This window comes from Sceloporus undulatus, chromosome 2 (assembly GCF_019175285.1).
Source record: "Sceloporus undulatus isolate JIND9_A2432 ecotype Alabama chromosome 2, SceUnd_v1.1, whole genome shotgun sequence".
Classification (NCBI taxonomy): domain Eukaryota; kingdom Metazoa; phylum Chordata; class Lepidosauria; order Squamata; family Phrynosomatidae; genus Sceloporus; species Sceloporus undulatus.
Window position 1 is genome coordinate 70,208,033 of NC_056523.1, and position 72,089 is coordinate 70,280,121.

At 41.7% G+C, this 72,089-nt stretch overlaps 1 protein-coding gene across 1 annotated transcript; it reads right to left on the reverse strand.

Moving 5' to 3' along the window:
* Window positions 1–6,470: 6,470 nt before the first annotated feature.
* RPL29 (ribosomal protein L29) lies at window positions 6,471–32,189 on the reverse strand. The gene is made up of 4 exons (XM_042447480.1): window positions 32,048–32,189; window positions 11,134–11,325; window positions 7,397–7,461; window positions 6,471–6,694 (listed from the first exon to the last, which is right to left on the reverse strand). The coding sequence occupies exons 1-4, from the start codon at window positions 32,187–32,189 to the stop codon at window positions 6,596–6,598; spliced, it is 498 nt and encodes a 165-aa protein (XP_042303414.1). The 3' UTR covers window positions 6,471–6,595.
* Window positions 32,190–72,089: the final 39,900 nt, after the last annotated feature.

Genomic DNA, 72,089 nt, shown 5'->3' on the forward strand with positions numbered 1-72,089 from the left:
CTAGCACGTGATGGGGGCGTAAAGATGGCGGCGCCCTATACACACAGGCACCGCCATCTTTACGTGCTGGATGCGTTGCGTCCGCACGTGTCGCCCCGGAAATGACGCCGCAAATGCGTCCCTTGCACTTTGCGGCGCCTCTTCTGGGGCCTGAGAAGGAGCGCGATTTCCGTGCTCCTTCTCGGCAGCGTCCGGGAGCCGTGCCGTTTAAAGGCTGCGGCTCCCGGATGGTGCAAGCGGCAGCGGCAGCAGACCGCCGCAATCCAGCGGTCTGTAACGCGTCTAAATATCATATTGAAAACATATGTTGGATAATAGAGTATATCAAAGAATTTCAGAAGAAATTCAGCATGCACGTTATCTTCTCTGATTGTAAAGATCATGCAAAACTATGGGCCATGCTTAAAGGAATGGGTGTGCCACAACCTTTGATTGCCCCGATGCATAACTTGTATTCAGGACAAGAAGCTACCATCCAGACAGAATATGAAGAAATTGAATGGTTTTCATTTGGCAAGGGGGTTAGGTAAGGTTGCATTTTATCATTTATGTGATTAATTTATATGCTGAACATATCATATGAGAAGCAGTATTAGACTGAGAGGGAGGATTCATGAAAACTGGAGGAAGGAATATCAGCAATTTAAGATATGCAGGTGACTCCATACTACTAGCAGAAAATAGCAAAAACTTGGAATGATTACCGGAGAAAGTCAAGGAAAAAAAGTGAAAAGACAGATTTAAAGTTGAACATTAAGAAAATGACCATACAGTAGATGATTTAGATAACTTTAAAATAGACAATGAAGATATTGAAATAATTCAAGATTTCATCCATTAATTAGAATGGAGACTGAAGTGAAGAAATCAGAATACTAGGAGTTAGAAGGGCAACTATGGAACTAGGAACTAGATAAGATCCTGAAGTGTAAAGATATATAATTGAATACTAAAGTTATGGCATTGCATTTCCCATTTCTATGCATGGTTGTGAAAGCTGGATGGCAAAGAAACATTGATGGGAACAGCATCAATTCTTTGAAATGTGGCGCTGAAGAAGAGCTCTACATATAAACATAGCCTGCTGAAAAGACAAATCACTAGAGCAAATCAAGCCTGAAGTCAAGGTGACTAAAATGAGCCTGTCGTACTTTGAACACATCATGAGAAGACATGACTCACTAGAAAAGACAATAATGCTTGGTAAGGTAGAAGGCAGCAGGAAAAGAAGAAGACTGCATTCCAGATAGATGGACTCAAGCAAGCAAGCCATGACCCTGAGTCTGGAAGACCTTAGCAGGCTGTTGAGGATAATAGGGTGATTCGAAAATCTCTCATTCATAGGGATGCCATATGTCAAGGTTAACAGCAAAGCCTCAGCTGTGGAAGTCATGCTAGTTTCCATTAGGATTTCTGGCAGGCACCCAACATTGTATTGTTTTGGTGGTCTTTGGTCCTAAAAAAAGGTGGCTCTTCCATTATTTTTTTAAAGAATGCCATTTATTAAAATAATTGTTTCGCTTTGTTTTTCATGATATTTTGGGCTTTTTTTTTAACCTGCTGTAATTTTCCCCAGAAGCCTTGGGAGGTGGGTGGGTGGAAAACCAGTGTTTTCCAAACTGTGATCCTCCAAATGTTTTGTACTACAGCTCCCAGAATTCCTGATTGTTGCCCAAACTGGGTAGTGCATCTGGGAGTTGAAGTCCATAACATCTGCAGGATCAAAGTTTGGGAAACCCTGTGATAAACAAATACTTAAAGCACTGGCATTATTCAAAGATACTGCTGTATTGTATTTTAGCATCTATGCATGAATCTGGAGCCTGCACCTTCTTTCTTTTGTGGCACATGGCAAAAATTGATGGGCACAAGGCTTTTTCATAATGCAAAACTCTGGAGTTATATCTGAATCAATCCAATATTTTGAAATTCAATTCAGCACAAATTATAAAACAGCTGTGGCATTTACACACATCTATTCCAATTCATACTGAATAACAAAATCTTGTCAAGGGATGGCAATGGCAAAACTATTCTGAAGAAACTTGCCAAGAAAACCCTGTGATATGTTTTGCCATTGCCATCCTCTGAGGCTGAGATTGTGTGACTTACCGAAGGTCACCCAGTGGCTGAACTAGGTTTCGAACCCTGGTCTTCAGAGTCATAGTCCAATGCTCTAACCACTACACCGTACTGAGGGACTTGTTTACTGCATGCAATCATTTTAGGAGCAAATTCATTTACAATGACATTTTGGAGAACACATAATAAGCACTATTATATGGCTTTTATCAACAGTTTGTGTGTGAGGCACTTTCTCCAAACCCACTAACAGGCCCCACTGGAAATACATCCCACATAATTCCTAATGGCCTTCCAACTTGCAAGTACACAGGGAAAACTTATTTCTTCTCAGAAGAAAAGCTAGAAGCCAAGCCTTTGTCTTTCTTAGACCAAATTACACACAGTCAGCATCCCCCATATTATATTTCAGACACAGGGAATGACTTTAGTGTTACTTCTGCAGAAAAATCATGTGGAGTCACCATTCTGAAACAGCAGCTGCCTTTAGAGCCTAGAAAATAGTAGTGAGTTTAAGTTGCTATCATACAACAGAACTGGTTGTACAAAATCAGGATAGCCTAGGCCCAGAATAGACGGGCCTTTCGTGATGCCCTCATCACGTGCTAGGGTTGCCTTGGGGAGGTGAGCCCACACGACCCTCAACCCTAGCATGTCACAAGGGCGCAACAATGGCGGCTCCCTGTATAGATGCCACCATTGTCATGTAAGTGCCGTGCGGCGTCCGCACGGTGCCACACAGTACTTATGTAATGAGTGCGCCAGTGGCGCACTTGTTATGCCACCATGGCATAAAAAGAACCTGCTTTTAGCAGGTTCTTTTTCCACTGGTGGGAAGCCGCATGTTTTGGTGGCTATGGCTTCCCTCCAGCAGAAAAACAGGCTCTGGTAGGCCACCTTTTTGGGTGCTCTGTACCGCACCCTAATTTGGCAAAGCTACTGAAAAGGTAACTAAGGCCCACTACACACGAGCGGCAGAATGCCATTTCTCTTTGCTACGCAGCTGTGCAGCAGTATCCACATGCAGCTGCACAGATGCACACTCAAAAAGGCGCCGCTCTAGGCAACTCCATTTTTGTGGCGTCATAAGGGCCACAATGCAGCCCTATGACGCCCCTTCTGTGGAGAGGCATTTGTATGTTGCTGCACAGCTATGGCGCCCACCATGTGGGTGGGCGTGCGCATGTGCAGCACTAGTAGGGCTGGGTGTGTCTGGACGCCCAACCCCATCTAGCCCTAATTTTGGCCCCAGGGCGCCACAAAACACCTGTCCATACTGGCCCTAAAACATTTACTTGAAACCCTGCCAAAATGGTTTTGTTTACATCAGAAACAAAAAGACAGGATAGTGGGATGATGCTTGTTGGCAGAACGTTCAAGAAAGACAAAGCTTTTTCCTCACACAAGAAATTGACTACTAAGTAGCAATAGCTACTTAGCCCCTTTCACACTAGACAATTATGTTGTATGATTCTCCATTAATTGTCATGGGATCTTGGGGTTTGCAATCTGGTGAGACATTAGTGCTCTCTGACAGGTAATTCTAAGTTAAACTCCCCAAACTACCAATTTCAGGTTTTCATAGGATGGAACCACAGCAATAAAAGCACTGTCAACAAGAACTGTTGCAGTTTGAGCATTGGACTATGACTCCGGAGACCAGAGTTTGAATCCATGCTCAACCCCATGGGTGACCATAGGCAAAACACCCTCTCTCAACCCCAGAGGAAGGCAGAGGCAACCCCCCTCTGATCCAATCTTGCCAAGAAAGCCATGATAGGTTCACCTTGGTTTGCTGTATTAGGGTTCTTGTATATTTATTTTTTCTACTCTCTGAATGTTATTTGACTGTTGCTCTTGCAAGCCTTACCTGATATAGATAAGGGTGAGCAATATTGGAGTTGGAACACTGTACTGAAGGGTCACTAAGTCAGAACAACATGTAGGCACACAACATATTATACGTACATGGTGTGAATGGGGGTTAACAGAGACGTCTTCAATACCTGATCAGCCAAGGTATCCACATGATATCCGCGTATTCAGAACCAGTACTGTATTTTTTCTGAACACTAGTGCTTGAAACCAATAGAAAAAATGTTTCAGCTGTAAAAGCCTGCTTATGAGCTTCCCAGAAAAAAACCTGGATGGTCCTGTCTCTTTGTCATTCTCTCCTAACGAACCAGTATTCTTTCTGAACATTAGTGCTTGAAACCAATAGAAAAATGTTTCAGCTGTCAAAGCCTGCAAGCCTTACCTGGTATAGCTAAAGGTGAGCAATACTGGGGTTGAAATGCAGCATTTGAAATATCACGTTGCCCATCCCTGATCTGTAAGCAGCTAAGCATATATATTCTTCAGGTTATCAACTTCTCTTTCACACTGCACAATTCCAACAGTTTGATATCATAGGTTTTTTTGTGGGGTTTTCAGGCTGTGGCCAAGTTCTAGAAGTCTTTAATACAGAAGATGCCAGCCAGAGATGCTGCCGAAACATCAGAAACAAAACTTTTCTAGAACATGGCCACATAACCCAAAAAACCCACAAAAAAACTATGAATGCCGGCCACAAAAGCTCTGACTTCACAGCTTGATATCACTTTAATAACATTAGCTGAATCCCAGAATCCTGGGATTTGTAGTTTGGTGAGTCACAAGAACTGTCTGGCAGAGAATTCCAAATCCTTCATGAAAGTACAAATCCCAGGATTCCATAGGATGGAACCATGGGAGTTAAATTGGTAACAAAGTGCTACAATTGTGTGAAAGAAATTTGTATTGTAATCTTAAAATTGTTTCCTAAGATTTCCACCAGAAATTCTCATCTGTTAGATGAACAGCACTGCTAGCGTGCAGAAGATGCCACCTTCTGGGCAAATGAGATTATAGCAATATGCACTGTAATAATAGTGTACAGCCCTATGGAACACTGGAAAATCTTCTAATGTAAAAGGAAACTGCTTTAAATGAAAATGCTTTAATAGGAACAAACACATCTTGCTAGCATTTTCTTCTAGGTTACCTACTAGTGAAGGAACATGACAAATATCAACACTGCATCTTTTTATTGTTCTGTAACTTAGTGTAATGTAGTGGCTTGAGCACTGCATGACTTTGGAGTTGCTGTGTGCTTTCTTAGCGACCCTAAGACCAACCTGTCATGGGATCTTCTTGGCAGGATATGTTCAGAGGAGGTTTGCCACTGTTTTCTTGAGGCCAAGTGTGTGACTTGCCCAAGGTAACCCAGTGGGCTTCATGGCCAAGCTGAGAATCGAACACTAGTCTTCTGAGTTGTAGTCCAACACTCAAACCATTGTCACACTGGCTTACGGACCAGGGTTCAAATTCCCTCAGGCATGGAAACCCACTAGGAGACTTTGGGCAAGTCACTGTCTCTCAACCCAAGGGAGGAAAAGGCAAAACAAGAGTAGAATGGAACCGCTTGTGCAATGTTACACTAGAGCAACTTGGCTTGCTTGAACATAATCAGGATATGACTCTTGCAGTGTCCATTTATGTCACCAGTTTTATTTTTATACACATATACACAACCTCACAACTGAATCTAGCATCTTACTTTGGGGACCAGTTTATAAGAAATCTTTGGATTGTCAGGAGGTACAAAGTTTGTTTTTGCAGGCCAACAAAGTGACTTTATCGAGCACCTTTCCTTAATCCAGCACCATTCATCCTGTTCTGGGAGGTGCATCCTCCTGAACCTGCGCTAATTTTATTCTTATAAACATTTCTGACCTACTGTGTTGGGATTACCTCTCAACAGCTCTACAGGACTGAGGCTTCCCATTTTCCAAAACATATAATCCTTACCTGGGCTCCATACCTTCAGGATTTCCCTTTTATCTCCTCTGCAATTCTGCGTCACCTTGGCTGCTCCTGTACACACAGTGGACCACACAGTAAGTAGCAACACCTGCCCCTATGTAAACCCGACCAATTTTATTGTGGGTGGGATGAGGAAGTGAGATACTGTCACACTTCCTCATCTCATAATAGAAGAAATTGATAAGTAGAACTGACAAGAGTAGCTTCATTGCCACAACAGACACTCTTTCAAAAGATGTTCTTGAAGAGTAGTGGTGTGTCATGTGGCCCTTTAAATCACGGTTGGAGGGCTAGTCTGTAAGCCCTTGGCTTCCAATCCATGACAAGTTTCTAAGAGGAGATACAAAGTCACAGCTAATGAAACAAACATGTTGTTGATTCTTGAAACACTGGGGGTGGGGGGTTTGCTGGTCCACTATACCAGAACTTGAGAAACGCTGCTTTATACATTTTAAGACAGCAACTTCCATCATTCTTCACCAACGGCTTTACAGGCTAAGGCTGATGGGACTTGTAGATTCAAAACAGAAAACATGACATTTACATATGTACATCACACTCAAGTTTTATTTAAACAAAATGCTTTGAGTGAAAATGAAGAGAAAGAGGAAAAACTGCTGATCCAAGTTCCTAGCAAGTCAGTCCCTTTTGCTTTTCAAAGATGAGTTGGTTACTTGGCATTTTTAGCATTATTGGCTCGCATTTTTTTCAGCCCCTTCTTGTTGTGTTTTTTTGCAAAGCGCATGTTCCTCAAGAACTTGGGATCAACCTAAAAGGAGGAATAAATTAAATATCATTAGTCTGGCAATTCACTTATTTGGCTGCAGGTCTTTTACTATTTATAAGAGTGTGTAAACAACAGGATGGGCTCTGTAAATTTACAAGATGAAGCCTGGCTCCTCAACAAGGTCTTTGACTACAATAAGTGATGCAACCCTATGATTCTATGAACAACAGAAACACACAAGACAACTGTTGACTAGTCCCTCTCACATCCTGATCTGCCTCACAAGTCTGTTGTGAGAATAAAGTGGGAAGGAAGGCAGCCATTTACCCCACCTTGAGCTCACTAGAGAAAAATTAATAAAAAGTTTGCAAAAACTCTTTCACTTTGAAACCCCTTCCACTGCATTAAGAAACTGATCTCATCAGTTACACTGATCCACATAAAGAATTTAAAATCAGTGTTGGGAATATAGGATGCTAGATAAAAGAAGTATGTGAAGAACACATTATAACAAAGTGCTGGACAAGTTCACATTTAACCAAGTTAATGTAAACATACAAAGTGCAGGTTATGTTCTGCAGGATCCATATGTGATTCTATAGTATCTGTGATGCCTAATGTTAGGCTCTGTGGTCTTGCATTCCTGACTATGGCTACATCATGATTTTAAACACCTGCCCGTGAATACAGCCAGCATGCAAGGCCTCCCTAAACCAACTGTCAAGGAGAAAAAAAAATACATACCCCTTTTAGAGATTCGTATCTATTCGACCTGGGCTTCTTAATGCCATTTCTGTGCCACTTGCGAGCTGTTTGGAGTTAACACCATTAAGAGATTTAGAATAAAGATTGTGGACAATTACACATGGACAATACAGTGCTCCCTCGGGTTACGAATTTAATTCGTTCCGCCGCTCCGTTCGTAACCCGAGTAATTTCGCAACCCGAAAAGGGCTTTCCGTTAGCGCTGGAAAGCCGCGCGTTTGAATTTCGCGCCGAAAAAAAATTCGTAACCCGAAAAAAACATCGTAACCCGGAACAGTTTTTTCCAATCTAACTTTTTCGTAACCCGGAAATTTCGTAACGCAGTCAATTCGTATCCCGGGGTACCACTGTATTACCCAATCAACCAACCACCCCAAAAGCACCATTCTATTTTCACAACACTCTTGCAGGCTTTTAAAGCATTGTGAGCTTGTCTCATGTTAAATCATGAATTTATAAAGGACCTTCTAGATGGCCTGAGAGAAAACATGTCATCTTCTTTGTAAGGGTACAATGTACCTGACAAGGTCCATAGTTCTGCCCATGACTCAGCACAGGGACCCTCCTTGCTTTGGTGAGGATGACAAGGCATTTTCCCCACCTTCCCATTCTTGATACTTAGAGCTGCAAGGCTCTCAGTTGCTCCCTATCCAGCACTAGCCAGTGGTGAGCATGAGCCTGTGCTTCCTTTCTTCCTAGCACTTCGGCTGCTATCCTCCACTAGCTCCACAATCAAAAAGAGGAAAGGGAATCTTCACAGGGGTCCTTTCCAACTGCAGAAAATAGACAATTTCCTGCTCTTCTCCTGTGTTTGTGGAAGCCAACATCTTTGAATTTACTTTGTGCTTCAGATGTGCATTTCTCTCTAATGCTCACTACAACAAAGATCTTATTCCTCCAAAGCAGTTGCAACACACATTTTAACTAGTAACCAAGGGAAATGGTAATGAACTCGTGACATGAACAGCAACAGAAATGCTATTGTTGTTAATAACTGAAAAACTCATGCTTTTCCTCCGTATCTCACCCACCATGCAGATACAGCAGATAACATGGAGATTGTTAATATTTATTCAGCCACCCTCTCATTTGCCACCTGTACCTGTGAATCCTACCAGCACTCTGATGGGTGCAAACACATCTTGTTTCTTTGGTACATGTGCTGGCTGCTATAGCCAACACAATATAATACTTTCTAAGCATGTCTGCTGATTTCTCATTGTTCAGGGTTACATCCTAAAATTTCTCTCTAGCCACAAGTGAACCTTTTACAGGAAACAAAATTTATTTAATTAATTTATTTTTATACCCCTTTTCTTCTAGCATGGTATTCAAAGTAGCTATACGCATAAACCCAAATTTGACAATGCTTGCATGGATGCATTCCTATTGTGTCTTTCCATACAACCTTATGCAAAATGGATTTCATGTCATTTGGCCCAATGCTATTTGGAAGGCATGTCTGTATGTTGCTTTTGAAGAGACCCTATGGCACTCCAGAGATGGTTTCTGTTGCTGTCTGCCTTCAAGTTGATTCTAACATAGGCTGACACTAAGATAAACCTATCATGAGGTTTTCTTGGTAAGATTTGTTCAGAGGGGCTTGCTTTTGCCTTCCTCTGTGGCTGAGAGTATAGTTTGCTCAAGATCACCCAGTATTTTTTTCATGGCCAAGCAGAAATTTGAACCCTGGTCTCCCAGTCCTAGTGAAGATTTATCTGGGGTCCTAAAAAGGCCTGAAATGCAATCACCATGGTTGTTATGATCAGCATAAAAATGTCAGTAACAATACACTTCAATGTTTACCCCACCTTGAATCTCATTTTGGGAGAAAGGCAGGATATAAACCCAACCAATTAATCAATATGTTTCCTACAAGGTCAGGAGGACCTTTCCTCCCCGTGTGCCTTTAGTGTGTGTACACTAACATTCTTTTGATCACACCAATTCTCCAAATTACAGACACACAAAAGCGTAGCAGAGGGATGCCCAATCATCTGGAATTGTTGGTAAACATTTCCATGGACGTAAAGCAATTTTGCACTTTCAAATTTAGAATGTGTTGGGAACAATTAAATGGATTTTGACAACAATTTACCAAAAAATAAATTCATACTGACCAATATTCATACAAACTTACACTGATTATGTGTGGTGTGGTTCTTGGACTTGGCCATGGCTTAAACCTGTTGAAAGAAATAGCAATTTAGAATGATGCATTAAAGCAGTCATTTGCCTTCGGGAAGTTACGAGGAAAAGGTAAGTTCTGATGAACCCAGTGGGGGTCGTTCCCAACTAAAAACGCACAGAACTGCACTGTCAGGAGTCTAGAGCTTTTGAAGACAATGGTTCCTTTAAGACTACGAGTCACACATAAACAGGAAAGCTACTGTTGACAAAAACATATAATAGTTCTTATTACCTTTTCTTCAAAATGTCATTGCATATCAATTTGCTACTGAAATGATTGCATACAGTGAACAAGGCCCCCAGGTTGGTGTAATGCTTTGAGCATTGGACTGTGACTTTGGAGACCAGGATTCGATTCCCAGCTTCACCATGAAAGCCACTGGGTGACCCTGGGCAAGTCACATGCTCTCAGCCTCAGGGGAAAGCAATGGCAAACCTCTTCTGAAGTAATCTGCCAAGAAAACCCCATGATAGGTTCACCTTGCATTCAGGTAGATTCCAACTTATAGAAACCCTACGACGAGCCTGTCATGGTTTTTCCCGCCGGCAAGATTTGTTCAGAGGAGGTTTGCCATTGCCTTCCCCCCGAGGCTGAGAGCATGTGACTCGCCCAAGGTTTGCCTGAGGGTTGCCACAAGTTAAACAACTTGAAGACATGCAACAACAACAATAATCCAGTTTGAGACTGCCTTAACTGCCTTATCTAAATGCTATGGAATCCTGGGAGTTGTAGTTTGTTGTGGCCCCACAGCTGCCTGACAGAGAAGGCCAAAGGTCCCACAAATCTACAGATCCCACAGTCCCATAGCATGGAGCCGTGGCAGTTAAAGCGGTGTCAAACTGGGTTATTTCTGCAGTGTGGATGCAGCCCTAGGCAGCCTCCAAACTGCCATGCTCCATTCATTCCCAGAGCCTGGAAAAGTGCTTCTTGGAATACAACTTCCAAGCATTTCCAGCCAACATGGACCACAAGGACCGGGGGATTCTGGGAGTTATATATAACACGCACACACACATATATATACATATAAAACAGTGAATATCTATCTATAGTAAAACAGCACTTTAAAAACAATTAAAATAATCCAATTAGAACAGTAATACATTTAAAAACATATATACAATGTTAATATAATCCATCTTGAGACCGCTTTGACTGCCCTGGCTGTGCTAGGGAATCCTGGGAATTGTAGTTTACTGTGGCCCCAGAGCTCTCTGACAGAGAAAGCTAAAAGTCTCCCAAAACTACAGTTCCCAGAATTCCCTAGCACTGACCCAGGGCAGCTAAGGCAGTCTCAGACTGGACTAGTTCTGCAGTGTATCTGGGACCCTAGTCATCCCTAGTGCCAGTGCCACCCAGCAAGCCATCCTTCTTTCCTTCCCTCCCTTTCCCTGTACTGCCTCCCGATCAGAAATGGCAGCCTTCCTCCTTCGGCCTAAACCCCCTCTTCGCCCTCCAGCAGCCGGCGGCAGCAATGAGGCTCTCCTGGGGGAGGATGGAGGCGGATTGCGAGAGGAAGACTCACCTCCACCTCCGCTACGGCTCGGGAACCCAACCGGAAGAGAAGTAGCCCTCGCAAGGCATGCCGGGAAATCAAAAACCTCGGGCGTAGAGGAGGGCGGACCTAAAAAGAAAGAGCACCGGGAGGTACGACACTCTTTAGTGTCCGGCTGGAAACGCGAGCTGGAGTCGAAAAGATTCCGCCGAGGATGAAGAGCTGATAGTTATCTTTTACAGCTGTGTAAAAGAAACATATAGCCAGTGTAGGCGTGTTGGTCATGTTGTTGTTTGCCGTCATTTCTTTTCTTTTTTTCCTGTTCGATTGTTTTATTTGGATAATTAGTTAATTAACATGGACAGAGAAATCCAAATAACACAATTATTCCAGTCACCAAGGTTATAAGCAGAGATATTTTAGATACATCAATGAATCCAAAGAGGCAGATAAGGAAAAGGCAGTAAGAGTTTTCAGTATCCCATTTCAGGAACAAAAACTAATAAAGTATGAAAAGCTGGTGCCTTATGCTTGTCTGATATTCAAGCAGCAGCTTGTAAGATAACTGTCATTTTTGAACTGTGGGAAACCCATCTCAGGGTTTTCTTAATAAATAATAATTATAATAATAAAAACATTTTATTTTTTATCCTGCCTCTCCAATACAATCAAGGCAGTTTACAACAACATCAACAATAATAACATTTATTTATATCCTGCCTCTCTGTCAATGACAGTCGAGGTGACTTACAGTTAAAACATCCATACAAACCCCATATTGCAATAATTCCCACTCTCCCCTAAAATATCAAACAATTAAAATCACACATTAAAATATACAATATAATAATAACATTCATACAATATAAAAATAAGTCCTATTATCCCTTTCCTCCATTAAACAAACAAAATAGTAAGTCCCACATAAGAATAATAAAATACTATTAAGCATTAAAACAATCAAGAGACAGGAGGATGGGCATCTTGGGACAATCAGCATGATGGCCCATGTCAGTGGGTGTCTGAGTGCATTGTTCAGAGAAGGCCTGTCTTGGCAAAGTTTCTTGGCAAGGTTTATTCAGAAGGGGTTTGCCATTGCCTTCCTCTGAGAGAGTGTGGCTCACCCAAGGTTGGTCATGCAGCAAAATGCGCACATATCACTGTTTTGTGGATTTTGGATGTTAACTGGATGTTTAAAGTCACAGCTCAGTGTATTGTGTATTTGTGTTGTGTCTCTTTTTAGATTGTAAGCTTGAGGGCAGGAAACCGTCTAATTAACCATTTTGTAAGCTGCTCCGAGAGCCTTTGTGGCTGAAGAGCGGGATATAAATACTCTAAACAAACAAACAAACAAACAAACAAATAAAAACATTGTGTTTTGAGATAACAGGATAACAACAGTAGTGGTAGAATTCAAAGATAAAGCCGTGTTAGCCTGTGGAATCAGTACATAGAGAGATCCTGTAGCATCTTTGAGACCAACTGAAAGAAAGAACTGGTAGCATGAGCTTTCAAACACTATGGTCTACTTCTTCAGATATTTTTGGTGGAGTGGAAACAACAAAAGCAACAATAACAGCAACAACAACAACAAAATTTTCTTTCCCACATCTCCTCAAAGCTTGAAGCAGGGCACAACATTTTAAAAAACAAAACACAATGAAAAACACATAAAACCCAACAGTTAAAATACAGTACAAAAAAACCATTAAATACATTCATATAATACATTCTTCAAAATATGCCAATTAAAAAAAAATTCATGATTTAAAGTCAAATGGGTAGGCCCGCCAGAAGGTCTTTAGTGCTGTTTTAAAAGCAGTCAGCATTTTTAGCTTTCATATCTCTTCCAGCAGGTCATTCCACGGTCTGGGGGCAGCAGACCATTGCTAGTCTAGTCCTGGCTAGATGGAACAAACGGATCTAAGCATATGGAGTGGGATGTTATGAATATGCTGATGACTCCTAAATATACTTCTCAGGTCTGTTTGCTTCTCCACTGTCTCCACCTCGTAATAGCGTGATGTTAACGAATACTATCACACACCCATTGCTGTTCTAGCAGTAATGGCGCTCAGGTCGTTCATAACGTGTCTCTTTTTTGCTATGAGATTTCTAGTACTGCACCCCCCCCATTTTGGTTGCGACCATGCATTGTTTTTTCTGGTTAATATAGTGTGAATTTAAAAAAATTGTAACAATGGTAACAAAATACTTGTGTCACCCTTTTCTTCTCATGACCAGAAAAAGAGTAGAGTTTGGGGATGTACTAGGATGGGAGGGGAGGACATCGTCCCAACCAATCAGAACACAAGGATGCATTGAGACCTTTAGGATTATCGTGCATACATCACCTGGAATAGCCCAAAAGCGATCATGTCAGCTATGAACGGAATTTTCTCGTTTTGACCAGATGAAAACTGAATGAGAATGGAGCTGTGCGATAACATTCGTTCAGGTTACATCCTGTGCCTAGCTCATTAGGAAAATGCTGTGCGATAATCTCCTGAAAATCATAGAATTGTAGAGTTGGAAGAGACCACAAGGGCCATCCAGTCCAACTTGAGGGAGAGAAGGAACCTACAGCAATGCAGAGGATAAATTACAACTTCCATCATACCTGGCTAGTTGCAGCTCATGGGAACTGGAGTCTGATGGGTACATCAGAAACCTCTTCCTCCCTCCTCTTTATCAGCGTTATCCCTTGTTTTATTTTATTTTATTTTATTTATTTCTCAGGCAACATTGACACTGCAGAAATAATGCCATTTGACACCACTTTGACTGCCATGGCTCCATCCTACAGAATCCTGGCATTTGTAGCTTTGTGAGGCACCAGCATACTTTGTGAGAGAAGGTTAAAGACTTTGTAAAACTGTTCTACAAATCCCAGGTTTCCATGGGATAGAGCTACAACACTTAAAATGGTGTCAAACTGCATTATTTCTGCAGTGTACATGCAGCCTCAGTTGGTCCTCATAAAAATATAATTCTAATACATTTTTTGAACAAGACATTAATCTTTTGTTCATCTTCCAACTTGTAATGCAGGCTCGATGATCATCCCCCGAGCCTCTCCCAGGGATAATATTTATCCATACCCTAATATTCAGAGGTGCACTGCCTCTCCAAATAAGCCTAACCTCCTTTCTACATTTATTGCCTCACCACTCCTATTTTCTTCAGACACATTCTAAGCCATGCCCTTCTGTGGCGGCCTCATATCCTGATAGTCTGGGCTGCCCCATTAACTCTCCATTACAAGGACCTGAACTCTCCTGCCTTGTCTTCCACACATGTGGCTGCCCACCCACAGACTCATATTTCACCCACATGTGTGCTGCTTCCTGTGCTCATTTCTCCTCTGACCCCAGCATGCTGATACCATTAGCCCTCCATTAGCACATAAGATTGCCTCCCTGCTTCTTTGTTGACTTCAAGCCTTCGTGGACCTCCCTATGAAGACATCGCACCACCTTGGAGGGTCTGCAGTCCGCGGACCACATGTAAACAATCACAGAGAAAAGAGATATCAACAGTCAGCATTAGTGATAGCAAAACAGAACGTTCAAATACAATATACTTTGTAAGTTTGGAGTGCTGTATTCAGTGACTTTTTGTGTCTCTCCCAGTCCAGTAATTTTATGAACCTAAGAGTGAGCTTTTGACAATGGTTTGTTGCAATTGGACCTGGCAGAGACTGCCATTTTCTTCTCATGTTATGATGTGTTATATAGGTCCGAAACACACTGCAGAAATAATCCAGTTTGAGACCGCTTTAACTGCTCTAGCTCAGTGCTAGGGAATCCTGGGAATTTGTAGTTTATTGTGGCGCCAGGGCTCTTTGATAAAGGATTAATGTCTCACAAAACTACAGTTCCCAGAATTCCCTAGCATTGAGCCAGATCACTTAAAGCAGTCTCAAACTGGATTATTTCTGCAGTGTGTTTTGTAAGATGGCCCTAGAAGGCAACGCCATGGATGAAAATAATTTATCCTCTCCTTCTCCTCCCAGGCCAGGGATTCAAGCTTAAATAGTAAGCTTCCGGTGACCTCTTCAAAAAAGGCAAAGTACAGTATATACGGATTCAAGCATACACAGTTTGAAAATGGTCAAAAAAAGTATAAATTTCAAATATCAAACCTTGATTTTCCATTTTTATAATGGACACCATTTTTCTATCTCATTATATTTAATGGGACTTGAGCATACACGGATTTTGTTATACACGGCACGGGGGATCTTGGAACCAAACTCCAGCGTATAACAAGGGTTCACTGTAGTCCCTAAATGCCAAAAGCAATGGAAAGAGTAACAATAACTTTCATTTCTAGATGATGAGGATAACAAGTGGAATGTCCAGTGCTGTAATATCTAGTATTTGAACCTTCTAGGTGTGTTTGGGTAGTAGTATTAGACAAACCTCCAGTGTGGCCCAATAAGGCAATTTGTATGCTCTTATTGGCACCCCTTGAAATGTCATAATCAGTGGAATACCAGCCTAAACTAAAGGCCTGTAAATCATTTTAGTTTATAAATGGTCTCAGATCATACATGCAGAAACAGAAGTGGGTGTGTGCACGCTTGATGCAGTTGGTGTGTGTAAATGTTTGCAGAACTGTGGGAGGCTTGAGGAAAGTGTTTGTTAGTATTGTTTACAAAGCACTTTGTGGAAGTGGATTGAACATACACTATTGTGAGGATCACTGAGAAGTGAAGCAAAGCATTTTTTTTGTCGACAGTTTACAAATTTGTGCTGAATTTCCCCCCTCCCCATCACATTGCACTGCGAAGTTGTCTGAGGCATTTGTCAATTGCAAATTAGTTGTTTGAGGCATTGGTCAAGAGCATAGACATCAGTGTTTCATGCTGCCTCAAACTTTTCTGGTGTAGAATAAGTACTACTGAGCGAAACGGCTTGCAAATAATAATTTGGACAACCCAATGGGATGTGAGAACAAGGCAGTCTGAGTTTATTGTGTGCGTGTATTGCAAATCTGTCTCTACTGTTGCCTTAAAAATGTGATAGTTTATTGCTTCATCATATTGCTAATTACTTTCTATTTAAAATTGTTGTATCTTGCTTTTGGGTGCCTTGCTTTTGGTATGCAGAATTTTCAAAAGGCTAATGCAACTGGTTTATCAACATGAAACCAACACTATCAAACAAAATAAGATTCTCTGTCCATGGAATATGATTGTAAGAAACCAAAGGCATTATCTCAGAATTTCTCTATATGAATGTGGCATGTATGTGATCCTGTCTCTTTTTCACATAGTAATCTAGGCTTCTTTGTGGCAGAAAGAAGGGAAGAGAAACAAATTCAGCAGCTCCACTTTAACAGCACAGGCAGCGTTTAAGATTCCAGTTCTTTCAATGTATCACAATCCAGCAGAGATTGAAATGTGGGGTTGGTGGGCAAACATAAGAAGACTTTGTAAAAAGGTGCTTGTTTGTCAGAGGCTTTGTTAACTGAGGTATACTTGTATTTGGCAAAGATAAACATTATGCTACACTGGGGCATGTTCTCTGTGTGCTCTAATCCTAATCATTTGCATGAAAAATTTTGGAATTTCAAGGAAGTCCCATTCTGCAGAAATAATCTAATTTGACATAACTTTATCTGCCATGGCTCCATCTTATTGAATTCTGGGATTTGTAGTTTGTTGTGGCACCAAAGGTCTAAATAGTTCACAAAACTACAAATCCCAGAATTCCATTGCATTGAGCCATAGCAATTAAAGTGGTGTCAAACTGCATTAGTTCTGCAATGCGGATGCAGCCTATGATTAATGTTTATAGCCTTTCACAAAGACAACATTATGGAAGTTAATTCCAGCTTCATATCACTTACGCTGTAGTTTTTCTCTGTGAGGTAAAAGTAGTAGCAGAAGCCAGAGGTTGGTGATGTACCATCACCATGGATAATGATCTGTTTGTTGATACGTAACAGATTTCTCTCATTATTAATGTCATGTTTTGCAAATATAATCACAGATACACAATCATTTGGAAACACAGGATTGTGTCTGTTGCACAAGTAAAGGAGGCAGCTTTTGCAATCTAACTTTCCCCACAACTACTACCGGTTCCCTATACCCCTCCATCCTCTCACCAGATGGTTGAGGGTCCACCTGAAGAGTATTGGTGAGATCTGGATTGGACTAGCCAGTGTGGTGTAGTGGTTTGGGTGCTGGACTAGGACTCTGGAGACAAGGGGCCAAATCACTACGGCCTTTATCATGTCTAAGTCCTATGTGCTTCCATCCCAAAAATGGTTAAAGTGGTGGCATTCCAGAAAAGCAATCCCATTTGCTATTGGTTATCACACACAGAGCACAATAAGGGGTTAAAAGCACATTAAGGTGGGCCCAATGCGAATTTGGTTATCAAAAGGAGACAAACAAATCCCTATTGCAAGCTTATAAATACCTTTTCTGAGCATGCTCAAAACTGTCATTTCCACAAGTGCGTGCACACACACATGCTCTGGGGAGGGGAGGGGCCTGGGCTGAGCGAGCGAGCACTTCCCACCTTTTCTGAAGCTGCTCTCCGGTGCAGCTGGGCGGGCTTTCCCTATTGCTGGCTCCCTCCATCACAGTCCCTGCTAAAGACCTGGCCAGGAGTTGGAGGAGGAGGAGGAGGAGGAGGAAGGCTCATATTGGAGTAGCAGGTAGCTGCATCTCTGCTCCTGGATCGCAGCTTCCCTTCTCTTCCCTTCCTTTCGATCCCAGCATTTTCCTCATTCTGCCCAGGAAAGGATGCTTGGATTGGATCTTTCGCTTCCCCAGGCTCCAAATGCCAGGGCCAGGGAGAATAAAGAGGGAAGTATGAGTGTATCCCTTTAAGGGACCAGAGCATTCTCCTTCCCTTCCAGCAAGGCACTAAGACTAAGTCATTTTCCACACAGCAGCCATTAGGTGAAGAGAGTCAATTAGCAAGCAAAATGGAAACATAAATCTGGTAGTTTTGTGAATTTACTTATTTCTTTATTGACCTCACATTTACTCTAGATTCTCTTCTGATTGCCTGCAGCGTCATGTGAAAAGCAGCTGTGAATTTATCCTTAAACCCTGGATGACCCTGCATTGGCCCCACTTTAAACTTCCAATTTTGCCCCATGTGATAACACGTGCTTATGGAAACTAACTGGCCGACCTTGGGCAAATCATACTTTCCCAGCCACAGAGGAAGGCAATTGCAAGCCCCTTATGAACAAATATTGCCAGGAAAACCCTGTGATAGATTTGCCAAGGAAATCTGAAGGCACACAACAACAACAACAACAAAAACAACAACAGTGTATAGGAGGAAAACCCTGAAGTCAGATGGAGGGATCATACTGCAGTATGAATTTCATGGGCACAAGATCCCTGTACTGAAAATCAAGTTATTTCATCTCCTCACAATGCAGCTCTGCACAATCCATCCTTCGCCATTCAAGAGGGACCCCTGATCTGCTGAAAAGGATTATTATTATTATTATTATTATTATTATTATTATTACAACAGCAGCAGGGACAAGTAACTGTGGTAGGGAGGAGGAAAGTGGGCCGCTTAGCTGTGCTCAATATCTTCCACTCAGACAACCATTGAGTACAACCTATAATTTCAAAAGAAAATATAAAGAAGAGTTTAAGGACTATGTCAATATTACCACTTTCAGCTTTTGAAAAGGCTTCATTTTGGGGTGGAAAATCTGTTTTATGTTGTTTTGTCAGGCATGAACAAAAAAAGAACTGAGAGGATTTGACTGACTGACTATAGGAAGGAGCAGTGGATATGTTAAAATATAGGCTGAACACTTTGAACTGCAGGCACACATTTCCCTCTTTTACTCTCTCTCAATTATAGTTATTTTAGGTGTTATTTGTAACTGTAAGAGGTGTGAACTTTCCAGAGGGTGATTTTTTTTGTTGATGCCTTTTCTTTGGAGCTTTGTCTTCAGGTGTGTAATCCAGCCAGGGGTTAGTGCAGTCTCCACAAGGAATGTATCAATATTGGGGCATTTTTCATATCTGTAATTTAAATTTAATTAAATGTATGTGAGATTTAAAATTGTCTCTTTTCTGCTTGCTGTTTCACATTACTGGTGTCCACAACAGATACATTCTGGATAAAAAGAGATTTTAAGCATCCAAATCCTTTCCTCAAAACACTCAGACGTCATACTGTGCTTATTTCTAAAGGACTTTCACCATTTAAAAATAAAAGGTCTATCAATTGCAGTTCTAATGGATTCTCATATATGTGTTGCTTAAAGTTTTTCATTCTGAACTGCACCATGCTTATTTACACTTTATCTTTCATTCCATTCGTGCATCTTTCTCATAGGTTGGAGCAAGTCAGTATTGGTATAATTACTATGTGGATTTATCTGTTTGTAATGTCCTTATGAGAGCCAGCATAGCATAGTGGTTTGAGTGGTGGACTACAACTCTGGGGACCTGGGTTTGATTCCCTGCTCAGCCATGAAACCTACTGGGTGACCTTGGGCAAATCACATGCTCTCAGCCTCAGGGGAATGCAATGGCAAACATCCTTTGAACAAATTTTGTCAAGAAAACCGCATGAAGCCTTAGGGTTGCCATAAGTCAGAAATGACTTGAAGACACACAACAGCAATAAAATATCTCCACAAAGCCCATGGCTTTTAATACCAACAGAACAAGAATTAATATTCTGTGGACAAATATTGATTGATTGATTGATTTACAATTGCCTGGGAGGCCGCCGTAATGAAACACAAAAGGCAAAAGCTGGAAGAAAGGCCACAACTTTATTTAGCAAGCAGCAAAATTGGTAGGGTTGGCCCAAAGCATGAGGTCAGGATCTGTAATATTGAACAACCCCCCGGTTGTTCGATAAGCCGCTTGCCTGGTGACTACCAGGCATTGGGATGACCTAGGGGCTAAGGAACACTATCTCACACTCATGCCACCAGTCGATTGCGTTGTAACAGAAATTTCAGGAAACTTAGATTTCTAGGATTGGCAGATCAATAGGATTAGCAAGAGGACCTAGTAATTGAAAATCCATAAGTTTATTTCCAGTTGTCGACAAAGGAAAACATTGAACTCAGTGGAATTCAAGTTCCAAAAAGCTGAGAACCTCGAACAAGACAAAATGGCTCTTTTTATATTATTCAAGACAAAGAAGCTTCTTCAATACACCTGATTGGCTAATTACAATTTAAACATATAGAATTCTTACAATCAGAACAGAAATACATGCATACATTAAAACTGCATCATCACTCCTTACCCCCTCCTGTAGGAATTCAGTGGCTTTCCCTCCTAACCTTGCTTCTGAATGTCACTATGTATCCTTATCTCAGTAGTTTATGTTATGTCTTTCTACTGGTGCCAGCTTCCATCTAGGTCAAGATGCACTCACTATTCCTTTGCTCTAGTAACTCCAAGCCTTTATTTCAAAAACCATCTCTCTGGCTGACAATGGTGACTCCATCTTTCTATAGTTTTTATATTTCAACAAGGAATTTCCACCACAGCGTGTTCTCTAAGCCCCTAGTAACTGAGAGGCACTCCCGCATTGTGGCCCCTGGGCCACAACACATGCCCTTAGCGCCCCTGGGTCCCGAATGACTCCCGTACCAGTGCTCTGTAGCCCTGGTACCACACCCACCAGATCCATGACCTATGCTGCCACCCCTGAAATTGTGACAAAAACCACAGACCCTAGGGAGGGAGGGTGAGAGAGCTGAGTATAAAATGGTGCCAGGGCCTGGGTGCATGGCCTTTTTATAGGCCCAGTCCCGGCAGCCTCATGGCCTTGGTGGCTCCTCCCCCAGAGCAGCCCAGCCAATGGGCTGCCCTGGAGGAGCGGAGCACCAACAAGTGGTCCTCCCGTCTCCTAGAGAGGCAACCGGAGGTGGAAGGACCTTCCCACCTGCCCCATGCCAGCCAGTGGGGGCAAAGCTCACCCCAGCAAGGCATGCTGGGGTGAGCTGAAGCACACTGGGCAGCTCCTGGTGGCAAAGTGGCCTGCCCAGTGAGGCGGGCAGCCACTCCTTATGTATAGAATATTCTCAGGAAGTGCTAATACCCTTTCATTGCTCATAGTATTACAACTACAAAGATGTAGTAGCCACATGGGATGCAAAGCAGAGGACAAATCAAGGTCCCAGTTCATCCCCAAACAAATACAAAATAAGAGCCAAAAGTTACTCCTGATTGACACTTGACTGCATAAGTGCATCTTTACATCTGGCTCAACTCCCTGAACAAACAATTCTTTTTATTTCTAAATACCTGGAGGTGATAAGCAGGCAATCTTACATAAAAGAAATGCCCTGTGTTGCATAAGATACTTAAAAGGATTAACATACTTTTGAAATGTTGGCCTTTTTGTCATGTGTCCAACAACATATTTTTAAGGACACTGGATTTTCTGTCTTGTGGAATGGTCCATATCTGATTCCTTAGCCTGAACTTCTAACTGTGGGATTTCATCTCTGTACAGTGTTTCTGAAATAGGAAAGCAACTATGGCTAATCTTCATTATGGTTTTGTTTAGCAAATCAACACATATAAATATCAGTATAAAATAATTTTAATATTTACATAAATATCTAGTTCTGTGAGTAATATAACCAGTGTTTTAAGACTCCATACCTACCTAGGGGGAAAAGGCTTCCCTCATCTATGCCTTAAATTTCATCCAATAACAAATATGGGTTTACTGTATCTTGGACTCTGATATTGCAATCTATAAAAGAAAACCCATCAATGTATTTGTTGGTCTCTACCATACCTCCCACCCTAACTGTGAAACCTAGGCACTTGAACCTTGACTTGGTGTTATGAATACTCTGGGAGTATGCATCTCAGCATTATATTGCTGATGTTTTTTAAATGATGAATTAATTTTGGTTACTTCCAGAATTGTTTATTTCTGTTAACTTTTGTAATATAAGATTTTGGCTGAACTTCATTTTAAATTGTAAGCTCATTTGGTTTGCATGCTGGGAGAAAGGTGGGCTATAAAATAAATAACAGGCAAGTTTAATTTTTAAATAAACCAATTATTCTGCTGGCTTTTTTGGCTACTGCTTACCAAATTAATTTACTTAATCATATAGACCAATGTTTTCATTGCTCCTTATTAAACAGAGAGTTAGATTTCTTCCAGTTGTAGCACTAACCATAGGGACTGCTGCTGATATCTGCACTATTAACTCCCTTGCTGGAAACTGTTGGTTGGCATATGCTGGCATAATCTCCTGTTATGACAGTGTATCTCCCTTTGGTGGTTGCAGAAGGAAGTTTCTAGTAGCAATAGTATTTAGCAATAGCATTTACATTTCTATACCACATAATAGTGAATTCAGCACTCTCTAAGCAGTTTACAGTCTGTATGCCAATTGCCCCATAAACTGGGTACTCATTTTACCGACTTTCGAAAGGATAGACAGCTGAGTCAATGTGGGAGCCCTAGCATCGAACTTACAACCTTGTGGCTGCAGTACCGTCCCTCTCTCCATGTTCAGCCCCAGTTTGGCCCTCAACTCCATCCTGCATTGAACTGCATTGACCCCATCCCTCTTTTTGACAAATAAAATTCTTTGTTTGGGCTTAACTTGGAGAGGAGCTGACAGTCTATGTCCAGAAGGGAATCTCACTGTCCTAGGTCCAAAACACACTGCAGAAATAATCCAGTTTGAGGCTACTTTAACTTTCCTGGCTCAATGCTAGGGAATTCTGGAAACTGTAGTTTTGTGAGACATTAACCCTTCTTTTTCAAATAGCTCTGGTGCCACAATTAATTACAATTCCCAGGATTCCCTGGCACAGCTCGGGGCAGTTACAATGGTCTCAAACTGGATTATTTCTGCAGTGTGTTTTGGACCATAGTGACACCTAACTTCTTTCATTCACCATAGTTCTACTACTGCTTCCAAATATTTATTTAAAATCTTAAAATTTAAAGCTTCTTTCAGTAGTTAATACTATCATTCCATTTTTCAGGCAGTAAGCAGAGTTTTCCCTTAATATTTAATGTAGTGGCTCCTCTCCAAGTTAAATCCGTTGCCTCCTGCCCTTTCTTCTCCAGCAAGCAATGTTATAGGGATTTCCCTTCCTCTCTCAGAGTCTTTAGAAATGTGAAGGTTTTTCTTGTGTCTCACTTTAATCTTCTCCTGCCCTCCAACACACTTCTGGTCTGAACTTAATGTGTATGCTACCTCCGAGAGTGATAGTGTCTCCTTCTTTGGAGGTTTTTAAACAGAGGCTGGATGGGCATCTGTCGGGGGTGCTTTGATGGTGCCTTCCTGCATGGCATGGTCTCCTTGTGGTCTCTTTCAATTCTAGGAGTCTATGATTTTAACATGTTGAAGCAAATAAATCTTATTATTATTATTAAGAGAAGAGGAAGGAAGAAGAAATTATTGGTGAAGTGAAACTTGTGTTTAAGATACATTAAATTATTGTAGTGAGTTTGGTCAGTCCTTTGTTATTATCACAGACTCTGTGAGACGCCAAGAGCTCAATCTTGTTTTACATTTACACTGGCTCTTGCACTGGAAGATCCTGAAGGTGCATTGGAGTTGGGGATCTAAGCTAATATAGCCCCTTGTTTGCTAAGGTTTAAAATTTTGCCAGTGTAAATGCCAACAATAGTGGTATAGATCTGCCAGTGTGAGGGCCAAAGATGGGTAGCACCAAGGCATGTGGTGAGGAGACAAGTGGGGCACTGAATCTTATGTTAATCTTATATAAGGGGGGGGAGTCAGTTTATTTATTGAGAGTATGTATTATTCCAATATATTCTAGTCATGTAAGCCGCCTTGATTGCTGCAGCAGAAAGGCAGGGTATAAGAATAAAGTTTATTTATTTATTCTTTATTTATATTCAGCCAGAAGCTATCCTAGTGAGAGCATAGCATCACACTTTTAAAAGATAGTGGTGCAAGTTAAAACAGCAGTGGGAGATGGTGGCTCCCATAGTGCGGTGGTGGAGAGTCTACTCCAGGTTTTAAGGAACTATCCAAAGTGCTGAATTCTAGTCCTAGACTGGCCCAGCACATAACCTAGCTATAACCTGGAACAGTTTTACTACCCCACTGATTTGAAATGGATTTGTTGCCCCATTGACTTGGGAGCCAAGCTGCTGATGTAAAAGAACCCTGGTGAACTTGGTGGCATGACCATTAGCAGGGATGTAGCCAGGGGGGGGGGTCTGGGGGGCCGGGCCCCCCCCCCTCCCCTAAGAAAAAGGATGGGGGTGGGCTGCTGCGCCGCCGCATTCAAGCCCCATTATAAGGGGGGCACTTAGTCGGGCCCCCCCCCCCTTCCTAAAATCCTAGCTACGTCCCTGCCATTAGGCCATGGGTGAGAATCATGTAGCCTTCCAAATGTTGTGGGGCTGTAGTTCCCAGCAGGCCTAGCCAGCCTAGGTGACTGAGCAGGAGTGTTAGTAGCTGCAGTCCTGCAACATCTGGAGGCATGCCCATGTCACACCCTGCTTTAGGCAAAGTGTGGTAGCTACTTCAAGCAGCAGAATTTGGATATCATGAAAAGTACAGTAATTTATTCTTCCCTCCCTCTCTTATTTGTATGGCCAGGGGAGAGGTATTTGTTAGGGTTGGAGAGGTATTTGTTAGGTTTTCTGCCTCGTGTACCAAAGTAATCTAGCTGGCTGTAGATATTATGGAACTTAGGTGAGGCTGGGAGTTTGAGATATCATTTGCTGTTTGGCCTCAGGCAGCAAAATGTCTTGGGTTGTCCCTGCTCAACAGAAAGACTTAAACCATCACATTTTCCATTTCCTATCCATCTCCATGGCTGAATGTGCAACAGACAATAGGATTTTGACCCATTCTGCAGATGGGAGTTTTCCATTGCACCCTTTTTGGAAATCCTTTTTTAGGTGGGCTTGGATTGGTGGTTTTTTCAGAACTCTTCCTGCTAGCTGGCTCCATATCCGTCAAAGCTGAAAGAAAACAGATTAGCAGAAGAAAAAGAAACATACTGATAAAGCATCCTGCTGATTTCCAGTAACAACTCTCTCCCTCCTTTCAGGAGTATTGCTTGCTTTGTTTCAGTTATATGGATTTTTGCTACTTAAGGTTAATCACAAGCTATTATCTGTTATACGTGATTTCATAACCATCTGTCTGCATTTCTTTGCCTGACATGCCCCTAGACTTCTCTCTTAGACCTTGCTGTGGCAGTTTGCAATCATCTGTATTACACTTTAATTACGGCAATTTGCAGGCTTCTCAATGGTTATATATATATATATATATATATATATATATATATATTTTCCTCTGTGTTTGGAGAGTTACACACTCACTAAATATTACATAAAGCCAAGCTGTTGAACAGATTTATTCTCAGCTGCATTTTAACAGAGAAAAAGATGATACATCAGATTTTTTTAAAAAAATTAACACATTGGACACACACATACACACCTTGGAATGCCTTAATATCTAACAACGCTGTTGGCCTCCTAAATCTCCTATCAGCCTTATCTAGTATTAGCATAGCTAATGGTGAACAATAGTGGGAGTTTTAGTTCAACAACATCTGGAAGGGCACATGACTCTCAACCCTGATTTATAACCTCTTTCTGCTATCTTTTAGACATATAGTGCTGTGCACCACATGCCTGCACTATATAAAAATAGTACAGGCAAGGTTCTCATGCATAATTTGCATAATAGTGTGGTGAAACAACAGTCACAAACCTAGACTGCACCCTAATCTACCAGCTTCAGCAATAGGGTTCAAACAACATGTCAGTGTACTGTGTGATGTGCCTGTGGCAGACCTGAGAGCTGAAACTAGTAGCCCAAGATACAATAAATTCTGCCTGAGCCATCTGTTATGGAGCTGAAAAACACTTGGTTCAACCTGATACAGAGAGGTACTTTGTTCTGCAGGTGTTACTGTAGCTGGCACCTTGTTGGCGTCCTATATGTGCATTAATTCCCCTTCAGAAGTTACTGGATTTTTTGTACCATGGATGTGTTTGGGTCAAAGTTGTGAAAGTGAAGTTGCACATAGAGTGTCATTGTGCCTGGATGCACAGTGCTCAATGTGAATGGATGGACATGCACATTTGGTGTTTCAGTTAACTAATGGAGTGATGTGGGGTAAGTTTCTCAGTATAAATTTATATCAGTCATTCATTTCAATAATTTATTAAGGTTTCTATACCCTATCTTTTTTTAATATCCACTCCTAAGATGTATTATTTTATGAGATTTGTATCTCATTGTGTGGTGTAGTGGTTTGCGCATTAGATGATGATTCTGGAGAACAGGTTTCAAAACCCTGCCAGCCATGGAAACCCAGTGGGCAACTTTGGGTAAGTCACACCCTCTCAGTCTCAGAGGAAACCAAACCCCCCTCTGAACAAATCGTGCCAAGAAAACCCCATGATAGGTATGTCTTAGGTCGCCATAAGTTAAAAATAACTTGGAAAACACACTTGAACAACAACTATCCTCCACGTGGTACCAAGTATCAGACAAAGAGTTCCTCCTCTTCATTTTTTATCCTCACAACAACCTTGTGAGATAGAATAATTGAGAGATCATGACTGGCCCAAGATCACTAAACAAGTTTCATCACTGGGGGGGGGGGGGGTTTGAACCCATGTCTCCCAGACCAAGTCTAACACAGTAACCATCACACTAGATTAGTATAATATTGCATGCTATGATAGCAATAAAAACATAGCATCACCTTTAGAAACAGATTAAACCATATTTTTAAAGGACTGAGAAACTGAAAAGGTCATTGAGTGGTGTCAAGAGCTGTACTGTAGATCTGAACATGTCTGGAGCTTTTATCATAGAGTGACAACCTTATGGAAGCTTAATTTGGACAGTTCTTGGTAACACTGTACCATTCAGGGAGGGAGCCCTGGTGGTGCCGTGGTTAAATGCTTGTACAGCATGTCACAAAGTTGTGAGTTTGATCCCAGGAGCTTCAAGGTCCACACAGCCTTGCATCCTTCCATAGGTCACCCAGTCCATTGTGGGCAATTGGCTTACATGTTGTAAACCACTCAGGGAATGCTTAGTTCACTGAAAAGCAGTATAGAAATGTATCTGCTATTGCTATTGCTATTCAGTTGTTCATTCTTGATGTTTTTCATCACAAAACAATGAACTCATAGATGGACCATATTGTCAAGGGCCATGTTGTCTTAAACCATCTGATGTGGGACACTGGCAGTACCCCCCTCCCCCATCCCAGGGGTAGGTATTATATTTACACTACTGGCTACCACTGTTTTTTTCTTCCAAAAAATCTCTCCAGGGACTACCAGCCAATGGCTCAGGGACCAGCACTGGTCCATGTACCACCACTTTCCTGTACTACTGTTCCAGGGTTTTCTGATGGTATTGTGGGGGATGCTGGTGATGATGGTGTTAGGTAGGAATAGTCTGAAAGAGCTCCCCCCAGGGGGTAATATCAACCACAGTAAAAATAAGATACTGTTCCCCCCCCCCAAGAGGTCATAGGAATGCATGGTCAGCTGTATCCAGGCTGAAGAAACACTGTCCCAAGTCATGCTCATGCTAACTGTTTCAGTTCCAGCCAAATTTCAACCTACAGCAAGCCTTCTGGCTTTCAATTTCTTGGTCATATGGGGATATTACCTGGTCATTGTGCTCTTTCTTGTATTTTTGGTCCCCAAACCTGCTGTGTACATGTCAGTCTCCGATTTTTCAGCATCATCTTTGTGGTGATGGCTGCATACAACAGTTACGTGGATCAACATTTCACCAAATCTAATATGGCATTCTGCAGTCTGATGCTCTACAGATGTGTTGCATCACATCTTCCAGAATCCATTGACTGGCTGGGGATGTTGGGAGTTGTAGTACAACCCATATAGTGGGCACCAGACTGAGTAAGGATCATCTGGTGGAAATCCGTAATTTCAGCATGGGATACTCTGCAGGCTCAAAACGGACACAGCACACTGACATGTTTCAAAATACACTGGAGAGAAAAACAAACAAAGTAAAATAGAACAACAAAAAGACCCAAAAGAAAAACAACATACATAGACACACAGCAGTCAATCAAAGCGAGTCTTGATAGGTTAAGTAGGTACATAAACTGCCACTAGGAGGAGTTCTTGTATAGTGGATACAGAAAATGTTTGAAAATTTGGAGAAACCCAGTGGAATCTCCCCCCCCCCCCCCATGTTTTCCTAGTGTTTTTATTGTACATTGCTTCAGGCACTCTTTTGTAGTGAAGAGGCAACTCATAAATACAACACATGGATTTAAGAGATCTGTCATATACATTTGATTTCCCAAGGAAAAGGAAGTCTGTACAGTTGCTTTACAGGAGTTGCTGACAAGACAGAAATATCTGAAAGGTTTGCTTATCATTTCTTAATTTATCAGTTTACTGATTATTAGTAAAACTAACCCACATGTGCTCATCTTTCACAATGGCAGTAACTGCATTTGGGAGGTGCATCTTATTTGGAAAATTTCCTCTTTATTTTTGCATGTCACACATTCTCAGATTTTCACATTCTCCAGAGGCAGCCCAAACTATTCTGGCCACCCTAAGAGGCTCCTCACTTTTAACAGTGATACGTATATGGCAGGTAGGTACAATATGTTCCTCTCCTTACAAGGAACAGCTCCATGATCTACTGACTTTATCCAGTACAGATTGATGGAATTTTGCATTTCAGCTCATTTTGGAAGAATTTATCAAATTTCACAAATCACACATTCTAAATAGATAAGGTTTTAATAAATGTGACTTTTTATTTCTGAGTACAAATTATGAATGAACACATATCTAGAAATTCTCATAAACATATAAACGTAGACACAGGTATGGCACTAGTCTGTGAAGTTTAGTTTATTCACACTTTGCAGAGGGTAAGTGACATCTGTGTCCATTTTGTATGAAACACTGTTTACAAACAGCTCTCTGTGTGGTATCTCCTGGACACCAAATGAAGGGAGCTCATGTCAGAGCAGTTTTGAAATCTGCCCATTTAGTTCTGAAGTCTTGCTCAGTCTCTGACCTTTTAGTACCATTGGCTGACTACTCAAATGCTGAAGCAATCCTGGCAGTTCATCTGACCCAGATTGATTGGATCATTTACGTTTTGCACTGCAACTCCCAAAATTTCCCAATATGGTCATCAGTCATACTTTTTGGACTGCAACTCCCAGAATTTCCCAATATGGTCATAAGTCAATATACCTGGATCAGTGGCCACTATGGCCACTGGTCCAGCTATATTGGTTATGGGATTCTGGGAGCTGTAGTCCAAATTAACTTTCCAAACTCTGAGCTCATTCAAAGGCCACTTCCTGAGTTTAGGAGTGAGACTAGACTTGGAATAAAGTTGTTGTTTTTTTTTTAACTCAGATCAGGCCAGACAGTTAGGCAGTACTTTACCTCACCTACATAATACCACACAGTTCAAGAATTTAACATAACAGTTGTCAAAGTAATATAGGTTGAGAGCCAAGGTGGAATATGCATATGTATCAACAAGCAATGCCAGATTTTTTAATGGCCAAAATCCTTCTGCAATACATATTAGCAAGCACATTCCATTCAACAAAGTTCCCCTGGAATGGTGATTAGCAGCTTCTTCCTTGCAGAACAGACCCTTCTATTGCTTCCTGTCCAAACCTTATGGCATTGTTTTGCTATAAAAGAAAGGGGAGAAAATGAAAGGGAAACAGTAATTAAAACAGCAAGGTACAAAAGCAGATAATCTCTAATCAATTCTACAGGCACAATGAGTAGAGAAAAAAACCCTAAAAGGCATGCAACTTGAAAGAAGGTAGTTTTTAACTAAAGAACCATCAATCCTTAAATATTCAATAGCACTCTGGCTCTCTGTGCTGCACTGTTATGCATTTTATAACCCATTTCCCCAAAACACTGGAATACAGTGATCTAGTAATATTATCTGGATTCTCCATCAACATTTTCCACAGCTCTCTATCATTAGTGAGGATTAGCTTTTGTATATGTCTAATGTCTGCAAACAAGTGTAGAACAGTCAGTAGCCTGGTATCCTCATACGCTCCATGCCTCTGTGGGAAAGAACTGTGGAATATAGCTTTGAGGCAGTATGGTGTAGTGATTGGAGCACTGGACTATGACTCTGAAGACCTCAGTTCAGATCCCCACATAACCATGGAAACCCATTGGGTGATCTTGGGCAAGCCACATTCTCAGCCTCAGAGGAAGGCAAAGGCAAACCCCATCTAAACAAATACGGCATCGACAAGAAAACCCCATGACAGGTTATAACCTAGGAACAACCTGAAGGAACACAACAACAAATACAGCTCTACTTCAGAGGAAGGAACTGGCAAAACTTCCTCTGACTATTTCTTGCCAAAGAAGATCCAACAGTCTCCTGTGGGTTGCCATAGGTTGACAGGCAACTTGAAGGTGCATGCGTGAGTGCACACATACACATACACACAAAATGTGTGGACAGAACAGAAGTAAGGTACAGTGAGCCTTTAGTATCTGCTGGGATTTGGTTCCAGCACCTTTCGTGGATGCCAAAATCTGTGGATGCACAAGTCCCATTAAATATAGTGGCATAGTAAAATGGTGCCCCTTATATAAAATGACAAAATCAAGGTTTGCTTTTTTAATATGGAGGACTGACTGTATGGACTCCAGGATATGTCTTACAGAAGGAGATCTACCATTGTACTCTGCTCTTATTTGTATAAGCACAGTCAATAGCTGCAAATCTAAATATGCTCTGAACTGAAGTACCTCCCACTGAAATTTATAAATAAGTTTATCACTTCTAAGCTTGCTATGCCAGCTGCTTTTTCCAGGATCACATAAAATGGATGTAAGAGGGCTCATGCACAGGCATAATCTCATGTCTCTCAAGTTTCTGTCTTCATTTATAAAACCATTCTTGTTGCCTTTTTACTGTCAAACACTCCCTGCCTGAAAGCCCCTCTTGAAGGCCCCTGACAAATTGTAGTCTGTTGATATTGGGGAAATCTGGAAAGAATTCATTGCAAAAGAATGTATCACCATCAAAGGAGACCAATGCTCAGACTGGATCTTTGTTTGCCAAGACTTCTAAGAACAATCCCTTAATTAGGCAGCCCTTTCCTGACCTCTCAAACAGCTGCAGAAGGGATTCCAAAGGAGAACCATTGACCAAAGCAGGAAATGTCCAGAAAAGAAGCAATAGAAAAATCCTAGATTACTAGCTTTAGCAGCTTAGTTGCCACCCACAGACCTCTGTGTATCATGACCAACCCATATATGTACCCCCAGTGCTGAATTTCTTGTAGTTGCAGGAAAGGCAGTAGAAAACCATCAGAGAGAAATAACATATATTGTTGTGAGTCTTCAAGTTATAGTAACTCTACCACAGGGTTTTATTGCCAAGAGTTATTCTGAGGAGACTTGCCATTGCCTTGTCAGTGGCTGAGAGATTATGATTTGCTAAAGGTCACCCACTGAGTTTCCATGGCTGATCAGGTATTTGAGTCCTGGTTTCCTGAAGTCCTAGTCCATTACACAAATGACTACACTTTCTCTAAACATTTAGGACTCTAGAGGTTTTGTATCTCATGAACTCTCACCAGCTAATAAAGAATCGGCCTGTTGATTATATGGGGCTATTATCCTGTTTAGATATTGTAGAAATATGATCAGGTTTTCAGAAAAGATGCCCTGTCCTAGTCATTGTACAATCACTATACATCTAGTGATGGCAACCTGGAACTAAGTTTAGAATTTTGGCAGCCCAAAGACAGGGCTGGAAACTGCTTCTCTAGTATTTGCATTTGGATCACACTTCTCTGTAGGGTCTAAATTTGGCATCATCAGTGGCAGCATGCTCAGTTAGCAGCAGGGCTGATTGCTTGCAGTTTAATTTATGATAAGGAGTTGTGCTCAGTGTGGCTTTCAGGTTTTACCTTTCAAGGCTGACAGTACCTCACATTCTGGACTGTCCTTCTTGCCTGTCTGCATGCCTGGGTGCTTCAGCTGTCTGGCAATGGGATTTGAGAGCCTCTGCTGCAGTGCTGCTGCACGTGGCAGACTTTGAGTTCCTCTCATCATTATCTCCTTTTGGGCAGGTGCCAAATGCAGATTGAGACTCTGCGGTATAGGTTTTTCAAGGATAAACCTCCTGTGTGTGCCCAAGCGTACAGAGAAGTTCCTTTGGTTTTTGTGCAGTTCTCTGGCTGGAAGTAAAACAAGGCTCATGTAGACTGTCTGTTTGGAACTGATGCTCTCTTGTGCATGTGTATACATGTATGTGTATGTGTAAGCTTTGCACCAAGTCCTCGGCTTTGGGGTACAATATATCAACCTTCAGCTGATCACACTGCTGTTTGGCTTCGACATACATGCTTGGGTTCTCTGTTTTTCATGTCCACATGTCCCAATATTAGTTGGCCTGACTGGGGGCCCTTTCAGACAACACAATTTTAGTGCTATGACCTTCCTTTAATTACCATAGTCCCATTCTCTAGAATCTTGCGATCTGTAGTTTAGGGAAGGGTATTTAGGATTCTCAGCCAGAATTCTAATTTGCCTCTGAGCAAACTATGAGCCATGGGATTTCATAGGCTGTTGCCATGACAATTAAAGTGGGATCAGAACAGTAGAACTGTGGGATGTCAAAGAGCTCTGGCTAAGGTATCTGGACCTCACAGAAAACAGGTGTTCACACCCAATTCATGGGTCTGACCATCCCTTTAGACTGACCACATAGGTGTGTGTGTGTCTGTACTGAATCCCTCTTGACCTCTCCCAGTACCATCATTCTCAAAACCTGTCATGAGGTATATATGTGGCTGACTTAGATTGGGGTTATATGGAAAAGAGGTCTTAATTATTGGCCCATGAACCAAATCCCAAATTTAGTTCACCACACTAATGTGTTAATTTCTCTCTCTCTCTCTCTCTCTCTCTGTGTGTGTGCGTGTGCGTAGGTTCCACCTGTATCAGTTCTCTTTTGCAGCTTTCAGCAGCTCTGGGGGATGTATGTGATTTGATGTAATACAGAAGGATTGGGCTGAACCACCCTTTTCTCCTTCCATGTTGCAGCCCTGATCCAAATCAGTTCTTTTTTGCAGGTGAAAATGACACTGGGGATTCTAAGCATGGAATAGCAATAGCAAGTACATTTTTATACTGCTTATCAGTGAACTAAGCACTCCCTAAGTGGTTTACAGTGTGTAAGCTAACGAGCTGGGTATTCATTTTAGCGACCTATGGAAGGATGCCAGGTTGAGTTGACCCTGAGTCCCTGGCTGGTATTGAACTCACAACCTTGTGGTTTGTGAATGAGTGACTGCAGTACTGGCATTTAACCACTGTGCCACCAGGACTCCTGGATTTCCAGGATTCTGTGCAGCTTGCCCTTTACGTAAAGGGCCTGATGTGCTGACTCACATTCTTCCAGATTTGTGCAATGCCTGTATCCCTATATGTCACCTTACCCCCAAGTTTATATTTTTTGAACGTTATAATCCCCTTAATATTTGCATTTCAAATATATTTTTCATCCCATTTTTTTCTTATATAAGACACAAAAGATTGCACTGAAACAATATAAAAAAAATCCTGATAGTAAGAAGTGTTCAGCAGTGGAACAGATTATCTTGGAAGATGGTAGACTCGCCTTTGGAGATCTTTAAACAGAGGTTGGATGGCCATCTCTTAGGACTGCTTTAGTTCCAGCTCTATGATTCTATAATCCAATACAAATTTATTCATTTTACTTATACAGTGTGCTCGTGTCATACATGGGCACCTTTTATGCAGCTTTCAGCTTATGCTGAAAGCTGCACGATGGAAGTTGTAATGGTGTGCGTGCCTATGGTGCATGTGCAATCTGTGCGTCATGCACAAGCCCCATTATTTTCAATGCGGCTTGAGCATATGCACTATTTGCCTTACGTGGAGGGGTCCGGAATGGATCCCTGCATAAGGCAAGGGCACACTGTATCCTCCTTTTCTTCCAGTATGGGAACTAAGGTGATTCACAACACAGATACAGCAAAATGCAGCTGAAAACCAATCATAATAGTAAAAAAGAAAAAAGAAAAAAAGTTTAAAACCCATTACATTGCTATCCTTTTTTTAAAAAAAGTACTACAGGGCAGTCTTGAGTTTTAAAAAGATTGCAGTAATAATTGATGATTTTGGTATGGTACAGACCTCCAGAAAGAGGCAGCTGGGAGCCACCTCTTTTTTTTGCGTAGCCGCACTGCAGCAACCAAATTCGTGGTTGCGCAAAAAAGGAGCGCTGAAAAGCGGCTCCTTTTTATGCTGCCGTAAACAGCTGGCAGTGGCGTGAGCATGTCGCTGCTGCGCGGCTCCATCTGGACGGTGCGCAGCAGTGACGTCATAGCTGTGCGTGCTGTCTGGACAGTGCTGCACAGCTATGGTGTCATGGCAACGTGCTAGGGTTGTGGGGTGTGTGCATGTTGCAATGACGCCGCAAAGGGCCCATTTGTACAAGGTCAAAGCTATGCAGCTTTCTGATTTCCCCACCCCCTCATTTCTAAATAATTCAATATGATGATAAATATTGCTATGAATTATGATTATGATAGTATACAACTCCCCCTTCTGAGTTTTAATATTGTATGGTCATTCATCAGGGAACAATGAAAGAATTTGGAAAGGTTTTGTTTTGGTGTAAAACCACCTTGTAAGATACCCTAAGTACACGAGAGCTAAAACTATTTTTCCAGTTTCATTGAGGACAGCTGACAATCAGCTTGTTTTAGATTTGGCTAGCAAAATGGATTTGGGATTTCCCTCATGAAACCCGCAAGACCTGAGTAGGCATTTGCTTTTGCATCTCATAACTAGGGTTACTATGTAGATTTCAGGCCTAGCTCTTACTCTCAGGACCTTCTCCCTTTTCACTGATACTCAGGGCATTAGGAAGGAATCTCAGAGTGAGAATGCTGTCATAAAAAGTGTGTGTGTGTGTGATTTATTGCACTTAAAAATGTACTGCACACTTTGTACAACTGAAAGGGCTCGTTCACACTATGATTGAAAGTGAGTTGCTGATTGGTTTATATGATTGTCATTCCCATTTGAAACCGGTTCTGATCCTAGTGTGATCAGTTTCAATCACGATGAACTGAGGCAAACAAAAACAACCCAGTCTTTCCTGACACTAGTTCTTTGCTGGTTCTTTTGGAAAGAATCGATTCTGGAATGTGTTCAACAAATGGGAATGACGGATCTAAATTGCATCATTCTGGAGGAGAGGGACAAATGGCAGAGAGGTGTTCACCATCCTTCCTCAGTTCTTGGTAGATTCCCCCCCCCCCCCAGTGCTGCCTTTGTGCTTGTGGTGTGACCTATGGGTACATTTTTTTTTGGAAAAATAAAATTCATAGAAGATTCGATTCATTGATTTTGCAACTACTTGCAAAGGCAAATAGTTGCAAAACCAATTAATCGAATCTTCGATCAATTAATAAATGCCATGGAGTCCTTTGAGGGTTTTAGCACTGTGCTCCTGAGCACCTCTTTGGCAAAAGCACCTCCTGAGTGATGCCGAGCCAAGAGGCCCAGTGCCTGCCAGCACCATCTCCCCACCCAGAGCCCGGGCTGCCGCTTATGTCACTGATGATTGACATGCATTTTGAAGCAGCACAAACTAGTGGGGACAACAATCATGACAAAAAAGAAGCAATTACAAAGACATAATGAAAAGATCTGCTTTCATAGTGGGAATGATGGACCTTTTGGAATTGATTTAACAACATAGATTGAAGGCAAATCCCAAACCCGTTTAAATGTAAGTGGGAATGAGCCCAAAGATATAGTCACGTTAGTCTGTAGAATCAGTACATAGAGAGATCTTGTAGCACCTTTGAGACTAACTGAAAGAAAGAAATTGGCAGCATGAGCTTTTGTAGACTGAAGTCTATGAAAGCCCATGCTGTCAATTTTTCTTTCAGTTAGTCTCAAAGGTGCTACAAGATCTCTCTACTTTGTACAACTGTGAGAGATGCTTAAATTTTCATATTTAATGACGTCACTAGAGGCTGCTCCTTGTGACATCGCCTTGCAACATCACCAGAGCTAACCCCTCTATTACAATGGGCCTTCCTGGTTTCCAGATTTGGCTGTGATACTTAGGACCTGGGGTGAACCTGACCTGGCAAACCTATTGATACTACTCATTCTGTCTATGCAAAAATTACATGTAGCTTGTGGCAGACATGCTGAATGTTTTTGGTGCTCCCCATTTAAGTCAACCTGTCCTGGCAAAGGCTTCCCTGAACACCTTGCTACTTCAGTGAGAAGCTCAATAATAATAATAATAATAATAATAATAATAATAATTATTATTATTATTATTTTATATACCACCCTGTGGCGAACCAATCCGGACGGTTTACAACATTAAAATAACATACAGCATAAAAACAATATATTTCCCTCCCCCCTTAAAAAGTTATTAAACTACATATCTAATTTAAAACCACAATAACTAGTTAAAATAACAATAAATTAAACAAAATAATACCAACCAACAAACCACTGCAACTTCAGTTCTAAAGAAAAGAAAAGGGGGCTTTGGAGACATTACTGAGGAGGGGGGAGATCCTGAGATCCCGAGGCCGGGATATTTCAGTCTGGGAAGGCCTGCCTGAAGAGATCCATCTTGACAGCCTTTTTGAAGCTGCCCAAAGATGTAAATTGACGGATCTCGTCCGGCAGGTCGTTCCAGAGCCTGGGGGCGACAGCAGAAAAAGCCCTCCAGGAGGTCGCCGCAAGCCTCGATTTTTGAGGCTGCAACAAGTTCCTCCCAGAGGACCGGAGAGCGCGGGGAGGATTGTATGGGAAGAGGCAGTCTCTGAGATAGCTTGGACCCAAGCCATTTAGGGCTTTAAAGGTAATAACCAACACCTTGTACTGGGCCCGGAAACCAATAGGCAGCCAGTGGAGGGACCTCAGAACCGGGGTGATATGGTCCCTTCTAGGTGTTCCTGACACAAGCCTGGCTGCCATGTTTTGAACCAACTGTAGTTTCCGAACCAGGCACAAGGGTAGCCCCATGTAGAGCGCATTACAGAAGTCAAGGCGTGAGGTTACCAGTGTGTGCACAACAGTCTCGAGATCCCTTACTTCCAGAAAAGGGTGCAGCTGGTGTATCAGCCAAAGCTGATAACAGGCGCTCCTGACAGTTGCATTCACCTGATTTGTCATCAGGAGCGATGAGTCAAGGAGCACCCCCAGACTGCGAACACAGTCACTGGAGGAGAGTGTGATATCATCCAGGACCGGTGGTTGCAACCCAACTCTTGGTTTCAGGGCCGCTACCGTGAGCACCTCCGTCTTGTTCAGATTCAGCTTCAATCTGTTTTTCCTCATCCAGCCCATTACCGCCCGAAGACATTCATTGAGAGAAGAGATGCCATTAGAATTCGAGGCTGACGAACGAAACATAGAGAAATAGATTTGGGTGTCATCAGCGTACTGATAGCACCCAGCACCATAACTCCGTATAATCTCACCCAGCGGCTTCATATAGATGTTAAACAACATTGGGGACAAAATAGCTCCCTGAGGGACCCCACAAAGGAGCTCCCTCTTTCTTGAGCTACTGTCCCCGAGCAGCACCCTCTGGGACCTGCCTGAGACGAAGGACTGGAACCACTGCAATGCAGTGCCTCTGATACCTAATCCCCCCAAGCAGTCCAGGAGGATGCCGTGATCTATCGTACCGAAAGCCGCTGAGAGGTCTAAGAGCACCAACTGGGTCACACTACCCCTGTCGATGCTGAGACGCAGATCGTCAGTCAAGGCAGCCATGGCAGTCTCAACCCCAAAGCCTGTCCTGAAGACGGTTTGAAATGGGTCTAGATAATCGGTTTCATCCAAGCCACAATGATTTTTACAGGAGCATGTGCCACAATTTGGCAAGCAGAGAAAAGTTTCCAGGGTGACAGTGCTTACTTGGAAGGTCATCACTGGAAATTTGCTGGTGTTGAATGTTTACCTTTAATTTACAATTATACAGGCAACAGCTTAAGCATCCCATCAGTCAGCCAGAGTCACCTGTTCCTGCCTTAAGACACTAGAGTGACAGCCAACACAAAAACATTCAGTTAGCTTACCGAGTTCTCCATAGTCAGATGCTTGATCCTGATGTAAAGCTTAAATTAAAGGCTTCTTTTGTTTCCTTTTACAGTCACACTTAGGGTCCTTTCACAATATAAAGCTATGATTCCATTTTAGCTGCCATGATTCCATCCTATGGAATCCTGGGATTTGCAGTTTAGGGAACATGAGTCAACGTTGCGATGCGGCAGCTAACAAGGCCAATGCGATTTTAGGCTGCATCAATAAAAGTATAGTGTCCAGATCAAGGGAAGTAACAGTGCCACTCTATTCTGTTCTAGTCAGGCCCCACCTGGAATTCTGTGTCCAGTTCTGGGAAGCACAATTCAAAAAGGACATTGGGAAACTGGAGCGTGTCCAAAGGAGGGTGACTAAAATGGTGAAGGGTCTGGAAACCATGTCCTATGAGGAATGACTCAGGGAGCTGGGGATGTTTAGTCTGGAGAAGAGATGGTTAAGTGGTGATATGATAGCCCTGTTTCAATATTTGAAGGGATGTCATACTGAGGAGGGAGCAAGGTTGTTTTCTACTGTTCCAGAGACTAGGACCCAGAGCAATGGAAAAGAGATTTCACCTCAACATTAGGAGGAAAATCCTGACAGTAAGGGCTGTTCGACAGTGGAACACACTCCTTCCTTGGAGTGTAGTGGAGTCTCCTTCCTTAGAAGTCTTTAAACAGAGGCTGGATGGCCATCTGTCGGGGATGCTTTGATTTAGATTTCCTGCATGGCAGGGAGTTGGACTGGATGGCCCCTGTGGTCTCTTCCAACTCTGTGATTCTATGATTCTATGGAATTCTCAGTCAGAGAGTTCCTCTAGTGGCTCTGAGCAAACTACAAACAAAGATTCCATAGGTTTTTGCCTTTGTGGTTATATGTCAAGAACCCCCCCCCCACACACACACACACACTTTCCAAGTTCAGAGAACCAGCCATCTATATTTCACACAACAAAAATGTTATTCCAGTAACCATAGGTGTCAGCAGGAAGATGTTTGTAGATGGAACTGCCATCATCCACAGACATTCGCATAAAATTAACAGTGTCCCGCCCTAACATTTTGCGGACTTTAATTTGTTTACAAATTTAAACATACCTGTCCTCTCCAACCATATTTGCCCAGTCTGCCTGGTCCTTCATAACTTTCAATCTTGTCTCTGTTTCCCATTTCCCTGAGAAAATTTTGATGAAAGAAAACCTCCCTCAGACTCCTGCAAATTCTAGTGCCAGGCAACAATCTTTCCTTTGCACCACTACTAAGTGTCTAAACCAGCACAATGCCTCTCATAATTCCCCCAACAACCAAAGTTATACACACAAAAACTTTCAAACTACTACATCAATCAGTACAACAAATTAATACATACATACAATTTATGACAGATTTAGTTAGATTCATATAACTTATGACAGATTTGGTTAGATACTGACATTACAGTGGAATCATAGTGCTATAATTGTGTAATGTGAAAGGCAGCTTTTGCTGGGAATGGCAGGTTCAGTGGCTAGAGTAAAGGACATAAAAGCATGCCCTTGTTTAGTTGTTTCTTATTTGGAACGTTCCCTTGCGTGATCCCATATGAAAAAGCAACTGGTTAATTACTGGCAAGAGTTCCCCAGCAGTATCCCTAACAAAGACTGAGCTTGACCATACCTGCCCAGCAGGTTCAGCCATTAACCTTAACACTTAGACCTCACATCATACAGTACAGGGTTGTGGGCCTTGGCAGTGTAATTATTAACTCCCCTCCCCGTCCCGATGTACAAATCCTGGCAGTAATAAAAAGAGTTAAATTTATTTTTCAAATGCTACTTTGATACACACACACACACACACACACACACACACACTTTATTTCAGTGGAGGAGGGATAAAATTCATTATTTTCCTTGTAAAGAGATTGGAACATCTTGAGGAGAAAATATATAGCTGAAAAGCAGGATTGTGAGCATCCAGGAAATGACCATAAATAAATGGAACTGTGCTGTCATTTCTAAAATTATTTTTCCAGCTGTAGCCAGAAGGTAATAACATCTGCAATCTTTCCTGTTGCCTTTTCCTGTTACACCAATTGTTTTTAGGGTCCTCCAGGCTCCCCTCTCCCTTGCTAATCATTGTTCACTCACTAGAAAACTACCAGGGATTACTTTGGTTAGTCCCTTTCTTGTCCTGATGTCTCCCCTTGTGCATAGACTTTCTGGATCATCCATGTACTCTACAAATTATGTTTGCTTTTACTTATGTGTGGATAATTCAGTTAAGCACATTCTTGGGGAGGGGTGTTTGAAATTTGAGCTGAAGAGTGTGTGAAATTTGAGATGTATAATTATAATTAATTGTCATTTTGGGGTGGTTGTATTGTTTTTCTGAAGTGCTTCAAACAAAACTTTATTACCAAATAGTTTTTTTCTTCTATAGCAAATATCCGTCCATCTCTCACTTTATTTGAACCCTGTCTTTTCCCCAATGTGGAACTAAATATTCCAGTGAAATACTCTTTCTCAACTAAGCAACCTTGAAAAACTTGCCCCTGCTCTCTTCCCTCCTCCCTCTTTCATAGAAGGACATTACAGCTTGTTATGTTGACATCTACACCAAGGAGCTCTTCTGCTGCATAGTGTATAATATTGTTCGTATGTCTCAAGACAGAGATGCAGCTTTCCCCACTCCAGTGAAGTTAAGTGAGGAAAATACATCAAAAAGTGGCCAGGGAAGGCATAAATAGCACATTGTTTTCTTTCCTATTGCTACAGTGGAGTACATGTGTGTGCACTCAGGCACATGTGTCAGAATGTACTCCCTGGTTTGACCCACCATGGACAATTTGTGTGTCATTCGATTTTGCTCTTGCTAAAACATACACAGATGTGACATCTCTTGAGAAAGCAATCGCAATTTCCAGCAAACAAACCTCCCGACTCCTAATCCTTGTGTCTTTATCACACTTTCCCTTTGTTGTAGGCAAGTTGGTCAAAGGCTTGTCTTTCCTCTCCATTGGGAGAGTTGAGTTAGTTTCATGCATAACACAGAGAATCTAATTGTGTGTTGCTGCAGACTGCTGGACTGTTCATTTAAGTGATCAGATTCCTGTTCACTGTCTGTTCCTTAGCTGCTGCATTGTTCTCCAGTCAGCTATGACTAAAGAAATAGAAGCACAGAGTTGGAAGAGACCACAAGGACCATCCAGTCCATACAGAACATTTCTCATAATTAAAAACATACAAAAATTAATATGTAACTATACTTTCCAAGAATCCTCATCTGGCAGGATCAGTCCCAATTAATCCTCTGTCACTCCACTTTTCCAGCTGTTTTAAAAATGTCCCAGTTTCTCTCTCCATCTCCCACTTTCTCCCTTTTGTCCTTAGCTTATTTCATTTGGTGGAAATTGAGTTCAAAGTGAAAAAGTAGTTTGCATTCAATTAGCTCAGCAGTTGGGCAGGCACAGAATGTTATCTATTACTGCTTAAACATGTCTTATTTTCCAAATGTACAGGTTTAACACTCAATTTTTTCTCCAAATTAAAGGGGTAGCGATGGGGAGCCTGGCAGCTCCAAGTATTGCCAACTTGTATATGGCTCATTTAGAATCTACATATATTACTAATCCAGATAACAATCCTTTTCACAAATATTTTCAATATTATGGAAGATATATAGATGGTATTTTTGTGGTTTTTTCTGATAGTTCAAAAGTCGGTGATTTCTTTACCTGGATTAACTCTGTGAGTCAGCATATTAAATTTTCATGCCAGTCCAATATCCAGCATATCTCTTTTTTAGATGTTGAGGTTTATATTCATAATCATAAGATTGGAGTCCATAATTTCCACAAGGCAACGGACCGTAATTCTATGCTACATTTCTCTAGTTGTCACCCCCACCATTTGAAAAAAACCTTACCATACTCTCAATTCTTAAGATTAAAAAGGAATTCTTCCATCAACACCCATTATGAAATGGCAGCTGACCAGTATCAATTAGATTTACAGGATAGAGCTTTTCCTCCTCGTGTAATTCAACATGCTAGAAACAGAGCTTCCCTCAAGGATCGTTCCACATTGTTTCTTCCCTCGAACAGAACAACTGATAACAGGATTATAGGCTCCTTCACCTTCTGCCCATCACATCAAACATATCATACAAAAACATTGGCATATAGTTCAGAATATTCCAGGCTGTTTACAGAAACCCATTATGGCCTTTCAAAGAACTAGAAATCTCAAGGACTCTTTAGTACGTACAGATTTTTATGAACAGGCTCAAGAGACATTTCATGTTAGAGGACATCACAGATGTGGCCGTTGTAGCTGTTGCAAACAATCTTTGAACATAAAATCCTTTATCCATCCCACATCTAAGGAATGTTATGAATTAAGATCATTTACTAATTGTAACTCGCTAAATGTCATTTATGTGATTTTATGCCCTTGTCAGAAGATTTATGTAGGACAAACTTCGAGACCACTGAGGACTAGAATATCCTAGCATAAAAGTACCATCCGGAATAAAAGTTTGGATATCCCATTGGTTACACATTGGTCACAATTACATCATTCCCCAGAATCCCTCAAATTCTTTGTAATTGAACAAGTCAGGTTTGGTCCTTTTTATAATGGTAATAAACACACTAAACTATTACAAAGAGAATCATTTTGGATTCATAAGTTAGCATCGTATATACCCAAGGGTCTAAATGAACGTTTAGATTTGAGTTCCTTTTTATGAAATTTAATTGTTTAAATTTAATTGTTAAATTGTACTTCATACACCAGAAACAGTTGTTAATATGGGAAGGAGGCCAGGTAAATAACATATAGCTATACTGTGCTTGTAATGTATCTGTAATGTGACAGAAATAGTTGTTTACCTTATAATTATTATACGTGTTAATGGTATTTGTATATATAACATTAAGATTCAGTACATTCAGCTGTGGTTCAAGCTTACTTTATGGGAAACTAAGCATATTATATTTCTAGAAGATATATCTTTAAGGAAATTGAATGGAGCAGGCAATCACCTGCAGCTCATTGCTTAGGTAGAGTATATTATAACATACTATTCCTGTAAACTGGTACCAGTATTCTTATTATTGAAGTCAAGTTGTTGAATGTTGTGGGTAAGCTACATTGGTTTAATCCTGGAATTTTATTTTATAATTGTATTCTATGGTGTATCTTGTTATTGATGGTAATTAATGTATTAATTATTGTTAACCATGTGTATTTAGAAGAATGGAATGCATAACTTACAATATTAATCCGGCAAAATAACTCAAAAATGCTGATGAAGACTTCTGTAGAGTCGAAACGGCCACAGAGTACTCCGGAGGTAGCCGTCTTAATACTGTGAATACTGAATACAACTGGAATACCACCAGTAAAGAACTGTGCTACCAGTAAAACTACAGGTTCCAACTTCATGTATTGTTTCTTCAAGTACCATCTATGAGTACTTTTTAGACTGTGAATTATTCATGGTGTTGATGCAGTAGAAATACATTCACTGCCAACACTGTAGACATTGTTCACATGGACTTCGATTACCCTGATTTGTCATATGCACATTGTTGATTGTAGTTTACCATTGTATCTTGTCATTTTGTATATAGTATTGTACATTTGGAAAATAAGACATGTTTAAGCAGTAATAGATATCATTGTTGTTCCCCTTTTTTCTATACGGTTGAAGTGTAAGCTTGCTGCTCATTTTTTGGTGAGGCACAGAATCTTGCCTTTCCCAGTAGACTCAGACAAAAGCAAACGTTGCCTGCCTCTCCTAACTTGTTTTTTTATTAATCATTAATAGCTTTTGCCTTCTTGACCATGCTCTCTGTTGTTGCTTTGCCACATGTGTCCCAGTTTTCACCTGGGAGATGTTGGAGAGCATGTATAATTAATCTGTAAATAGAATTAAAAGCAATTTAAAAGCATACCCATCAAAACTAAACAACAAATACAGACAATGCAGCACATTATCACTGTACAGCACTGTCTTCCCCAACGGCAGTTAGTTCCCAAAACGTCTTTGCCTGCTGGTGGAAACACGCCATGGAAGGCACCAGTCTAGCGATAATATACACCTTGGGTGGGTTGAGTGGGATGGCTCTATTTACTATTCTCCTCAAGCAGGAAAATATCTTAAATAATAATAATAATAATAATAATAATAATAATAATAATAATAATAATAAACATTTATTTATATCCCACCCCTTTGAGATCAATCATATGGCTCTGCTCCATTCTCTATTCAGCGCTTCGTTTAAATCAGCCACAGCTCAGAATACAGTGCTTATGTCTCAGAGCCAGCTCTGCTATTAGGCAGAAGCAGTCACCTGAGCTTGGAGAGGGACATTGTATCAGATTATTGGAGGACAGCATTATGTATAGTATGCAACCTGCTTTGCACCTCCCTTAAGCTATCCTACTTCTCTCACATGCAATATAAAGTGCTGCCTCATTGCCATGGTAGAAATTGTATTTAATTGCCAGTTCAGTCAACGTATATGCATAGAATGGGGATGTGGCACCATCTTTCTCTTCACTTTAGGCAGCAAAATGTCTTGTTCTGGACTTGTTCTGTCTGCATCTTATAGCAAAGGTGCTGACCAAAATATCGAATTACATCTGGGATGCTGTTCCTCATTAGGAGAGAGGAGCACCGGTGCCTGAGTATGGAAATATTTAAAATGCACATTGACTGCCAAAGCTTAAGCAGTAGTATCACCCTGGTCCTTTCTATCAGGGTAGCTTGAAACATGAACTAGTGAAAGAGTAGAAGATATGTCGCTATCTTTGAAAGCAGAGAGATGCCAAAGTGTAGCAAATCAGTTTGAAAAGAACAGGCTCCAGCATATGGACCAATTCAAGGCTCTATGCCCTTAATCTGAATCCAATGAAAACATGAAATCACATATGTGGCTGACTGGTAGTCTTCTGTTATCAGGCTTAAGTTGTTTGTTGGCACATACACTTCTGATGTAGCCACAAAGATGTAATTGAGTTTTAATTTTAAGTTTGTACATCGTCTGTATCAGCATTTTGCCTGAGTTGACTGTGTAAGAGCAGCAGAGAAGTATTTAAAAATTTATGTCCTTAATATAGGACTGTTTGTGGAATTTCCTTTTTCCTGGAGCCATGATATTAACCAGGCTTCTAAGACAGACAGTCTTAATTTACAGTTACTCCTACAGTATTTATGATGTATACAGATATGGAGCTGCATTTGTGGTTTTGACAAAGTTATGATGGCATAATTAATGTGACCTTTTGAAAAGTTTCTGGTGGGAAAAAAAATCCCAGAAGTCAATACTGTGCTCCCTTTTTGTAAAACCCAGGAAAGCAATGGGATGTTATTTTGCCTCATTTATCAAACTGCTTACTATAGAGACCATTGGAGTAAGTACAGACTGAAGGATTAGCCAGTAAGAAAGAAGAGTGGATGAGTTTTTTGTGGGGGTTTTGGGCTATGTGGCTGTCTTCTAGAAGAATTTATTTCTGATGTTCACCAGCATCTATGGCTGGCATCTTCAGAGAATGTTGGCATGGGAGTGAGTGGTGTGTGTGTGTGTGTGTGTGTGTGTGTGTGTGTATATATATATACACACACACACACACTGTGTGACCCTTGGTTAAGAGGAAGTGATTTACATGTTAATCCCTGTGTTGAGCTGTTGTGGAACGGGAAGGCCTCAGAGTGTCAATTTAATTAATGACCCATTGTCTGTTGGGAAATCCCACTGACCCTGGATGGTTTTCATTTGCACTTGCTGGGTCTTGATTTTTTTTGAGTTTTTGCTGAGTGGGTGTTTTTCTGTGTGCTGTTTCAAACCTTCCTAACTTGTCAAGAGGCTGAACATGACATTAAAATGAATGCCACCATAAGAAGCTTCATCATTATGACTGGTGAGGCACAATGGGACAAGAAAAGCACTGGAAAATATGGAGAATAAGATCAAGCCAGGGATGGCTCAAGATGTTTTGCTGCTTCAGGCAGGAAGATGCTGCTTTCCCTCCCATGCAATGTATAAAACCAGCCCCAGAGAACAGCAGGCTGACAAGATTCCCAGATCAGACCTTGTGGCTCATGCAACAGCTTGGGCCCCTGGTGCCTTTCCATTGATCCCCTTTACGTAACATCTGTTGCTCAGGGTGGCAGCCTCACTCTCCCCAGTGGCAGGGCTGGCCTCTGGCACAGCAGAGTCTAGTCAAGCTTCTTTTGGGAGTATGTACATATCCTGGAATTCCCTGTCAGCATGGTCTGAATACTTTTGGAAATACTGAATTTATGACACTTACAATATGACACTTAGAATAATATCTTTTAAAAGCAATTTGTTACTCATTGTTCCCTCCCCCAAAAGTAAACCTTAACATAATTCATTATTAAAGAGCAATACATTACTAACATATTATTAGTAGACACAGGTCCATGAAACCTAATGCTACCAGCTTCTTTCTTTCAGAAAGAGTCTTATCACATTACAAAATTGCAATAAGCAAGAAGTGGTTCTGCTTACATCTCTGAGTGATGTCATAGTACTTACAAAAGCATGCTCTTTGCCAAATGGATTTTTCCAGCATGACAAAAAGCACACTCTTATGACCATCTAGAGAATGGAAGTGCTTCAAGAGCATGCAGAGAGGTAAGCAGAAAGTCACTTCTCTGTTGCTGCGTCTTGGCTTTCTTTTGTAATGCAATAAGGCTGTTAGTCTCAAAAATGCTACAAAATCCCGTTACATATCATCACCGTCAGCCCTCCATATTCACAGATTCTGTATCTACAGATTCAACCATTCACAAATTGAAAATATTTTTAAAATATATAAATTTCAAAACACAAACTTTGATTTTACCATTTTATATAAGGGACACCATTTTACTTTGCTATTGTACATAATGAGACTTGAGCACCCACAGATTTTGGTATCCACAAGGGGTCCTGAAACTACCATATATACTCGACTATAAGTTGAAAAATTTATGCCTCAAAATGGGCTTCAAAATCCTGGGGTAGATGTATATAAGGGTCAATACGGTAATCCTGCTTTCCAAGGCTGGGATCGCCAAAACCGGGAGAAAAAGAGAGAGTCCAAAGCTCCTTTGTAAGGCTGGGAGAAAGAGAAATAGGGGGAATCATGGAAAAGTAGAGTTGGAAGAGACCTCAAGTGCCATCCAGTCCAACCCCCCTGCCATGCAGGAACTCTCAATCAAAGCATACCCGACAGATAGCCATCCAGCCTCTGTTTAAAAACCTCCAAAGGACTCCGGAGGCTCCACCACACTTCGAAGGAGTGTGTTCCACATCTAATAGCTTTTACTGTCAGGAAGTTTCCCCTAAAGTTGAGGTGGAATCTCTTTTCCTGTAGCTGTCATATAGAGTTATGGAAGTACTCATGATATTTGGAAACTACACTCAGTATTTCATTTCAGCAAGTATCATTGATCTCTTAACCTCACCAGATCAGCCTTCTATCTCAAACCTCCTTTGCAAGGCTTTTTTCTGACAAAAGCTGAAGGAATGGCAAGAGAAACAGAGAGGTGATAGGGGTTTGTTTAATAGTTAAAGATACCCTGGTGGGACACCCCAACCTTCTTGCTGAAGAATTCTCCAATGGTCTGTTCTACTGCAATGCCTGACAGTAAAAAAAACAGCTCCGGCAGTGGCTTTTTTGGTACTTCCCTTCCTTGGCAGACAGTGGCCACTTCTCTGCTGCACCAGGAAAGCCTCAAAGGGCCACCGTAGTTCCTTTTTTCCATCCAGGCATTGCAAAAGGCCTCCAGAGAGAGTAGAGTGTTGGTGCTACTTCTGTGTTCTCTTCAGAGGGACAAAGATCTTACCTCTCTCTGCTGTACTTCTTTCACCACTGTACCTCTAGTACAGAAAGGCAGGCTTTTCCTTACTTTATTATATGTGTGTGATATTGCAATAAATCCAAGCAAAAGTCTCCCATCCACCCCACTATTAAAACAGTAGGTACTTCAAAATAGGAAAATTAGCTTTTGCTCTCTACAAAATGAATTGTGCAAAGAAAATGAGAGTTTCTTACACAGCATCATTCAAGCTAAAAGTGATTGAATATACAAAGGAAATTTATGGAAAGTTATAAAGTTACAGAAATTAATCACTGCTAGTTCTCTGGCACTGTTTTCTTTTGTTTCATCTTTTAGATCCTTTGTTACACATCCCTAAGTTTTACCCTCGACTTATCTAAGGGTCATATCAAAATCCAAGATTTTGGCCCCAAACCTGCCTTCGACTTATACATGAGGTCGACTTATACATGAGTATATATGGTAATCCTCAGTGGATGCCAAAGGCCCACTGTTCTGTGTTATCTTAAAGGTACTTTTAATTACTTTAAAAACCACTGAACAATAGAAAAATGTACACAAAAATGACCCTCCATAAGCATCTTTTTAGGAGCAATAGGTATGCCTTTAAAAGTTGTTGTGTTGCTTCTTGAAAAATAAAAGAAATGCAGCCCTTGTCCAAGCTCTGGATGCAGTTTGCAATTTTGCTGTTTGAAGAAGGTCAGACATGAATGTTGTCTTCTGCTGTCATGCTGCTGCTGTGATTAGGTCAGATGCATAAGCAGGGTTTTGTGGGAGTCAGCTAGCTACAAAAATATTCATACCAGCTCATAAAATCAGTGAAATCAGTGGCACACATCAGAAGACAAAGACAACCATATGACATTATTAAGGATGGAGGAAAGTATTGGAAATTGGTTTCTTGGCTGCGTTATGTAACCTTGGAGATGAGCCCGACACCAAAGTCATGGCAAGAAGCTACCTGTTTACATACCTGTTTGAGAAATGTTTACAGAGGAGATATTAAACATGGTTGCTTCTGCCCAGATATAACCTCTATTTGGGCATTATTATCAAGGAGGGTCAATCATAACCAAAGTAAACAAGGGAGCTAATTTTATAAAATGGGACACTAATTGAGAACACATTCCACAAGGGCTCTAGTTTGCTCCAAGGGCTTTCTTACTGGTCTCAGAAATTTTAAATGTGTGTGTGAAGACTGTACATCACAGCCTTCCTTCATTATCGTAGCAAGTAGAATTATATCAACTTTGCTTAAGCTGAATTGTGAGTGTTCTGCATTTACTGGAAGCTGAGTGATATCATATGATCATTATTTTAATGGAACTTTAAATATTAGAGCTTTATGAAGTAATTAAAGAGTCATTCCCAACAGTACTTTTGCTTCTAATACTGCATTTGTGGTTGAGAAGCGGCCTGAAATGTTCTGTGGCATCTTCTACACTACAGCATGGGATAACTAGGTGCATGGAACAGCATCATTTCTGTTCTTTTCTCTCCCACTATCTTTTACAATGATGGTTTTGTTTTCTTTTGTTGCTAAATGTGTTCAAGCTACCAATACATTTACATAGAATGCTTAGAAGTTGGAGGCTAAAACACTAATAAATGTAATTTCTGAGAGGTAATTCCATTGATTTTCAGTTTCTAATACTTTGTGGTGAAAGTGGTTCAGAAGAAAGAAAACTATCACTTTGTTGCTCCTCTTGTTACTAACGTGGCTGCAGTTTGATTTTTCTTGACACCACAAAATTCATAGGATGACAAAAATACAAGCATCTCTCATATCCATGGAAATGGAAGATAATTTTACTTGTTGAGATAAGTAAAGACTTTGGATAGGATAAAATCTGAATAACCCAGATTTAAGGGTATTTGGATTCAAGTTCTGAATAAAAACTACTTCTTCCTTGTTCTGCGGAGAATTATTTTGATGCTATAACTTAATTGTTCATCAACAGAAAAATGGAAAACATAGGGAAAGGAGGTACTAGTCATAACCCAGGGGGAAGTGTGAGATGTATGAGCCAGCTGAGAGCAATAAAACGGATCTGAACAGATTTGCATATCCTTTGTTCATATTCTGATATAATAATAATAATAATAATTATTATTATATTTTGCCGCCTCTCCCAGTGGATCGAGGCAGGATTACAATCATAAAACCACATACAATACAATGGTATCTAAAATACATATTATAAACAATAATCAGTTAAAACTTGAGTCAACAATACTAATAATCAGTTACAATATGCTGTTACGACCAGAAGTGGGATTTCTTACATTTCTTTACAGAAGGTTGGGTGGGTATGCCCGCCGGAAGAGGTCCATCTTTAGTGTCTAAGGTGTGTGTATGTATGTATGGATGCCTTCATGTCACCTGCTGACTTATGGTGATTCTATTAATTTAATAGGGTTTTCTTTGACAAGAAAAACTCAGACGTGGTTTTGTCAGTTCCTTCCTCTGAAATGTATCCTACTGCACCTATTCATTGGCAGTTTCCCATCCAAGTATTAAGCAGAGCTGACCTTGCTTAGCTTCTAAGATCAGGCAGGATGAGGTATTTATTTAGGGTATTTATTTATTCATTTAGAGTATTTAGACCAGGGGTAGGCAACCTTTTTGAGCCGGGGGCCGGGTTGCTGTCCCTCAGACAACTGGGGGGCCGAAGCCAAAAAATAAATAATTAAATATTTTTTTGAAAATTTAAATAAATAAATAAACCGGGACAAATGTAGGACAAAATTTTCAAATGGTGGACACTTTTTTTAAAAAAAGTGGAGGACACACGAAAAAATTTGCTGATTTTTTAAAAAAATGTTAATATAAATGCATGTTTCTGAGGCTTCTATAGACAATTGCCCCCCTTGCCCCTGCGCGCGAGAGGCCAAAGGCCCCGGCAGCAATCGGTGGCAGGACCGGGCTGGGGCCGGTCCCAAGGCTTCGCCGGGCCGCAGGTTGCCTACCCCTGATTTAGACCCCACTCTTCAGCCACAAAGGCTCTAACAGCAGCCTCCAAATTGTTAATTTGACAGTTCCTTGGCCTCAGACTTACAATTTAAATAAGACACACAAGGAAAGGGGGATGGCAGTGAGGGTGAGGATTAAGTTCAGCAGATAATGCCTTGTTCTCTCTCTCTCCAAGGCCAGGGCAATGGACATTGAGATGGAAGGACAGCTTTTCATCTGTTTCTGAGCCCAGCTATGATGGAATTGTAGGCCTCCAGGTATAAGGGCTGCCCTTTAAAAGTGTTACAGACCAGCTAAGACAGGGGTCGGCAACCTCCGGCCTGTGGAGGCGGCAGGACCGGCCCCAGCCCGGTCCTGCCGCTGATTGCCGCAGGCGGTACCATGGTGGCAGCAGCGGTGGCACCGAGGAGGGTGGGTCGCAGACAGTGTGCTGCCACCGGCCGTGCCTTCCTGTAGCCCTGCGTGTGCCTGCAGGGCCACGCGCAGGGCTAAATAGGAGGAGTCTCTCCTCCTGGGGCTGGATGGCCAATGGCTGCTGGCAGGGGGTGGGCTGTTGGAGCTCCAGCCTGCTCCCATTGGCCAGCCAGCCTCAAGAGGAGGAGCTCCTCCTCGGGCAGGGCAGGAAGGGGGTGGGGGTCCTCCTCTTCCTTCCCTCCCTTCCCACAGCTGCCTGACAGCCACGGGGGGGGAGGGAGGGGGGGGGGGGTCACCTCCTGCCCTTTCCTCCCTCCCCACAGCTGCCTGACAGCCGTGGGGAGGGAAGGAAGGGGGCGGGGATTGCCTCCTGCCCTTTCCCTCCCTTCCCACGGCTGCCTCACAGCCGCGAGGAGGGAAGGAAGGGGGCGGGGGTTGCCTCCTCCCCTCCCTTCCCACGACAGAGGAGGAGGCTGAGGCGGAGGTGGGTGGCTGCCTGTCTGCTGCCTTGGCGCGTGCGCGGATGGGGAGCGCCAAGCCAGGCAGGCACCCCTGCCTCCTCATCGGCCTCCGCCTCCGCCTGCGAGGCCCAAGGCAAGTGCCTAGTGCGGTCGCGTGGAGGCACGCGAGGCAGAGGTGGGTGGCTGCCTGCGTGCTGCCTTGGCGGGGGGGGGGGGGGGGGGGAGAGCGCGCCAAGGCAGCCACCCACCTCCTCCTCCGCTTGGGCCCGGGAGGCAGAGGAGGAGGAGGGAGGAAGGAGGAAGGAGGGAGGAAGGAAGGAAGGAGGAAGGAAGGAAGGAGGGAGGAGGGAGGAAGGAGGGAGGGTGGAAGGAAGGAGGAAGGAGGAAGGGGGAGGAAGGAGGGAGGAAGGAAGGAGGAAGGATGGAGGAAGGAGGAAAGACAAGGAAGAAGAGGAGGAGGAGGAAGAGGATAGTGGTGATGATGATGACGATGATGAAATGAGCCAGCTTCTGAGGCACGACCAATGTAAGTTGCTCTGATTTTTACAAACTCATGTGCAGTGAAAAAAAACCAAAGTCCCTTGACCAAATACACACTTCTGAGAAGTACAGTTGAATCCGAGGGCAAATCCACTTCTTGTTAAACCACCTTGACATATTCAGTATGCATAGAATGTTCAGTGTGAAACCCAAAGAGTTTGGTTATCGAATAAGCCTCTGAAATGTGCAAGAGGCCATCTTAAGTAAAGCCATGTTCAATGCCCAAATGTGCTGTTTGGAATGGGGGGAGGGGGGGTTGGCCAAAAAGGAAAGTACATTTCTGTCATCTGTCTAGGAATGATGCCCAAATGTCCTCCATTTTGATCATGCCTAAGAAACCTGAATTTATATGAACATTTTTTTAAAACCATCAATTTTTTCCGTGTGTCCTCCATTTTTATAAAATGTGCCCTACATTTGAAAATTTTGTCCTACATTTGTCCCGGTTTGGAGGTCCAGACTTATGGCAACCCTATGCAACAACCAACCCCCTCCCCCCAATTTCCTCTAAAATTCCTTTTAAAAAGTAACTTTCCTAGTCTACCTTCATTATCCTGAACTATTAAAAACCACTAATGTCCTCTTGTCAAATCCCACACTATGTGTAGGTTTTGCTTTTCCATCTGCAGTCATCAGATAGCAATCTCAGAAGAGTTGCAAAAAGCCCTTACATTCATGCAAACAGCAAATGCTTATTAAAGGAGGTGGCAATTAGACTAGAAAAAGACTTCTCCTTCCTCGCCGCTCAAAATACTGACATCTTGTATACCAATAAAAGTTACTTGGTTAGGAGGATTCAAAGGAGAAAAACATCTCTCGTACCAGATGGACTGCTGCTTTCCCAAGAAGAACAGATTGCTTTGCTTTGCTTTGCTTCCCCTTCATCCAGTCAAAAGTACATGCTACCAAAGCCATCCCCCTTCAATTAGGATGAAAACATGATTACAGAATGATAGGGAACCTACAATTCACTCTGAGAGCCAAAGATGTTGGTTCTGAACTTTGTTTTGATGTAGCCTCTTTGTAAACTTGACTGTAAGATGTAGGCCATCAGTACCTGGTGGGGAAATGAAAAAAAGCCTGGCCTGAAAATTCACCTCAAATTCAAAAGGAATTTTCCCCATGTTAGTCATTTCATTTTCTTCATGCCCTTTCTTTCTATAGCTTGGGTTGTGTTATGGTGTAGTTACAGAACTTTGGAAAGTCGCTTTTTTGACTGCAGTTCCCAAATCCCCTGGCACTTGGGATTTATGGGACTTGCTATCCCAAAAGTAAAATTTCCAAGCTCTGTATAACAATGTTTCTACATATTCACCAATATGCTAAAAGCAAAATAGACCCTAAAACCCAGGAGCCCTTGATTCTTAATCCTGGCTGTGTGTTTGTGGGTATATGCCTTCAAGTCTCCTGTCAACTTATGGTGACCCCATGAATTTCATAAGGTTTCATGTACTTATCAGGGCTGACCCTGCTTAGCTTCCAAGATCAGACAGTGCTTTTAGGATGCCTTTAGGGTAAATGAAAAAGCCTTACAAAGTTCATAGCATGAAAAATGTTCATGTTTCAGTTTTATTGAATCCCTGGAGGTAGGGAATTCCACAGTTGTGAGGCAGCCACCACATCCATTTTCTGGGCCATTCTACAATAAATATAAGTCATTACACTTGCAATTTAGTTTTCTGAGCACTGCGTTAAGATGGTAAGGGTAACTAATTGGCAGTCTCTTCCCAAATAAATTGCTGACATTCTGTGAATAAACTATGGCAATTGCAGAATGAAAGACACATCTGGAAGTACCCTTATTTAACAACCCTAGTAGCAATCCTTCAAAGACATAGCTGTGTTAGTCTGAAAGATCACTATGCAAAAGGGTGTTGTAGCAGTACCTTTGAGACTAACTGAAAGAAAGAAGCTGGTAGCATGGGCTTTCATAAACTTTAGCCTTCTTCCTCAAATGCATGTTAGCAAGCAGCAGGAGTAAGGCTGAGAATTAGGATGCAAACTATTCAGTTTTAGGAAATGTTTGCTTTGGCTTAGGATAAGAAAATCACATAAGTGAATCATAGCCATCATCATCAGGTGCACAAACATTTAACATTTTTGTTCCTAGAAGTGATAATTTCCCTGTCAAAAAGCTCAAAAAATACTGAAATAATTTCTGAAATGCACTGAGATTGGTAAAGTCATTTTGCGACTGAGAGCAAAGATGTAACCAAGAAGCGACATCCCCTCCTTTTCCTCCACCCTCCCCATCATTTTTTTTAATGGATGGATTGAGGGAGCTTCAGAAAAGCATCAATTGGCCAGGAGGAATCAACCTTTTGAAGCTTCAAGACCAGCCTGCTTCTCTTTGGAAAATGACATGCTTCTCTTTAGAGGAAGCCACAGTAACAGTGCAGTATTTAGGTGCAGTTTGTGAAATGCAATAGTCAGGTTTCATCCAAAGGTAATGCTCACTGCTACTGTATACTATACTTTCTGCTGTGTGAAAGCTTCCAATTTATGAATAACATCATACCCTCCAAAATTTCATAGATGAAAACTGGGACAGAAATGTCCAGGTAATATCAGAGTATGGTTAAATGCCAAAATGGATAAACAAGAAAGTACAGACAAGCTAGGAGGAGGCTTTGCTCATTTGCTTTTGCCTGAGCCTTCTAGGACAGGCAAGATTCTGCCCCCTCCACTCATTCCCCCTTGTGTTGAGAATGATACTTGAGCAAGTTACTTTGGTACTTTGAACTCTGTTTGTAGCAATTTAAGCAAGGACAAGGCAAACAGGGAAAGTGGGAGGAAGAGAAACTGGGACATTTTTAAAGCAGCTGAAAAAGTGGGTACAAATTAAATGGGACTATCCCTGCCAAATCAGCATTGTTGGAAGGTATGTCACATCAGTGGTTCTTAATATTGTGATGTGAATGTGAAAAAAAGCTGTGGATTCCCTCTCTCCCAGAAAAAGACACAAAATACAAGCAATTTTGCATACTATTTATTTTATTGCATTACAAATTGACTAGTTAATCTGGCATGAAAAAATTACAGTTAATGTTAGAAAAGACTAATTTTTTACCTTGGCATTCATTATTAAATAACATGAAAAGTAACGTGAAGGAAATTAAGGGGGTAGGGAAACTATTTTTTCTTCATATCCTTTGGCAGTTTACAATATAAATTAGTTAAATATAAATATAAAGCCATTAAAACAAGTTGGGGATGCAGTGGCTTAGTGGTTAAGATGCCAGTTCTGACAATCGGAAGATCAGAAGGTTGGCAGTTCAAGACCCAAGTGCTGCATTATGGGGTGAGCTCCTGTCACTTAGTCCCAGCTTCTGCCAACCTAGCAGTTTGAAAGCATGCAAATGCAAGTAGATAAATAGGTACCACTTTGGTGGGAAGGTAGCAGCGTTCAGTGCAGCCATATTGGCCACATGACCAGCAGAGCAGTCCTCAGACAATGCTGGCTCTTTGGCTTAGTAATGGAGATGAGCACCAGCCCCTACAGTTGGTTACAACTAGACATTCATGTCAAGGGGCTACCTTTACCTACCTTTTAAGACAAGGTAGAATACAAAGTTAAAATAATTAAACAAACAGTTATATTAAAAAGCACTAATTTTAAAGCATAAAGATGACAATAAAAGATACAGCGTTACTAAGGGGGTGCAGACTGTGCCAGGTGATACCTTAAGGGTGTCACCACTGCTCCCCAAACATCTGTCTTTGGGTAGAAATAGGCAGTGGAGTTCACTGGTACCCTTTTAAAATGCTGAAGAGATGATGTGACTGGGGTTAGTGGGAGGGGGAAATAGAGCTCCCAATTTTTTAAAAAATTAAAATTTCTTTTTAACAAATTATTCTTTTAACCTTTTCTTTAAAAACATCAAATTTTACCAAATGTTCACTTTAAGCACATGAAATTATATATATGTAAATACATTTAGGCTGTGTGTATGATATTGTAATTTAAAGGTATAATTTTGATTTTGTGAGTTGTTTATGTTAAAATTACTACCATTACATTCAGTGATACACAGGAATTAAGATGTATGAGTAACGAGTACAAAAACATTACTAAGGGTTTTGTATGGTGTGATATGGGAGGAGGTGAATGGGGTGTGTGTGATGCCATGAGTTACCACACTGGGTGACGTTAACCCTAATGATGCCACTGCAGCACACCCCAGTTAAAAGGCCTTCTGCAGAGGTCAGTTAACAGCCAAAGCCTGGGCTAACAAAGAAACAAACAAAGGTCTTTGCCTATCTGAGATAAGTCCAACCCAGCCTCCCACAGGAGTGAGAAGGCTCTCTCCTGTGTCCTCTCCAAATGTCCCTATGATGGTGGGAGAACTGAGGCTACATCTGCACTGCAGAATTAATGCAGATTGACACAACTTTACCTGCCATGGCTCAATGCTACAGAATTCTGTGATTTGTTGTTTTGTGAGATATCTAGCCTTCTCTCTCAAAGAGTTCTGGTGCCACAACAAATTTCAGAATACCCCAGCATTGAGCCATGGCAGTTGAAGTGGTGTCAAACAGCTTTATTTCTGCAGTGCAGATGCAGCCTGAGAGAAAGCCCTCCCCTGAGGATCTTAAAATTCAGTACATCTACACTGTAGAAATAATGTAGTTTGATACTACTTTAACTATCATGGCTGCATCATACAAAATCCTGTGATTTGTAATTTTGTGAGGTACCAGCACCCTGGCAGAGAAGATTAAAGACTTAATAAAACTACAGATCTATTTCTACTACTGCATTTTGTATGAAAAGGTAATAAATACTTCTTTATTTACTTTTACTGTCACTGAATATTGACTATGTTGTCGAGATATGGGATTTTTTTACTCATGTGCCAAGCAAATGCCTTGGGGGCATTTGTTCTGTACAATATCTTGGGCTGATTCTGCAGGGTGAAAAGTGCTTAAGGTCCCCATACCCTCCAACTGTTCCAATTTGGTAGAAGGGATCCAATTAATCCTTTGCCGTCCTACCTTTTCTGCTGCTTTTAAAATATCCTAGTTTCTCTCTCCTCCTTCCACTTCGCCCTTTGTCTGTAGCTTACTTCAGTTGCTGAAAACTGAATTTAAAGTGCAAAGGCTGTTTGTCCAGCAGGGCAGAAGTGGATGGGGGAGGGGGACGAATCTTGCCCTTCCCAGTAGGCACTGGAAAAAGCAAACTGCTGCAGTATCTCTTAGTTTGTTCTCCCCCATTAATAATGTTTGCTTCCTTGACCACACTCTGATGTTGCTTGACCAAATGTTGGAAGGTATGGGTCACAGTCGAACACTCGTAACAATGAGAGGGCAGGCGTTTGCAAAGCCTTCCTGTCTCTTGGCTTCTTTTCGTCCATCTTTCCTCCCTCCCTCCTACTCTGCCTGGTGCTGATCTAATATTTAGAGCTTCTGACAGCTCAGGCGTGGGGCCTGTTGGGTGAAAAATAACTGAAAATCCAACATAGCATGGACCCCCTGCTAGTACCTGTGGGGCATATTGGAAGAGGCAGAGGGAAGTCTGAAACACTTTTATGCTAGCTGAAGCCTGCCCTGCATCAAGGAGGTAGCAAAGATACCATATTGACCTGGAAACTAAAGGCTTGTCACTACTTATCAGAATTGAGAATTTGCCTAGTTCAGTGGATACAGCTCTATAGCTATGAGTGTATGTATCATCCTTGAGCTTGCTGAAGCATAAGATGCAGACAATGTGTGGAGGGAGCGACAAGGGAATGGGGAGAGAGGAGAAGGAGAAAGAAAGAGAGATCATACACAAAGGCTGCCTTGCATCTCATGATCTATATCCTTTTAAAAATATATCTTCCAGGCCTTTTGTGAGTCTCCTCTTAAAAGGTTGTCATAGCAACAGCTGTGCGTGCTCGTGAGGCTCACGTTTTTTCTGAGCACAGGCAGCGTGAGCGCCTTAGTACAGACACAACAACTGTTCGGGGATTTCAAGCGGAAGGATCTCCCGAATGCAGGCTATGTGGCTGTGGCCTCATGGATCCCCAAGCCTTTGAGCATTTCGCTCCTCTCCTTTTAAACAACGTGCCACCAATCAGTATTTCAAAACTCTAAAAGGAGACAGAACCAATGTGGTTTTGTAGGGTTGCCAGAGTGAAAACTGGAGATAGCTCCTACATTTTTAATGGTTGTGTAGGAGAGGGGACTTCAGCAGGTATTGCTTGTTACTTGGTTGCATGACAACCAACACCTGCTGAAATTTCCTCTTTAACACAACATTAAAGATGCAAGAGCCATCCAGATAGTTGTCCAACGCTGAACTAGGATTCTAGAGACCAGGGTTCACATCTCTGCTCAGCTAGGGAAAACCACTGGATGGTCCTTGGAAGAGACTTTCTTTCAACTTTAGAGGAAGGCAGTGGCAAGCCTGCTCTGAAGAATCCCATGACAGCGTTGTAGTCAACTTGAAGGCAAACAAGAGAACCAAGGGCTTGGGCCTGGTTCTCTTTGGGACTGCCTAACATGTTACAAATTTGTTCTAATACTAAAATCTTCCAGAGGTGCTCTCTTGAGAAAATGTTATCACATGTGGAAGCCCACCTCAACATTCGAAAATACATGAGAGAATTATATGGGAGAGGGACTTCTTCTATGTGGCTTTCAGACCCACCTGAATTCTGCACAGTTCCCATTCTTTCTGTTATGAGGAAAGGTGTAAGACAGACCTTGGAAAATTACCCTTTTGGATTATAGAGCCCAGAATCTCTTAGTCAGCACTGTCGGTGGCCATGTTGCCAAAAGGATTCTGGGAGCTGCAATCCAAATGGTATTTTTTCCAAGCTCTAATGGGATGATACAGATTTTCAATCTGGCCTCTAAACTGTTGTCATTTTTATAATAATTTAAATGGTGTTTACTGTTTATTTTTTGTTTTAGTTCCTTGTTACCCAGTTTGAGTTCTATTTTGTGGTGGAAAAATAGGACAAAAATGCAATAATGATGACACTGAGGATGAGGATAAGAAAAAGAGGAGGAAGAAGAGGGTAAGAAGGAGGGTGAGGAAAAAGTAGAATGTGAAGAAAAAGAAAAGGAAGAGGAGATGAAAGAGGAAGAGGAAGAAGAAGAGAAAGGAAGGGCAGCAGGAGTAGTACTACTATGACTCTTGTTTCATCAAATAGTCCTGGCAGTAAAAATACATACAATATATATATATAAATAGGCCCTTCATATTGACAGGCTGACGGTCGTAGAGTGTCACTCCTGATATTATTCAGTGGTGGCGTGTCCATGAAGATATACTGATGTGTCTGCATTGCCACCATTAAATAATATGAGATCATCTGCAATTTTTGCCATCGCCAGAGAGCAGGGGGCAGAATCGAACCCTCATGGATGGGAAGGGTCCATTTGAGGGAAACGGGTGCCTCTTAGGGAATATATTACATAAAAACTTACTACTTACTTACTAAGAGTTTGATATACTTGGAACAGCAATCATGTTTAGGCAACGGATTAGGCAAAACTGCTTGCAATTTGTAATATGTATATTAGAAGAAATGTGCATAAATGTGGAGAAACCTTGAGGCAAATTTAAAAAAAAAATATAGCAAAGGGATGCAAAAACGAGATGAGATGAAATGGACTCAAGTTTGTGGGGAACCTGAGATATGGAGAGAACTCAAAGTTGACAAATCATCTCTATTTATCTCTGTCTCTCCATTTCTCTCAACCGTGCTTTTTATCTTTAGATTTACCCTTTCTACTGCTACCTCCTTCAGTCACCCTTTCCTCCTCCTCCCCCCGCTGTATGTCACTGGCTACTGATGTGAGAGAGAGAGACACTGGATCTCAAGCTGTATGAAAATACTTCTACTCCACAAATTAGCCTATTGCCATGCACACAAGGGAAAGCAGCTATTGGGCTTTTCTTACATATGTTTGCTATCTTTTCCAAAAGTCTCTCCCCTAAACTGTCAACAACACCCACTACACATGGCTTGAATCGAAAAACACAGCCTTTGCCATATGGTGTGCAGGACACACTTGCTGTCTCCAGCTACAACAATAATGTTCCCATTGCATCATGATTAAGAGCTCCTAAATATTTTTAAAAGGCTGTTTACCACTCCCCAATTATGTAAGTTACCCAGAGCTTGGAAAAGTTACTTTGAGGGAGTTCTCAGAGTGAGAGACTGGGTAGGTAGCTGCTTCAGGGAGGTCCTTCTCGTCTTCCCTGGCCACTCTCTTCCTTGCTGTTTAGAGCAACAGGAGAGCAAAGCCTGCATGGGGTCTTCAGAGTGTTTGTTATGCAACCTCACTGAAGCAGTAAGAGAAGGGCTCCCAGCAGTGTGTGTCTCTCTCTGTGAACAGTTCAACACTCCTTTTATTCTATTGCCAGAATATTCCTGCAAACCCAGCCATAACCCTCATTTGGCTGGGTTTTACCTAGATTCTAGACATGCCACCCAATGTCCATTTGGACTGTCATTTGGTCTGGATTCTAAGCTTTTTTTTAACCTTCTTTTTTTAAAAGAGGAGGTGCTGAGATATGTGGCAAAAGGTGTGAAACTGTTATGTGAGCAACAGGTTTGCTCCTGACTTTTAGGTAAGGAAGACTGAATGGTGTGAGTAGCAGAATTCAAGATTCAAGAAGCGCACATTCAAGGTGAAGTGAGAGAAGGAGTAGGAGGAAAGGCAGAGTACTGCATATTTTGTTGTTGTGTCCTTTCAAGTCGTTTCTGACTTATGGGGACTCTAAGGTGAACCTATCATAGGGTTTGCTTGACAAGTTTCTTCAGAATGGGTTTGTCTTTGCCATCATCTGAAGCTGATAAAGTGTGACTTTCCCAAAGTCACCCAGTGCATTTCATGGCTGATCCAGGATTCAAACTCAGGGCTTGAGAGTACTAGTCCAATACCAAAACCACTACACCACACTAACTCTGAGTACTGTATATACTATACTCATGTATAAGTCTATAAATTTTAGTCTAATAATTGACCTCAAAAACTGAATTTATTTATTCATGGATCAACGTGAGTAGTGTACTTTAACTTTTATTTAAAAAGGAACTAACCCCCGGTGAAAGGCAAGAATGTAATCTAGCCAGGAAACACTGATCCCCTATACTCTCACCCATCCAGCCTTTAGGGTGAGCACAAACAATTATACCTGTTGGAATTTTGTAACTTTGAGCCCATACAGACAGGCCAAAATAAAGCTGCTTTGGGTCACTTTGGAGGTATGCTGTTTAAATGACAGACACATCTTAAGAGGCCAGAAGCTGCAGCAAAGCTGCGCTCCAGTCCTTAGGGCTGGAGCATGGCTTTGGCGTGGCTTCTGGCTTCTTAGGACTCTTAGGACGCATGCAGCATTTTAACAGCATACCTCCTAAGTGATCCAAAGCGGTCTGTTCAGGACCTATATACAGTAAGTGGTGCAGGTAGCAGAGTACAAAAAAACCAGGGGCCTGCTAAACAGCTTTTCTGAGAGACAGTAATGGCCTAAAGTCACATGGTAAATTCCATGACCAAAAGAGGTTTGAAATTGGGTGTCTCCATTCCAAGTCCAAGTCCAAGTCCAGCACCTGAAACATTATTCTATATTGATTCTCTCAGATCAGCTGTAACTGAAGGAAATGGTATGAAGATTGAAACATAGTGGAAGAAAAAACAGACTCATTAATGTGCATAATGTGCATAATTACAATGCAAAATAGACTTATAAAATAATTCACATAATGATGATGTGCCCAGATTTGTGTAAGTAGAATATTGCATCTATAGCTAAGATGGAAAATTTATCTTGCATCATGGGACTGCTGGTCCTAACACAACTGCATCCTCATTTGCAGTGCAGCCTGATTCTCTGAGCTGTATTGTTCTTCGTAACTTGAAAATACGCATCATGCTTTCCCATCCTAGCTTCCTCCCAGTCCCACCCCATGTATTGGGTTGCAACTGCCATCATCTGCCACAATTATGACCTGGCTGGTGATGATGGGAGTTGTAGTCCAACACTTCTGGAGAGTTGGAAGTCAGAGATGGCTAGTACATTGTTAAGTTAACCAAAGTTATTTCAGTTAAAACATCCGCAGTAATTCATTTCAGTTTCAAGAAATGCCAATAGCTCAGATGAAAAAGAAAGTAAAGATGTGATATATGTCATCCTACAGTTCATGCTGTTTTGTTATATGAAGTTACTTCATAGTGTATGTGTGTAAAGAAAACTGGTTGCATGAAAGCTGAAATAATGAGTGCATTGCTGTATATAAAAAGCATACTTTTCTAGGCGCATATATCATTTGTGTACTGTGCAGACTATAGCAGTGACAGCAAGACTGGCATCTTTCCTGAATTCTCATGTTCTCTCTTTATTTAGCAGTTACTCAAGGCAAGGGTTTTCAGTGTCAGAAATTTGCTGTCATAAAAGTAAGAGCTGGTGTGGAGTTCTCAAACATCAAAACAAATTTTGCTCCCAAGCGAATGCCCCTTCAGATTTCACAAGGTAGCACCTAGCCGTAAGCACTCTCTCACATCTGTGTTCCTTTTTGCACAGACTCCTTTGATTTAAACATTTTTGACTATAAATATCAAAATAGGCTGGGGAAGGATCATTGCCACTTGGATCTTCATAGCAGAGTTACAAACCTAGCCAGGAAGAAGTTTCAAGGCGATAGTACGTCCTTTGAAGAGAAAAACAGTGCTTTTGTTCGTTTAAAACAATATCCTAGCAAAGTGGCACCAGAGGCTTGATCAGATAAGCAAGAGAGCAAGGAGCAGGAGAATAAAAGAAATTATGCCCTTGTGTGAAAGGCAAGGGGACCTTAAGGGCCATGGGGTTCAGCAAAAGCTGCCAGTCCAGCATTTTCTTCACCCCCATCTGTTTTAATTTCCCATTAATTTAAGAGGGAGGCCCAGCAGTTCTTCTGCTGGTTATCACTTCAGTGCTTTCCATCCCTTTGGTATGAAATTTTCAAGCATCCTTATTATTTGTATTATATTTTATTTATATCCTGCCTTTCTCTTTGTACAGGATCCAAGCTGGCTTACAAGAAGTTAAAAAACAGGATACAGCTAAAGAATTATTTGTATAAATGTTAAAAAAAATAAACAACAGTTTGGTTAAAAACATAAAGTTAAGACAATATAAACCGTAATGAAAACATACTCTGTCAAGAGCCATATCTGCCTCATGAGTTATAATAAGCCAAAGCCCTGTCTGAATAAATAGGTCTTTGCCTGCTGGCCAGTGTTGCCAATCACCCTTGAAGGAAACCCCCTTGAAAAGCCCCGAAACACCCCCAAATTCCCCAGGGCATCTGGGTTGGGGTGGGACATCCGGATCAGGGGGTGGGACTTCTGGGTCAAGGGACCGCAAAGCACTGTGGGAAGGCAAAAGGGGGCACGGACTTCTGGGTCGACCATTTTTTGGGGCGGGAAAGGCATTTTCGGCCATTTTGTGGGGGCGGGAAGTGAAATAATTTTAATTCCCCAACTGAAAGGTTTAATTCCCTGGAAATTCCCCATAAATTTTTAATACCCAAAAATTCCCTGGAAAGGCTTTTTATTATCCAGAAATCAGGGGAATTCCCTGGAAATTGGCAACTTTTCATTGATGGGAAAACCCATTGATATGCAGCCAATCATGCTGCAACCCCATAAATCCATAGGAGTGATAGTGACAGTCTGCAGCAGTCCCAGTATTAGGCAGTCTTGTGGTGTGAGTCTCTTTCTTTCCCCCTCTTTGTTATGTTTTCTTTTCTCCCCCCTCACTTACTTCCTCCTTTTCTTTTTACTTTTTGCTTTCCTATAACTCTTGAATTGCATTACCAATAAAAAGAAAAAAGTTAAAAGCAAGGGATGCTGGGTAGGGCAGGGAGCCAGGTTGAGGAGGAATGAGGAAGAGGGTGCGCAGGGGCCATCAATGACACAAAAAGCCCTCATTGCACTATTGAAGAGAGATGTGGTAATAAAAGCTCCGAAACTGGTATATTTTTGTTCTCTTTTAATGATGTCATTGCGATATAGAATCATAGAATCATAGAAGGTTATCGCATGGGGGCAAAACCGTCCCCCGATGTGTTCTAACGAGCACGAGCGCGGGCGCGCATGGAGCGTGATGGGAACCCGATGGGGCCCAGAACGCTAGTTTACCGCACGGTGGAACGCCGCCGCTGCCGCTCCCATCGGGTTCCCAATGTGTTCCAGGAGGCGCCACTTCTGGGAACTAATGGGAACGCCGGCGGCAGCAGCGGTGTTCCACCGTGCGGTAAACTAGCGTTCTGGGCCCCATCGGGTTCCCATCACGCTCCGTGCACGCCCGCGCTCGTGCTCGTTAGAACACATCGGGGGACGGTTTTGCCCCCATGCGATAACCTTCATAGAATTGGAAGAGATCACAAGGGCCATCCAGTCCAACTCCCTGCAATGCAGGAACTCTCAATCAAAGCATCCCCGACAGATGGCTATCCAGCCTCTGCTTAAAGACCTCCAGGGAAGGAGACTCCACTACACTCCGAGGAAGGAGTGTGTTCCACTGTCAAACAGCCCTTACTGCCAGAAAGTTTCTCCTAATGTTGAGCTGGAATCTCTTTTCCTGTAGCTTGCATCCATTGTTCCGGGTCCTAGTCTCTGGAGCAGCAGAAAACAAGCTTGCCCCCCTCCTCAATGTGACATCCCTTCATGAATTTAAACAGGGCTATCATATCACCTCTTAACCTTCTCTTCTCCAGGCCAAACATCCCCAACTCCCTAAGTCGTTCCTCATAGGACATGGTTTACAGACCCTTCACCATTTTAGTTACCCTCCTTTGGACATGCTCCAGTTTCTCAATGTCCTTTTTGAATTGTAGTGCCACTGGATATGACCAAGGCAAGACTGAGGCTCGTATGATAAAGTCCTAAGTCTTATTTAAATCAACTGGCATGTGGGTATGTACTATTTGCAAGGTTCTTGAATAAATTAGCAGCCTTTGAAAAGGCACAAGAGGGAGCAGGAAATGTAACCTTATATTTCAGATGCTATGTACACCCCACCCACCCATGCACCCAACATTCCAAGGAATATCTCAGAGCTAGTTTGTAACTATTTATTTATTTGTTAGATTTGCTCCCACATATTAATTGAAGATTTAAGATCTCTGCCTTCAATAGACATGATAATAAAAACAATTATAAACAAAACAACAACAAAACGTAGAAAAAGCACCATGTTAAGGAGGAACATTAAAGCAATTAAATTTATGGATTATCTAAATTACTTAATTCAAAATTTATTTAATTGATTCACTGGTTTTCTTTAACAAAGTAGTTGTCTTTATTTTAATAAACATCACGTGGGCTTAAATCCCATTGTTAATGCTAACTAGAATAGACCCTTTGGACCAAGCAGATATACCTATGTGTTGATTCACCAATTCACAATTCATTCAGTGGGTTTACTCTCATTGAGAGTAAGCCACAGGAAATCTGCTATGCTTATACATTATTATTATTATTATTATTATTATTATTATTATTATTATTTTAAAAAAGCATTCCTCAAAAGGCCAAACAAAATAAAAGTAGGGAAGATGATTTGCAAGGGACAAGGAGAGAAAAATATCAAGTGTCTTCAGTAAGTACAGCAGTGTTGTTCTGGATGGGCCTCGGTCCTTGAAATGACTCTGGCTGTTTCAGCTGTTTGCTTCCAGTTATTTTGAAGGAGTATGTTTAGTGTTTTTATCTATGTGTTATTTTAAATGGTTTTATTCACTGTGCATAATCTTGAGAGCCTTGAGGCCCTGGTGGGCTGAGAGGTGATACATAAATGCCAAAAATATGCAAATTTATTAACAAATAATCAAATAAATTGATACTCTTTACTGTTCTCTAGTTCAATCTTCCAAAAATGGAAGTCCTCCACATGTATTGGTCTGCACTCCCATTATCCCCAACCAGTGTCTATATTGCCTGGAAATACGGATGCTGATCCAGGTAACTAGATGAGATGTGACACATCTTGAGAGCAGCAGATTAGAGAAGGATGCTGTATTTACTCCTGATTTTCCAGGCACAAATAAGAGGAAAATGGCAGGTTCATCTCCTATTATTCATTCTTCTTTTTTTGCCACATCCAACCTGAAGTTACCCTGGTGAAATATGTCTCACGCCCCTTGGAAAAGTCTCATTTAAGTTAGGGTACACTGTGCTTCTGATCCACCAACGCTGTTTACAGGAAGTTCCATCTGAAAGCATGGAATTAGAATGACCACAAGGAAGTGAGAGATTATGTACTGGGATTAAAGGACAGAGAAAAACCACAAGATAAATCAGTCAGGCTGAGGGAACAGTAGTGGTTATTTTTGATTTGCAGATGTTGGCACTTGCACTCCACTGTGTGTTGCAAGAGGAAAGGAATTTGACATTTATTCTGCTCCTCGATGCTTTGCTACTAGAGCCAGTGCTGCAACAAGCACAGCATTTCTTCTGACAGTGTTCTTCTGTATGGATTCATTGCTTTCCTTGCCAGGTCCTGGAAATAAAGAAAAACTAACATGTTTGTATACTCACTGAGTAAGCTGCTCTGCTTCTCTGTTTCAGCTCCGTTTGTTATAACTTTTGTAAATTTATTGAGTCCCAAACTGGGAAAAACGCAGGCTAAAAAAAATCAACAACATTGATAGTCACTTCATTTTATGGATTTCTAGCCCACCTCTCAAATTTTGCAAACCAACTCACACTGCCATAAGTATCCAGTGGCAGTAAGCAAAAACCATTAAGCAAATGTTGCAACATTGGTTGACTATGCTTCTGCCTCTTTGTACCCATCAGGTGCCCTTCTGCCATCAGAGACAATGGGTACATTCAAAACTGTTACTCTGATGCATGTTATGGAAGAGTTGGCCATCTTTTGTTTAAATGGGTGAGTTGCATGGAGCTGGATGATCTGCTGATATTTCTTCTGCAGGTATGTAGAGACAACATGGCATAGTGGTTTGAGTGTTGGACTAGGGTTCAAATCCCAGCTCAGCCATATTAACCCACTGGATGACCTTGGGCAAGTCACACTCTGTTAGCCTCAGAGGAGGGCAATGACAAACCTCCTCTGAACAAATCTTGTCAAGAAAACCCCATGACAGGTTCACCTTAGGGTCGTCATAAGTTAGAAATGACCTGAAGGCACACAACAACAACAGCAACAACAATAAAAAGGGGCGAGGAATAGGAAGCCTTCTAAATGTTATTGGAGTGCAACTCCCACTAGCCATCACTAGCATAGCCAGTGGTGAAGGTTGAGGGACGCTGCAGTCCAGAAGCACTAGAGAACGCCAAAGTAGCCCATCCCCCATTCTTTGAGAATGAATGGATAGACATCCGACCTTAGCGGACCCATCCCTCCCTCCCCCGTTGTGGGCACAGGAAGGGGAGGCTTGGGGCCATGTGAGTCCAAGAAAAAAATGCATTTTACTACACCCAGCACCAAGCTGTTCCCATTCAGGACTGAGGAGCGTCCTTTGGCTTGAACTGAAGTCTTCTGACTGAAGCAAAGGACACGCCTCAGTCTTGAATGGGAACGGCTTAGTACTGGGCGATGGAATGGGGCCATTTTGAGGACACTTTGAGGTGCGGTAAAATGTGTTTTTTCTTGGACTCACGTGGCCCTGAGCGTCCCCTTCCCGTGCCCATAAAGGGGGGGGGAATGAGTCCGATAAGGTTCATCATCTTGAAAGTCATTGTATCTGCAGTGTACAGTCTAAGGGCTAGTCTATATTTTAAAATACTCCTCATTCCAGTCTAATAAAATATGATCTGGCCACATGCAGTATGTAGGAGTTTGGGTTTTTTGTGGGCTCTCCCCTGAAATAACTCCTTTAAAAAAACTCTGGTGTTTTTACCAGAGTATCTATGGGAATCTGCAGCAATTTGCATAACACACTTATGTGTAGACTAGTATTTGCTGGGTGGTGGGGTGAGGAGCAAAAAAGTTGTCCTGGAAGATACGAAAGATGGGGGGAAGTTTTCCATGGGTTTGGCTGAATGGGTACAATCGTCTGTACTGGTTTCAGAACTAGGTGTAATACAAGACATCTGGAGAATGCTAGGTTTGGGAAGGCTAGCTCAGGCTATACCTGGGATTGGCCCCAAATGCAGTGAGAGATGGAGTTAGATGATGACTAGGAAAAGGAGGAGCTCATCTAGGGACAACCTGCCATCTTCTGCTAGGCATGGAAGAGTCTATCCATTTCACCTTCTTTAATCCAAAACTATGAAAATTTTTTTTAAAAAATTGGTGATTTCTTAAATTCTCACTTGTTTCTAGTTTTGATTCATTACATGTGGGGGGGAAAACAGGGCAGTTAATCAAGGGCCAACTAGAAGTCACATTAAATATGTCATACAATGTTTTACTTTTCCCCCTTAATTAATATCAGAAATCCCCCCCCCATTTTTATTGGGAATCTCTGACCCTTTTCTTCCTTCCACAATATCTCCTTTCCCCAAATTGTGAGGGAGAAATGGGTTAGATCCTCCATCTTCATCTTCTGCCCAAAGTGTATGAACTCATTTTAATGACAAAATGATAAAAATCAGGAAATAAATAGTCAGTGATCTGACAATTTTCTTTTGTTAAAAGGATAAACATAGCTGTAAGTTTGCCTGCCCCACCATCAACCATGTACAGTAATTTTTCTTTTATTAATGTCATGCAAATTCTGCATCTGTCTGGCAAAAGCAAAGGAGAGGGGCCTATGAAAAGCTGCAGCAGGGAGATGCGATTGATGTATTGTAAGAAGGACTCAACGTAGAATGCCCCCTGGTCCTGGAGAGAGCTTTCTGTTCCAATTCCTGGCCAAATATTTTCAGCTACACTTAATATCTATATGTGTAGACTGGGGGAGCTGGCTATTAGTGCCTGTCCCATTCATGTGCTTTGGGAGAGAAAAAAAGGGAAGGAGAGATTCTCCAGCTGACGGTGTGGCGGCTGACCTGAATTGAATTCATTGTTTTCTTGATTCCTGCATAATGAATAGGGGAAGTGAAGGAAGGCCACATGATTCTTTACAGCAGGAAAGTTCTTGGAATGATTCCTAACCTCATTATGAGAGCAAGCAAGCCACGCCATTTGCGACAGCAAGGTTGTTCAGCTGCAGACAACTTGGCTTAATCGAAACTGGGTCAAACTAGTCCAGCCTTGCAGGGTTTTTCATTTAAACTGCAGATCTGAGGTGTGATTAGAAGCATGAAAAGTTTATTGAGTCTAGATAGGAATAGGATAATACCCAATTTATTATTTCCTTAATATCTTCCTCATCCAAAAGAAGGTTTCACTTAAATAATGGGATGATGATTCTGATTAATCATATTTTCAAACAAACACCTGAGACCGGTCCAATATATGTAGATGTGTTTAGTAATCAAGTTAGTTCCCTACTAGACCTTTTGTATTGTTCCCTCTGCTCTTTTTTCCCCTGTCTGACAACAGAGTATACCAATTTCTATAACCCTCTTCAGAAATTTTCTTGGTACACAGGAAGAGACTTGTGGGAATATGTGCAGCTAAACATGTCTCTGTGATAATACACACAGGCCATTACGTCCCACCTGGTTAGGCATGCTTAACTCATTCTGATAGGATACACCTTCTATATCAGTGGTTCTCAACCTCTGGTCCTCCAGATGTTTTTGACTTAATCTCCCAGATTCCCTCATCATTGGCCATGCTGGCAAAGGCTTCTGGGTGCTGAAGTCCAAAACAGCTTGAGGATCAAAGGTTGAGAACCTCTGTTCTATATACAAAGGGACAGGGACCCAGATTTACCTGAGGACAGCCATGTGTTGGCTGTGAAATATAGCTGACACACATTCTTTTGGGAAGATGGAGTTCATCTTTGGTATTCATGTATACCAAACACGTGAAGAGAACTTGTTCCATAGGAAACATAATGTTCTGGCAATGGACTATGAATTTGCAAATAGTCTCTGAATGTGGAAAAGCACTACATAGCTGAGCCTAAATTCAATTCCCATTCCCAAATGGGGCACACCCAGTTAATAATTAATTGTTGAATAGCAAATCAATCCTTATGTTGCTTCATTAGGTCTATTCTAGTTGGAACTAGCAATTATTTCCAATTGATTTGTCTATTTACATTTTTGTTTGTTTCATTTTGGTGTTGCTCTTTAATATATTCTTTATGTCTCCAGTTAAAGGACTGGGAAATAACCCTTCCTGAGAATTGCACTAGACCATACTGGTATTAAATGAGGTTACCTAGATAATCTTAACCATTGCCAGACAGTGTCACTCATACTGCACTTGCATGGAATGGGAAGTGATATGTCCTCTTGATCAGTGGTTCTCAAACTTTTTATCCTTGTGACCCCCTTCACATCTATGTGCAGATGTCACAGCATCTCTCCCCACTTGCCAGAGTATATGAATACAAATATTTTGTTTGTTTAGTGTGCATATTTTTCTTTACACATTCAAGTATATTCATATTTTAACATTTTATAAGGCAATAGCTCTCCACGACCTCCCACAGGAAGAGCTCCAAGTGCTCTTTTTGCCTTTCTCTCCCCCCCCCGGGAAGGAAAAAAAAAAAAGATTTGGGAAGAAATGGAGAAGGTATCAGGGCCTCCAAGTCTTGTGCTTCCCTTTAGCAAGTCATGCATCATCCTGGGGTCCCACACCACAGTTTGAGAACCACTGTTCTTGATAACTCCATCACGGAAATTAGAGGAGGGTAAGTGTAATGTTGCAGCTTATGTCGGATTAGTTGGCACAAGAGACATGGATGCACAGACCATAACTGTGGTGTGATAGAACACACGTCAGTAGGGCAGTGAGTCCACTCCATGTTTTGGTCTGAACTTTAAATTTATATGCTGTGCCTATTGGATGATAGGGAGAAACACCTTGGAAAGTTCCTTCAAAGATGAATCCCAGAGTGGATTCATCATCCCACTGAAATGACACCAACCCCCACTGGCACATGTCCATTTAGGGGTGGGTAAGGGGCAGCCCTAGGACCCCATGCAGATAATGTTTTTGTGGCCTTTTACATCTCTAGAATCCCCAGACTGGTAAAAAATAAGGTGGATTGTTCCTTCTGGAAGCCTCCAGGTTCTATCATTTGTCTTTTAAATACAGTTGGCCCTCCACATTTGTGGCTTTGACTTTTGCAGATTTGATTATTCACAGATTTGATTAATATGTTCTCTCCAGGAATCTCTAGATCCTGCAGCATGACCGACCCTATGGTCAACTTCAGCCAAAAGCCACACTGGAGGACCAAGAGATTCCTGGAGAGAACACTTCTCTAAGCATTTGTAGGTCCTGCAGTGCAATGTCATGGTCAACTTCTGGCAGAGCATGACCATAGAAGTGCCTTGGGGGACCAAGAGATTCCTAGGACATTATCACACTAGGGCCAGTGTAGCAGCAGCCACAGTAATGAAAAGAAAAAAAACAATAGTACTCTAGTGCTCCATATTTTCCCACTTTCATGCTTTTGAGCAAATAACGCAAGTCAAAAGACCTAGAATTGCACGATTGCTGTCTGGATATATCAGCAATTGAATCGATGTAACATAGGAAATGATCGTTTTGTGCATGTGCCGTTTCCATTTTAAATTTCCTGGGTTGGCCAGTGAGAAGCCATTTAAATTT

Excerpts from the sequence above, each read along its gene's own strand:
- RPL29 (XM_042447480.1), bottom strand. The coding sequence starts at position 32,189 with ATGAGAGGAACTCAAAGTCTGCCACGTGCAGCAGCACTGCAGCAGAGG. Across the intron at positions 7,462-11,133 it reads GAGCCGTAGCGGAGGTGGAG|CTCGCAAGTGGCACAGAAAT; the intron begins GTGAGTCTTCCT and ends AACTCCAAACAG. Across the intron at positions 6,695-7,396 it reads GATACGAATCTCTAAAAGGG|GTTGATCCCAAGTTCTTGAG; the intron begins GTATGTATTTTT and ends TCCTCCTTTTAG.